The sequence below is a fragment of the Nyctibius grandis genome, chromosome W (genome assembly GCF_013368605.1).
Source record: "Nyctibius grandis isolate bNycGra1 chromosome W, bNycGra1.pri, whole genome shotgun sequence".
Classification (NCBI taxonomy): Eukaryota; Metazoa; Chordata; class Aves; order Nyctibiiformes; family Nyctibiidae; genus Nyctibius; species Nyctibius grandis.
Genome location: NC_090694.1, coordinates 19,471,855 through 19,543,943, shown reverse-complemented (window position 1 = coordinate 19,543,943; position 72,089 = coordinate 19,471,855). Strand labels below are relative to the sequence as shown.

Below are 72,089 nucleotides of genomic sequence, written 5' to 3'. Positions count from 1 at the left end.
ACTTTCTGAAACTAACTACATGTTTTGCAGACAGTGTCTGCTTCCAGGACTGATAACGCTCGAAGTTTGTAGTTATCACTGAGGCACCGGTAGGGATGTTGTGCAGAAAGGCTCTTGCTGTACTTATTCTTGAGAGAAACCAAGGTCACTGCTGAATTCCTCACTGCTTACGAGTGAAGAGCCGAAGGGGGGTCGCAGCTGCAGGGGGGAGCAGACAGGGCAGGTGACCCAAAATTGACCAACGAGGGTATTCCATCCCATACACGTCATTCTCAGTATAAAGCGGGGGGATCACGAGGGTCTCGCTCTCTTTCTGCTATGGCTGGTGTCCAAGGAGGACTCCGTCTGTTTTCCTGCTGCCCCCGATCCCGATCCGTGCATTTCTGAATCCAGCTCTCGACCGTCGCTAGGCCCATCCTGGGCCTTCCCGGAGCCTGCCCTGCAGTGCCGGTGGTGACGTGGCTAACTTCAGGGGAGCTCGATCTTGGTTTTGTATATATATTTGTATATATTTGATTATTTCTATTATTGTTATTATACTCTTTTTCATTATTATAGTTTATTAAAACTGTTTTAACTTTCCAACCCAGAAGTCTCTCTCCCTTTTCCCTTTGGGGGGAGGGGGGGGGATAACAGAGAGCATCTGCCGCAGGTTTAATAGCTGGCCCAGCTTTAAACCGTGACAGAAAATGCCCTCGTGGCTTTTCTCACTTGCAGCTTGATCAAAGACTACCCCCTTTTAGTGGCAGAGAAACTCATCTCAAAAACTATGACCTCAACCCTGCCAGGCTGTCCAGTCTTTTCAACAAACGTCCAGTCATTAAATAATTTAATTTGATAGCTTTCATGTTAAAAATTAGACTAAGATTGAACTTCACATTTAAAGGACTTGCACACAATGCTTCAGAATACCAGGCTGTGTGAAGTCCCTCTCTGTCTGGCTTAGTGAATGCTCAACTGGATGTTGCATGCACAACAGCTACAAACAAACACAGGAACAGTTAAGAGCTCCTTCTCCCAGCACAGAGAAATGGCCCTGTGGACCAGGCAGGACTCCCAGGATTTCAGTCTCTTGTCTGAATCAAGCAAAGCAGAACCAGACCTGTCATGCCCCTACCACACACAACCCCAGTGCTCAGCTACTGCATGGACAGAGGTGTGTTGGCTGCTTTTTTGAAGAAGAGATTCTCTCCTGAATCAGAAAAAAATATTAACAGTATTATTAAAAGACTCTGATGCTGCAAACAGCTCAGCTTCATTTCTCAACAGAAGTTCAATTTGAGAAAAGACTCCAAGACAAATCATGGAAGCTCCATTGGTGCAACAGGACCTATACAAAATAACAGCCAAGAGTTAGGATCATTCCTTTTTCATTTAGTCCACTGCAATTTAGTCCACTGCATTCCTTTTTCATTTAGTCCACTGTACTCGGCACTGGTGAGGCCGCACCTTGAATACTGTGTCCATTTCTGGGCCCTGCACTTCAAGAAAGATGTTGAGGTGTTGGAGCGAGTCCAGAGGAGGGCGACCAAGCTGGTGAAGGGTCTGGAGGGTCTGACCTACGAGGAACGGCTGAGGGAGCTGGGGTTGTTTAGCCTGGAGAAGAGGAGGCTCAGGGGTGACCTTATTGCAGTCTACAACTACCTGAAGGGAGGTTGTAGTGAAGTGGGAGTCGGCCTCTTCTCCCGGGCAACTAGCGATAGGACAAGAGGACACAGCCTCAAGCTTCGCCAGGGGAGGTTCAGGTTGGACATTAGGAAGAATTTCTTTTCAGAAAGGGTTATTAGACATTGGAATGGGCTGCCCAGGGAGGTAGTGGAGTCACCATCTCTGGATGTGTTTAAGAAAAGACTGGACATGGCACTTAGTGCCATGGTCTAGTTGACATGGTGGTGTCAGGGCAACGGTTGGACTCGATGATCCCTGAGGTCTCTTCCAACCTGATTGATTCTGTGATTCTGTGGTTCTGTAATTCACTGAGTAATTACTGCAGCATTCCTTTCATTAAGGATGTTCAAGATTCAATATCAATGTTCCTAACTGAAACTCCACAAGCTCACAGTGTGCACTCCTTAGAGCAGGCATCTTATGGCAAAGTCAGCCAACCAAAAACTTCATATTTCAACATTTCCAAGATTGGGTGGGCTTTTTTTGTGTGTAAATTTTCTTTTTTATTTAAGAAATCTTTAAATCACATGATCACTATCAAATGTCTTAGCTGGAGGCAATGGAGAATAAAATGCCAGCCGATTCTCTCTCTGATTATCCCTGCTATCAAAATGAGTCTTTTTGTGTGCTTATTCTTTCATTAATTCAAATGACTATATATTTGGATTTTTTGAATGAGACACGCAGCAGGACTGTTGATCTAAACAGAGGTCTAGTGTTATGACAATTTATACTGTACATCATCTGCTGTTTTCTGGTTTGAGCAGGGGCTTATTATTACTAAAGATGATTATATTTAAACAGAGGGATCACTTATCTCAAAAAGCACAAATCCAACTTTCTACTTAAGTAATAAGTGTGCAATATCACCTTGGAGAGTGAGTTAGAAATTCATCTACTGTGTTGTGCTAAGGAGGTGCAGTTGTCACAAAATTCTATGTCTGACCTGTCACTGCAGTAATTATTTTCCCCCAAATATGACAAAGCTATCCTCAGGAACAGGAATAGTTTGTTGTGTGTTTTTTTTGTTTGTTTTGTTGTTGTTTTTTAAATCTGTGATCGTCATTCTGTAAGCAAGATAGAGTGACTTAAAGTGGACAATTGTATATGAGATTTATCTAATGCATATAAATACTATTTTCAGTGTTCATTACCAAGACAGAAACTGTTTGAAGTACTATATATTTTTTTAAAAAAAGAACTACAATACATTAGAAGCAACATAAAATACCATACTGTATTTTGATACTAGTATGCATCCATTTAGAAAAATATGCATACAGACAGGAAGACACATTCATAACGTCATTTATGAAGTCATTTATGATTTAGCATTATGACAAGAAATGACATGCACTAATGAGTACCAGGCTTGTTTCCAAGAGCAACATCTTTCCATTTAATTGGTGTAATCTCAAGCACAACCAATCAGATGAAAACTGGAAACGTCTAATAGCTCCACAAGTCTCGCTCACCTCTTCCCACCTCCTTATTGAAAACAAAGGTGGCAGAGATGGATGATTACACACTATTAGTAACTGTTGAGGAGGAGAATGATTAAGGTTTAGGTCGCTTAAAGAATCACTGACAAAGATATTAGCAAAAATGATTTTAATATGGATTTGTAAAAGCGTGACTTAAAGTTCAAATGGCAAGGTTCACTCTATTACTTACTACAAAAGGGAAACTGAGTTAGAATGGGGTTGGAATGATTTACACAGAGATCGGAAATGGACAGGGGTAAAGGGGAAAAGGGTAAGGGAGAAAGGGTAAGGAAGACCCTCCCATTGAGTCACAAGATTCAGAACGGACCCCCTTGCTTTCTAAACTCCTTCTCAGAGAGAAGCCTAGGTGCAGCTGGATCCAATCCTAGTCCCAGACTTGGTCAACAGTTTATGTCTAAGGGCATTGGATACAGGGATTTCAGTGGTATTCATTCAACATGGTGTAATGTGCTTTGCACAACTTTAAGATAGCAGCAATTTAAGATTTAACACTATTATCACAGAATCACAGAATCACAGAATCACAGAATCACAGAATCACAGAATGTTAGGGATTGGAAGGGACCTCGAAAGATCATCTAGTCCAATCCCCCTGCCGGGGCAGGATTGCCTAGACCATATCACACAGGAACGCGTCCAGGCGGGTTTTGAATGTCTCCAGAGAAGGAGACTCCACAACCTCTCTGGGCAGCCTGTTCCAGTGTTCAGTCACCCTCACTGTAAAGAAGTTTTTCCTCAAATTTAAGTGGAACCTCCTGTGTTCCAGCTTGCACCCATTGCCCCTTGTCCTGTCAAGGGATGTCACTGAGAAGAGCCTGGCTCCATCCTCATGACACTTGCCCTTTACATATTTATAAACATTAATGAGGTCACCCCTCAGTCTCCTCCAAGCTAAAGAGACCCAGATCCCTCAGCCTCTCCTCATAAGGGAGATGTTCCACTCCCTTAATCATCTTCGTGGCTCTGCGCTGGACTCTCTCTAGCAGTTCCCTGTCCTTCTTGAACTGAGGGGCCCAGAACTGGACACAATATTCCAGATGCGGCCTCACCAGGGCAGAGTAGAGGGGGAGGAGAACCTCTCTCGACCTGCTGACCACACCCCTTCTAATACACCCCAGGATGCCATTGGCCTTCTTGGCCACAAGGGCACACTGCTGGCTCATGGTCATCCTGTTGTCCACTAGGACCCCCAGGTCCCTTTCCCCTACGCTGGTCTCCAACAGGTCTGCCCCCAACTTGTACTCATACATGGGGTTGTTCATGCCCAGGTGCAGGACTCTACACTTGCCCTTGTTATATTTCATTAAATTTCTCCCCGCCCAACTCTCCAGCCTGTCCAGGACTCTCTGAATGGCTGCGCAGCCTTCCGGCGCGTCAGCCACTCCTCCCAGTTTTGTGTCATCAGCGAACTTGCTGACAGTGCACTCTATTCCCTCATCCAAGTCATTAATGAATATATTGAATAGAACTGGTCCCAGAACCGACCCTTGCGGGACTCCGCTAGACACAGACCTCCAACTGGACTCTGTCCCATTGACCACCACTCTCTGGCTTCTTTCCTTCAGCCAGTTCACAATCCACCTCACTACCCGATCATCCAGACCACACTTCCCCAGTTTAGCTGCGAGGATGCTGTGGGAGACCGTGTCAAACGCTTTACTGAAATCGAGATAGACCACATCCACAGCTTTACCATCATCTATCCACCGGGTAACATCCTCATAAAAGGCTATCAAGTTGGTTGAGCAAGACTTCCCCTTGGTGAAGCCATGCTGAGTGCCCCTAATGATCCCCCTATCCTTGATGTGCCTAGAGACAGCACCAAGGACAAGTTGCTCCATCACCTTTCCGGGGATGGAGGTGAGGCTGACCGGTCTATAGTTACCCGGGTCCTCCTTCTTGCCCTTTTTGAAGACTGGAGTGACATTCGCTTTCCTCCAGTCCTCAAGCACCTCTCCCGTTGCCCACGACTTAGCAAAGATGATGGAGAGTGGCCTAGCAATGACTTCCGCCAGCTCCCTCAGCACCCACGGGTGCATCCCATCAGGGCCCATGGATTTATGGACGTCCAGATTGCTTAATTGGTCCCTGACCCAGCCCTCATCTACCAAGACAGATTCCTCCTCTATCCTGACTTCTTCTGGGGCCTCAGGGGTCCAGGGCTCCTCAGGACAGCCTCCAGCAGTATAGACAGAGGCAAAGAAGGCATTCAGTAACTCCGCCTTCTTTTTATCCTCTGTCTCCAGGGCCCCCACCTCATTCATCAGTGGGCCTACATTGCCTCTAGTGTTGGCTTTACCTGCAATGTATTTGAAGAAGCCCTTTCTGTTGTCCTTGACCTCTCTTGCAAGGTTTAATTCCAAGGAGGCCGTAGCTTTCCTAGTTGCCTCCCTACATCCTCTGACAACAGACTTATATTCCTCCCAAGTGGCCAGCCCCTCCTTCCACGATCTGTACACCCTCTTCTTCCACTTGAGTTTGCCCAGCAGTTCCCTGTTTAACCATGCAGGTCTCCTGGTACCCTTCCTTGACTTCCTACCTGTTGGGATGCTCTGATCTTGAGCTCGGAAGAAGCAGTCCTTGAATGCTAACCAACTATCTTGGGCCCCCTTACCTTCTAGTACCCTGTCCCATGGGATTTCCCCTAGAAATTGCTTGAAAAGGCCAAAGTTGGCCCTCCTGAAGTTCAGGGTTGTGATTCTGCTAGCTATTCTGTTCCTGCCACATGAGATCCTGAACTCTACCATCTCATGGTCACTACAACCAAGGCTGCCCTCAACCTTCACCTCTTCAACCAGACCCTCCTTGTTAGTGAGGATAAGATCCAGCAGCGCTCCTCTCCTAGTTGGCTCATCCACCATTTGCATCAGAAACTTATCATCAACGCACTGGAGGAACCTCCTGGACTGGGGATGGCTGGCTGAGTAGGCCTCCCAGCAAATATCAGGGTAGTTGAAATCCCCCATGACAACCAGGCCCTGTAATTGCGAGACTGCTCTCAGCTGCCTGTAGAAGGCCTCATCACCCTCCTCATCCTGATCCGGTGGCCTGTAATAGACACCCACAACAGTATCACCCCTGCCAGCCTGCCCCTTAATTCGCACCCACAAACTCTCAACTCTCTCCTGATCCGCCTCTGGACAGAACTCAATACATTCTAGCTGCTCACTCACATAAAGAGCAACTCCACCACCTCTCCTTAGCGGCCTGTCTTTCCTGAACAAGACATAGCCATCCATGACCACATTCCAGTCATGCGAGGCGTCCCACCAAGTCTCTGTAATTGCTACTAGATCATAGCCCCCCGACCGAACACGGATTTCTAACTCCTCCTGCTTATTCCCCATGCTGCGTGCATTGGTGTACAGGCATTTCAGGGAGCGAGCTGAGCACACCGATTTCACCCCAGGGGGATGGGAGGCCTCCTGGTCTACCTCAACACTAGAGCGTTGCCCCAGTGGTGCAAGCCCAGCTACTACCCCATCCCCCTTCGAATCTAGTTTAAAGCTCTCCGAATGAGCCCTGCTAATTCCTGTCCCAGAACCCTTTTGCCCCTACGACATAAACCTTTCCCATGTATCACTGTCACGCCTGTTGTCTTATAAAACCAGCCATTATCAAAGAACCCAAAGCCCTGCCTGTAGCACCAGTCTCGTAGCCAGGCATTAATAGAGAGAATCCCACTATTCCATCCCACGTCATCACCTGAAAATGGAAGGAGGGAGGAGAAAACAACTTGTGCCCCAGACTCTTTCCCCAACCGTCCTAGGGCCTTGTAGTCTTTCTTCATCCCCTTCAGACTACGGGATGCAGCTTCTTCCCCACCTGTCTGGAAAATCAGCAGGGGGTAGTAGTCTGTGGCCTTCACCAGGTTGGGGAGTTGCCTGGTGATATCCCTGATTCGGGCTCCAGGCAGGCTGCAGACCTCCCTGGGATGGGGGTCAGCTCTGCATATTGGGCCCTCAGATCCCTTTAGGAAGGAGTCTCCAACCACTAAAACTCTTCTCTTCTTCCTTGTGGAGGAGGTAGCTATACGCCTGTCAGGTTTTTCTGACTGTGGTGGGACCTCTGATATAGGTTGCCTCTCCACCACATCCCCATTGGACCAGCTGTATTCCACTAGGGCTTCATATCTATTGCTCAGAGGCAGCTGTGGAGGCGAGGTAGGCAAGGAGGGCACTCGCCTTTTGCCATGGCCATAGACTTGCCTCCACTCACTCCTTTCATTTAGGTTATAGTTTTCCACCTGAGGGGGCAGAGTACAGGGGCCCCTTGATCCTGGGAGCTCTCTGGCAGGTGCTCCCATTTTTGTTGCAGGGAGGGCAGAGCCTGGCTCCACCAGTCTATCTCCATTTCAGCCTCCCTAATGCTCCTAAGCCTTTCTACTTCTGCTTGAAGCCTTTCAACCTGGCTTTGCAGCTGTGCCGCTCGGCCGAGCAGATCATCTACTTGCTCACAGCGCACACAGCCCCCTGACACCACAGAGACGCTGTAGCATTCCCTGCAGCCCGCAACCTGCACCATCGCCTCCTTCCGTGGGAGCTCTGTCTGGGTTCCCACATCCATTATGGTCTTCTTCCACCGGGTAGATACCATTGTTCTTCCACTGAACTGGGAAATACCTCTTGGTGCCACCCCTGGTTCACAGCTCCTTGGCACCTTCCTCGCCTTGTGCACTGGGAGGGAGTCAGTGCCCTCCCCAACGAGCTGCAAACGACTGCAGCCTCTCCTGCCCTGGAGGAGCCTCTCCTGCCCTGGGACACACCCAGTCACTGCTGACTCACACAGGCACTGCTGAGTCTCCCTCTCCCCTCTGGCCAGGGACTAGTCCCTGCCCTCCAAGAGACTTTTTATCACCCGATAACAGGGGGTGGAGCGTTTAAATCGCTTAAATCGCCCGCGGTGCCTCCGGCTATGCCCCCTCCTCTCCTGATTCGTTGCCGGGAACCTCCGGGTCCGGGTCCGGGTCCAGGGTCAGGAGGAAGCAGCTCGGGGCTGATGCTCGCGGGGGGCTCAGGGGGGGCCCAGAGTACGAAAAACCACCCGGTTAAGCCCGATGTTGCCCCCGCCCCCACACTAACCTCAAGTCGCTGCCGCCGCTTTCGCTGCTGCCGCCGCTGTCCAACCATACTAATCTTGGTATATCACAAGATTAGATTATATGATTTTCTAGCAATACTTAATCAATAATCAACAATCTATTATAATTGATATAGTGACTTAAAGATTCAACAAAGTTGAATCAAATTCAATATACACAAATATACACACACACACAGAGATATAGATATAGAGGTTAACCTATAATTAAGATGTTTCTTTTTCTGCAGTTCATAAATTTTAGGGACCCAATAATCTTTGAAAATCTCACAAAATTGAAATATAGTGAATTACTCTCTTGATTTTAATGTTGTAAAATCCAGTTACAGTGAATTACTCTTTCCCTTCATCGGCATCTGTTGGTGGATGGTCTGAATCACCTCATGAGTCTATCACCTTGGACATCGCAAAATCTACCTTGAACGTCGCAAAAATCTACCCTGAGAGGCATCCCAACTCAAGTGGAGATGCAGGGTCACAGCCTGCTGCGAGCCCAGAGAGCTCAAAGGACTTCACTTAGGATTGGTACTTATAGGATCGCAAGATGATTGACTTTGGTCAGTATCATGATGGCCATTATTCTTGTCAGGCAGTCTTGGCCCCTTTCAGAGCAGGCAATGGTCCAGGCAGAAGGAGTTCCAGGTACATTCCCCAGGCAACAGGAGTTTTAGGTGCAGTTAGGGGGTGCCTAATCATACTAACTCACTATACTTGTGCCTAGGACAGGGAGGTACCAGATAGTCTCAACTCCCTGCACCGGCAGGCAGGATTGTGGCCAGCAGGTCGAGGGAGGTTATCCTCCCCCTCTACACTGCCCTAGTGAGGCCACACCTGGAGTACTGTGTCCAGTTCTGGGCCCCCCAGTTCAAGAAAGACAAGGAATTACTGGAGAGAGTCCAGCAGAGGGCTACAAAGATGATTAGAGGACTGGAGCCTCTCTCTTATGAGGAAAGGCTGAGAGAGCTGGGTCTGTTTAGCTTGGAGAAGACAAGACTGAGGGGGGATCTTATCAACACTTACAAATACCTTAGGGGCAGGTTTCAAGAGGATGGGGTCTGACTCTTCTTGGTGGTGCCCAGCAACAGGACAAGGGGAAACGGGCACAAACTGAAACACGGGAAGTTCCATCTGAATATGAGGAAAACCTTCTTTACTTTGAGGGTGACAGAGCACTGGAACAGGCTGCCCAGGGAGGTAGTGGAGTCTCCTTCTCTGGAGATATTCAAAACCCACCTGGACACGACCCTGTGTAACGTGCTCTAGGTGAACCTGCTTTGGCAGGGAGTTGGACTAGATGATCTCCAGAGGTCACCCTAATCATTCTGTGATCAGAGAGTGCCTGATTGTCTGAGACCACTCACTGCACCTGTGATTAATGTTGGCTGGTCCTGACATTACAATGCAGCCCAATGTGGGGGGGGGGGGGGGGGGGGGGGGGGGGGGGGGTCCTGCACCACCACAGTAACAAGCACTCCCCAAAGCACTGAGAGTGCAGTGCCACAACAGCCTGAATCACCAAGCGCAGGCCAGTCTGAGGAACAGTACAGAAACAAAGTGAAGTTCAGAAGTAAGATACACATTAAAGGAATGGCTTCAGGTGTTAAATAACACTTGAGAGAGTCTGTATGGAACACATACAGCAAAGCATAATTGATACAAGCAGCAGCACGAACCACAAGAGTACTATGTTAAGAGATTTAGATATTCCTAATTACTTTAGCAACTCCATCAACTAATTCCATTAGTGTGCTAATGGAATATCCTAAAAGTATCTGAAAAGTGACCTTGATATACTATTATAAGAACAGCCTTTTAAATTGATAATTCAATATAGATCAGACTGCAAGCCTTGTAAAAATTATACTAAAAATAGTAAGTTATATTGCAATATTTCACAATGTGAGAACTCAGCTTGTTTTACTTCCACTTTTTTAAAAAAATTATCTGACAAAGACTTGCATTATTGATGTAATCAAGTACCAATAGATTTTTTTTTTACTACAGTAATAACTCGCAAGGCATGTGGGACAATACATCTCAATTGCAAAGATCCAGGCTAAACATCTGCTGTTATAAATTCACTTGGTGGAGGAGAGGGGGAGAATCAAGTCAATTTGGACTACATAAGTTTAAAGCCAAGAGGTCTCAGAGAGCTTATTTTCCATTTACACTACCAGATCAGCAGCAAAAACAGTGCAGGTCAAAACCTCCTGTAAAAATTTTGCTTTCTTCTACTATCTTTTTACACATGATCCTTCAAAAACTGGAAACCCCTCTCCCACAAGCCAAACTTACATGGCCCACAAAAAGGGTTACAAGTAAATTATTTGACTAGCATTCATCTTTACCTTATTTATTGTTTCAATTCACCTATAACATACAATTCTATAAGTGAACAGCTATGTTATATATTACCTAGGCATGTTATTCTTGATCTCTTTCTGGAAGGTTTCTAATCCAGTGTTGCATTGCAGCATAATATATAAGCATTCACAGTGATTTTCTCTATTTCTGTCTTGTGACCATATTTTCTCCTAGATAGTGGTCAAGAAGATATAATTTTAAATAAACTCTCCTGCTCTCACCTACTGCTATATTACAGAGTGTGAGTTTTCTACTATATTTGGAACCATTACTTTTTTGGCATATTGGAATGTCTCAATTTAAAACAGCTCTATGCTTGTTAAGGTAGAGCTTAAAAATTAAATGTTTAACCTTTCATGTGGGTTTCTCCATATATTTCTATTTCATTTTTTTTTTATACTGAATCTGCATAGAGATGTCCCATTCTAGTAAGTGGTTGAAAGTGAAGTTATTAAGCACTATTCATTATCTGGCAGTCCACACAAGCAGACAATAAACTTAAAACAGACAGCCTTACTTTCAGGGAGTCTTGGTCCCTTGTTTAGCAGCAGAGTGCTTCCATCAAAAATAACCGGTTTACTTTATCCTGTAGAATGAGCATAAGCTGCTTATGTTACAAAACTTGGAAGTTTCTTAATTATTTCCCCACTCCCCTCCCTTCCCTACCACTCTACCATTTCAGTAGCTTTGTAGGGTGGGATCTGCCTTTGTCCCTGCACAGGGCCCCCCAGTCATCTGTGCAGATTAGCAATGCAGCTGTGTCTGCATAGAAAAGGGGAAAGACAGAAATCAAATATACATTTGTGTTCTCCAAATGTTCTGAGACAGGCTCAACTGGATTATAACAATAAATTAAGAAAAATAGTTTAGCAACATGTAATAGAAACCAGCTTATTAAGAAGCATAAAAGAAGAAAGGTTAGAAACACTACCAACATCTTTTGGGGATGAGAGTGCAATGAGTTTGCTGAACTACCAATATCAGTAGAAACTCTGGATGGAATGAGCCTCAGTACATTCATAAAAAGGTACAGAAAGCTGCATGTAACATTTAACTGCTTTGAAGCAGCTACCAGACCAGTGAAGCAGAGAGATGTCTGTGGAAACAGTGAGGGTTAAAGAAAAGAAATTAGAAGTCACTAAGGTGACTAAGCCACATTACAAGAATTTGTGTTTTTGATGTTTCTTCTGCTTGTTTCTGAATACTCAGTCTTACCATATTAAAGTCTCAATAAGTTTGTTTCTTAACAGTAATAATGATAATGTTTTTCTAATTGCCTTCTCTCCCCTCTTAAGTCTCCCATCATTAGAGTGGTAAATACACATAATGATTATTAACAAATCATCACTGAAAGAAGAAAAAGAAAAAAAAATCACAACACACATCAGCATGCTATTTCAACACTAGGGAAACAATCTCCTAATCTAACTTTGAATACAGACAGCTTTCTGTTTATTTGTGAATTTGGCTTTGTTTTATATAAAACATACACCAAGAGTTTACTAACATCAAATATCAGGCATGTGTGCAGCACACATTTAATCATTAATTCTAACACTACAATATCTAACAAGTCATTAAGAGTTCATATACAACACAAAGAGAAACAGGATAACCGATTTATCTTTTGAAGTTAATCAGCAAGAAGGGGAACTCATTTATGTGGCTGCACCACTAGAATTATCCAGAGTTTTTTTCTAACAGAAGATAAATGTGTTAACAAAGTGGTCATGACATTTCTGATATCACATACTGCTGCAGAGAGACCAACAAAGCATGAACTTCAACTTGTCAGATCAAGAAAAGCTAATTTTCAAGTGTTGCAGCTCTCAAAATTTACACATCTTAAAAATATAGTTTAAATACTTGCTGTTAACATGAACTCCCAGACCTCCTACCTTTGTTCATATAGTATAATCCATCATGCAGGCAATCCAGTTAACTTCCATCTAGTTACACTGCCTGCAGGATTATTCTACATATACTGTAGACTCTGGACCAAACCATTCTTCAGTGCCCAAAAATATACATCATCTTTTCCAAGCAACTTATCCTCAACTGAAGTATCTAGCAACCTTTTCATGAAGTTTTAACTTTATAGCAATATAACACACAACAGAATAACATTGTGAGAAGGGGAAAAAAAGAAAAAATACTGAGTTTCTTGCATTTGAGGAAATTCAAGGTTTAAACAGATAATTAAAGGTGCAAGACTTGCTGACACCTGCTGTTAGAGCTTTGAAAGAAGAATATTTTAATGCTGTCACTGCTATGTTTGAAAAGCCTGCCACTAGCAGCATAGCTAGAAACACTTCAGCTTCAGAATTATTTACCAAAAAAAAAAAAAGGGAGAGTGTGCAGAGCTGTATCTTTTTCCCCCCAATGACTTAATGATCAAACAAATCCCTTGTAGGCAGATGCAATATGACAAGTATAGCAGCTTAGAATATTTAATAGCAATCTAATGTAGTGTATCATCAAAACAGACACAGAAAAGTAAGAATAGCAAATCACACAATTTTCTATGGCATTCCAATTAAGCTAGACAAATATTAAAGAAGTTCTTTTGCTAACATTTGTCTAGAAAAATCCAGGTTATTGTATTCTAACCATGCTTTCTTGACTCTCCTCTCCTCCAATATAAAAGGAAAGTAATTATGGCTTAATAATCTTGTCAGCATAAATTGCTTCATAGTGGCAATATGGGACTGAGTCTCTTCAGCAGCCACGTCTATACATGTTTACAGTCTTCCATTTTAAAGCCCTTAGAGTGTTTAAAAATCAGTTTATCCTTCACTGATCCAATACCAACCGTAATTATTGGTCACAGCCTGGACTTTCTGGGCCATAACCATTATTGTCAGGGGGTATCTCATGCTAACAATACTATATCCATATTTCAACAACCTCTGTATGGGAGAGGCTACACTACAGTGGTCCTGTCTACCAGGATACACACTACAAAATCTTAACATGAGAGTGGGATGCTATGCAGAGATTAATCATGTTTCCAAGCTCCAGGATTTTCACATGCATTCAGGAGCCCTCCAAAACCTGAACTTGAATTTCTAATCAGCATTCACAACAGGTTTGTTGTAAAGACATTGCAGGAGAGATTAAAGAAATTCCTTTTTCTTTCATTTTTCTAAATCTAGCTACTGCATTCACCCTGGAAACATGGTACCATCTTCAATTTTCTTGTCAATCAGTATCTCACCAAGAGGCAGACAATCTAACCACAACATCTCAGATAAGTGATTATTTAGACAAATCCACAACACTGCAACTAAGCTCAGTTCTCTCTTAGGTAATGATAGGGTAGGAACCTGTCCCAAGGCTTTATAACTTTAAACATTCATTAGTTTTAAGAATTCTCATCTGTGGTGAGGCAAGAGACAACTTTGCACATTTCATCAAAAGCAGACAGATTAGAGTGTTTTATTCCAGGAATATCACTGTCCCATTAGCCAGTAATGTGTATGAACGCATACAAAGCTGTTCCATCTGTTTAGGTGCACCACTAGGTGCTTTATGAAAAGAAGTTAGCACTAGGTATAGAACAGATGGCAGTAGTTTGCACAAATAGCAGTTTAGCCCTGCTGTGAATCTTGTACACTTATCATTTGTTAGATAAAAAGCTATGTTGAAACACACATTCCACATAGAGCCATACACTACCCTTCAGTGTGCATATAAGGAGACAAATACGACCATCCTAAACCTCACGTGACATAGATACTGGGCTAGTCTTAACATAAGGATACTGAATAAAGACAGCTAAGAAAGAAAACAACTAATGTATTCGGGCAGACAGGGAACAGACATACAAGGAAGAAAAGCAAAAGCTCAAAGTCAATCAGTAGGCATCAATATACCTTCTCTAATGGTGAGACTAAATTTGGCAAGGTACTCGGGCTGAGACTCAGACATTAGTGTAGAATTTTGTAAGCAGATGTGGGTTTTTTTCTTTTGCAGGTATTCTCTTTGCAATGCAAAAGACAAGTTAGCAGAAAAATCTTCAGTTAAGCTGTTGGCTTGACAGATGCCAATGTCTCAAATAACCAAAGTGTCTCCTCAACTAGAAACAGATGAAATTGTGCATCAAACTACTTTCCCTTTCTTGTGACAGTCTTGAGGCTACTGCATGGATGTCCAGCCAACAATCCTTGCAAGACAATTCTGGTAAATCCTGTAATTTGGTCACACAAAATGGACAGATTTTTCCTTCTTCCCCCTGTAACTCTTGCAGTCACAAAAAAAAGTAACAATAGTAAATAATCATCTTCAAGTAACAGAAACCTAAAATAGCAACAGTACCAGAGTGCTGGTACTCAGCAGTAGCAAAGGATACTTCAGTAGGTTCTAGAAGCCCACCAATGTCATTATTTGGGGTCAGCATACCACTCATGCAGTGGAGTTTTAATGCACATGTTGTTTTACCATGTCATTCTTACTCTAGAGAAGACTATGGACCTCTGCCCTTATAGTAACAAGATGGTTACTCCACCTGGTAAGCTAAAAAATTTGGATGTTGCATTTAGATATTAGTATCAACTGACCCTTCCTGAGGAGCCTTCCTCAACTGCATTAACTAGAGAAAAATGGTTATCAGCTGTCATCAAGTTTTGATCAGTAGTCTCCTATGCCCTATTTTCAATGAAAAGCATGATTGTAATCACCTTGTCAGAGGAAAAAAATAGCAGCACAGATTTCAATATCTGTATTCAAGTACTAAAACTTGACTGACTTGCATTCAAAATCCATCATCCTCTTGTAGCATGGTTAATATAGATAATTAATGCATTCCTCTATGGTCTACAAACCACAAAACCACTGCTATACAGAAAGGAGAAAGTGTTTCGATCCAGACTGTTAGACTAGAGGAGAATGAACAAGGTCTCCCTAGAAGTGTAATGCCACTATAAAAAGACTTGTATGCATGGCAGCTCTTTGGCACATGATATTACTAATACAGAGATGTCATGCTAATCCACATCCTGGAAAGCAATCACACAATGCACAAGAGAGCTCCAAAAATTAACAAAAGTAAAACATCAAAACCCAAGCAAAACACACAACCCTCTTCAGACTCCCATGCACAGCAGGATGGTGTATTGCATCTTGATCTTGCAGTGCATGTATCTGCTGCAGCCCATGTTCAAGGGCTGGGGTGATTCTTACTATAATAAATGACACTTAGCATCATAGAGTTATTAGCTATTCTCGCCCAGAATTAAATTTCCTTGGGGTACACATTTAACTTCCCCATCCTCCTGCATCATCTACCAGGTGCACCCAGGTCCTTGAGCAAAAGCAATTCCACATGTGGGTTTGCCTTTGCCTGAGGCAGGAGTAATCCAAACTGTTTTCCCCAACATATATCTTGCATGAACCACAGGGACTTTATCCCCTTCTACAGTGCGCAACAGTTCGGATTGAGCAGGACCGGCCCAGTTGATAGACCCCCTGGTATTAACTAACCAGGTGGCCTTTGCTAAGTGTTCATCCCAATTTTTGAAAGTCCCATCACCCATTGCTTTCAGGGCAGTCTTCAACAGTCCATTACATAGTTCAACTTTCCCGGCGGCTGGTGCATGGTAGGGGATGCAATATATCCACTCAATACCATGCTCTTTAGCCCAGGTGCCTATGAGGCTATTTCAGAAATGAGTCCCGTTGTCAGACTCCAGTCTTTCCGGAGTGCCACGTCACCACAAAATCTGCTTTTCAAGGCCCAGAATAGTGTTACGGGCAGTGGCATGAGGCACAGGGTATGTTTCCAACCAGCCAGTACTTGCTTCCACCATTGCGAGCGCATAGCGCTTGCCTTGTCAGGTTCGTGGAAGCGAGATGTAATCAATTTGCCAGGCCTCTCCATACTTAGATTTCAGCCATCGTCCTCCACACCACAGGGGTTTTAGTCTTTTGGCTTGTTTAATTGCAAGGCATGTTTCACATTCATGGATGACCTGTGTGATGGTGTCCATGGTCAAATCTACCCCTTGGTCACAGGCCCATCTGTATGTAGCATCTCTGCCTTGATGGCCCAATGTATTATGGGCCTACTGAGCTAAAAATAGTTCACCTTTATGCTGCCACTCCAGATCTACTTGAGCCACTTTGATCTTAGCAGCTAGATCCACCTACTGGCTGTTTTGTTGTTCCTCAGGGGCTCTGCTCTTTGGTACGTGAGCATCTACATGACATACGTTCACAACCAGCTTCTCTAATCGGGTAGCAATATCCTGCCATAATTCAGCTGCCCAGATGGGTTTGCCTCTGCACTGCCAGTTGTTTTTCTTCCAGTGCTTCAGCCATCCCCACAGGGCATTTGCTACCATCCACGAGTCAGTATACAGGTAGAGTACTGGCCATTTTTTCTCACTCAGCAAAATCTAGAGCCAGCTGGATGGCTTTTATTTCTGCATACTGACTCAACTCACCGTCTCTCTCAGCTGCTTCTGCCACTTGTCGCGTGGGACTCCACACAGCAACTTTCCACCTTCGCTGCTTGCCTACAATGCGGCAAGATCTATCAGTGAAGAAGGCATGATGCTTCTCATTCTCTGATAGTCTATTATATGGTGGGGCCTCTTCAGCACACATGACCTCCTCCTCTGACACCATTCCAAAATCTTTGCCTTCAGGCCAGTCCGTGATTACTTCCAGAATTCCTGGGCAATTAAGGTTCCCTATTTGGGCCCGCTGAGTAATCAATGCAACCCACTTACTCCATGTAGCATCAGTTGCATAATGTGTAGAGGGAGTTTGTCCTTTAAACATCCAGTTCAACACTGGCAATCTGGGTGCCAGGAGGAGCTGTGCCTCAGTGCCAATTACTTCTGAGGCAGCTCAAACTCCTTCATAGGCTGCCAGTATCTCTTTTTCTGTTGGAGTATAAAGGTCCTCTGATCCTCTGTATCCCCAGCTCCAAAACCCCAGGGGTCGACCTCGAGTCTCCCCTGGTGCCTTTTCCCAGAGGCTCCAGGTAGGACCATTCTCCCTAGCTGCTGTATAGAGGACGTTCTTTACATCTGGTCCCGTCCAGACTGGTCCAAGGTCCACTGCATGGACTATCTCTTGTTTAATTTGCTCAAAAGCCTGTTGTTGCTCAGGGCCCCATTTAAAGTCATTCTTCTTCTGAGTTACTTCGTAGAGAGGGCTCACAATCTGACTGTAATGGGGAATGGGCATCCTCCAGAAGCCTACTCCGCCTAGGAAAGCTTGTGTCTTTTTTGTTAGTTGGCAGAGACATGGCTGTTATTTTGTTAATCTTCACATCCATTGGGATCTGATGATGGCCATCCTGCCACTTGATCCCTAAAAACTGGAACTCTTTTGCAGGTCCCTTGACCTTTCTGTGTTTGATGGCAAAACCAGCTTCTAGAAGGATTCGAATTACTTTTTGCCCTTTCTCAAAAAATTCTCCTGCTGTATCACCCCATACAACTATGTCATCAGTGTACTGCTGTGGGATCATATTTGGAGGACACTTGGTAAGTCAGCCATAGAGACATGAAACTTAAGCACGTAGCCTTGCAAGAAAAGTGACCTTGAGGAGAGATAAGAAGGAACAACAGCAGTTGAGCAACTAAGAATTGAGGAAGCAAGACAAGAGAAGCCGGATGAGTAGGTGGAACACGAGGAACTAGAAGAACCAATCATTAAAGAGCTGATTCGCATGCTTGCCGCGTGCAAAAGGACTTTAGCGAATAGGAATATGCCTGATCGCATGTAGGGAAAGAAAAACTGTATAAAAGGGACAGCATCGCACAATAAAGCGGCTTCAGCTTGATTCACATTGGATTGTGTGGAGTCCAGTTTTTTCTCCTCAGATGGTGACCCAGACATGATACAAGGATGCAGACTTAGAGACACATCGATGACAAGATCGGGGAAAAGCTCAGAAGGAGGTACACCGGCTGGAGAGCGACTCAGCGGGACTGAGATCGGGACCAGGGGAAAACCTGGAAACTAAGAAACGGGGCGGAGTACGAGCCCGGAACGCACGCTGCAGCGGGACACCCAGTGGGGTGAGCAGCCGGGGGAACGGAGATGGGCCAAAACTTATCTAAGGAAGAGGATGCAATAGTAAGGCTTCTCCTACATATCCTCTCAAAGAGAGGGGTAAAATACGATGAGCATTCGCTACGGAGACTATTAATACGGTGTCGAGAACATGGTTTCCCCCCTGAACCACAGAGCACTTTTAAGGTGGACACATGGGAAGCAATTGGGAAGGTTTTATGGGAGGCAGTGAGTAGTGGGGAAAAGGACACTAAGGGACTAGCTATCGCATGGACAGTTGTCCTTACTGCTCTGCAAAATATGAAAGCCGAACGTTCAGCAGTGGCAGGGGTGTTTGCGGCTCTGGGCACTTCAACACCGGAGGCATACCCAGCGGGTATCCGAGTTTTTGGACAGTTGCCTATCCCGACTTTTTCTGCTCTGTTGGCGCCTCCGGAGGAGAAGGAGAAGGAAATGAAGGCGGACAGAGAGGCAAAGGTGGTGGCTGAGCCGGCTATGGCTCCTTTCACAGTGACTTCGCCCTCCGCACCACCAGAGCCCCCCCCCACCCCACATCGCCCTCCGCGCCGCCAGAACCCCCCCCACCGCCCAGGGAACAGCAGCAGAACATTGATCCTTCTACCGTCCCGTTACCCGAATCTGAGACTGAGCCACCCTTAATAGACCTTTCTGAAGAGATGGAAGCGGGACATAATTGCTGCAGAGCCCGAGAGTCAGGAAAGTCAGGTGGCAGCGTGGAGGAGTTATTCACGCTGCAGCCAGTCCAGGTTACTGTGTCTGGCCCGGACGCGGCCAGGTTCTGGAGAAAATTAAGAGAGCACGCACTTGCAGATGGAGATTTCGGGGCCGCGGCTGCTATGGGTGGCGGGGTATTGGCTTGCCTGGTATATCGAGGGGACGGAAGCGGCCCACCCAAATGGGAGCCATTCAATTGGGGAGTGATTTGCCTTAGACAAACAAATACAAAACGGGGCTGTTAAAGAAGCATTTTTACTACAGTTAGAGAAGGACAACACAAACGAGGATTGCAGGAAATTTATTGCAGGGATGGCAAATCGTAACCCCACCTTAACCTAGCTAATGGATGCTTGCAGGAAAGTAGGAACCACCACGTTTCAGATGGAGCAGTTAAGGTAGTTCATCATTGTTATACATGTCAGCAAGAAGATCACTTTAAGAAAAACTACCCTAAGAAGCCGAAGCTGAGTGGGGGAGGTAACTCTGTTTTGATGTGTCATCGCTGTGGGAAGCTGGGGCATTTTGTGAAGCAATGCAGGTCTAAGTATAATGCTCAAGGTCAGCTGATAACAACCAGCTGCAGAGTGCAGGGAAACTGGAGAAAGAACGCGGGGGGGGGGAACCGTGTGCTGACACAAATGAATCTTCCCAACCAGTTCCAGGCCTAAACAGTCAACTCGCAGCCCGAACCGCAAGGAGCACCGGACTGGATGTTACCACAGCAACCGCAATCACAATAGAGAATAGCAGAGTGCATAAGGTACCAATGAATGCCGTGGGACCCATTGGAAACGGGTTAAGTGAACTATTACTCGGACGTTCTGGTGTAACCTTGCAAGGTCTATTTGTTTTACCAGGAGTTATTGATGCAGACTATATGGGTCAAATTTATGTGATGGTATGGACCCCTACCCCCCCCGTGTCAATTTCCGAAGGTAGCCGGATCGCGCAGTTGATTCCTTTCCGAGCGCAAGTCACTTGTAAACGGGATAAGATCAGAGGGGAGGGGGGTTTCGGTTCGACGGGAACGCCGCAGATCTTTTGGGCTCAGAGCATACAGAATACCCGCCCAACTTTAACTTGCATAATCACCTTCGCCAAAGGAACCCCCTTGACAATACAGGTGATGGGGATGATTGATACGTCCTGTCAGCCTGACCTCGGTGCCAGGCAAGGTGATGGAACAGATCATCCTGAGTGCCATTACACGGCACATGCAGGACAATCAGGGCATCGGGGCCAGCCAACATGGATTCATGAAAGGCAGGTCCTGCTTGACCAACCAGGTCTCCTTCTATGACCAAGTGACCTGCTTAGTAGATGAGGGCAGGGCTGTGGATGTAGTCTATCTAGACTTCAGTAAGACATTCGACACTGTCTCCCACAGCATCCTCCTAGACAAACTGGCTGCCCGGGGCTTGGATGGGTGGACTCTTCAATGGGTTAAAAACTGGCTGGATGGCCGAGCCCAGAGAGTGGTGGTGAATGGGGCAAAGTCCAACTGGCGGCCGGTCACTAGCGGTGTTCCCCAGGGCTCAGTTCTGGGGCTGGTACTGTTCAATATCTTTATAGATGATCTAGACATAGGGATTGAGTGCACCCTCAGCAAATTTGCAGATGACACCAAGCTGGGTGGGAGTGTCGATCTGCTGGAGGGTAGGAAGGCCCTACAGAGGGATCTGGACAGGTTAGATAGATGGGCCGAGACCAACGGCATGAGGTTCAACAAGAACAAGTGCCGGGTCTTACACTTCGGCCACAACAACCCCATGCAGTGCTACAGGCTGGGGGAAGAGTGGTTAGAAAGCGCCCCGGCGGAAAGAGACCTGGGGGTGCTGATCGACAGCCAGCTAAACATGAGCCAGCAGTGTGCCCAGGTGGCCAAGAAGGCCAATGGCATCCTGGCCTCTATTAGGAATAGTGTAGTCAGCCGGTCTAGGGAAGTGATTGTCCCTCTGTACTCGGCACTGGTGAGGCCGCACCTTGAATACTGTGTCCATTTCTGGGCCCCGCACTTCAAGAGAGATGTTGAGGTGTTGGAGCGAGTCCAGAGGAGGGCGACCAAGCTGGTGAAGGGTCTGGAGGGTCTGACCTACGAGGAACGGCTGAGGGAGCTGGGGTTGTTTAGCCTGGAGAAGAGGAGGCTCAGAGGTGACCTTATTGCAGTCTACAACTACCTGAAGGGAGGTTGTAGTGAAGTGGGAGTCGGCCTCTTCTCCCGGGCAACTAGCGATGGGACAAGAGGACACAGCCTCAAGCTTTGCCAGGGGAGGTTCAGGTTGGACATTAGGAAGAATTTCTTTTCAGAAAGGGTTATTAGACATTGGAATGGGCTGCCCAGGGAGGTAGTGGAGTCACCATCTCTGGATGTGTTTAAGACAAGACTGGACATGGCACTTAGTGCTATAGTCTAGTTGACAGGGTGTGTCAGGGCAACGGTTGGACTCGATGATCCCTGAGGTCTCTTCCAACCTGGTTGATTCTGTGATTCTGCGATTCTGTGGATGCGGCCGGCCATCGAGTATGCGGTGCGGAGCCTGAGGGAGAGCGGCGCTGGCCTGCCGCCCGGCTACGCCTTCCAGCTCACCTACAAGGACTCGGTGTGCGGCAACCACGCCCTCTTCAGCCTGGTGGACATGGTGGCCCTGCAGCGCCGCCGCCCCGACCTGCTGCTGGGGCCCGTCTGCGAGTACGCGGCAGCGCCGGTGGTGCGGCTGACAACGGCGCACTGGGACGCCCCTATGCTGTCGGCGGGGGCGCTGGCCGCCGGCTTCGTCACCAATGGTGGCGAGTACTCGCACCTCATCCGCGTCGTCCCCGCCTACGCCAAGATGGGCGAGATACTGCTGGCCCTCTTCCGCCACCACCAGTGGAGCCGGGCCATGCTGCTCTACAGCGACAGCAACCCCGATCGCAGCTGCTACTTAGCCATGGAGGGCGTCCATGTAGACTTCCAGGAGAAGGCCTTCCACATAGCCGTGCACAGCTTCGATGAGAGCAGCCACCACCTCGACAACGTCGTCCCTCCAGGCCGGCGGGAGGGGTGAGTGGCAGTGGGGTGCAGGGAGGGAGGCTCACCTTCAGGGACTGCACTAGGAGTGATACCAGACAATTTAGTAAAAGTAGGCCTCAGAGTAGGCCCTAAAAGGCCTACTCTGTGTAACCTTTAGACACAATCAATTTTCTTTTCAGCGATTTTTACTTTCAGCTGAATAACTGCACTTTCTGAAGCTAACTGCATGTTTTGCAGACAGTGTCTGCTTCTAGGACTGATAACACTTAAAGTTATGGTTATCACTGACTCTTGCTTGTGCTTATTCTTAGAGAATCCAAGGTCTCTGTTAAATTCCTCGCTAATTACGAAGAAGGGCCAAAGATAAACAAGACCGCAAACATCTTTGTAGTGTCTTAAATGACTTGATTCACAACTCTGGCACCAGGAGAAGAGATAAATCTTGTAAGAACCAGAACAGTATCTTTTCCTTGAAGCTACCTGCATGTGTCAACAGGAAGGCATCAACCACACTTGCGCAGAAGTGAGGTCATACAGCGGACAACATAACTATGGGGGAATTATGACCACCAGAGACCACCCAAGACCCCTTCCCCAATTTAGTACGCATGCGCAAAGACATTACATAATGTATTAGCATATGCATAAGGTTTCTTGGAATAGGTGGGCTTTTCTCGGGAATTGTATGAATATTCGTTTTTCTATAATGTATATAATGAGTGTGCTTTTGTGCCTCGGTGTGCATGCTAGGAGGAGGGATCCCCCATGCACCCAGTGCTGCAATAAACCAATGTTGGCTTTCTAAACTATCATTTGGTTTAGAGAGTTTTCTTGGTTGCTATTTTCCGGTAACAGGAGGGTTTTGCGGCATAGTGAGAAATCAGCTTTCTGCTGGTAGTCTGGGTTACCCGAAACCACCCTCATCCATGGAGCAGCGAATCTGTTGCTTAGTCTCAGAGATTTCTGAAGTGAGTCTGTGTAAGTTCAAAGGCTGAGCAAAGATGTTTTCTTCTCACCCTGCTGTGTCTTGCCCCATTGAGTACTTCATAAATAAAAAATGCATTTAGGGGAAGCAGTTGTTTTGGGGGATGTGTGGATGCTAAACCCGTGAGTGCGTGCATTAATATTGCCACCAACTGTTAGCAAAACACCGTGGAGATAAATGGCTTGTAAAACATCTTGGAAAGACACCCCTGGGCTGGATGAACTGGCTTTGCATCATGAAGTAATAAAACCCTCAAAGTGCTTTGGGACATGAAAATTTGTAGTTTAGATGTATTTTAAAGTGAGATCTTGCTGAGCGATGCGTGGATATGCGGACTCATCAAAAAGGCATTTTCTGTTAGAGGCTTTTACCAGCCATAGGCTTCCTCAGTAAGTTATTGCAAAAAGAGAAAAGGTATATTCCAGCTGTGGACTGCAAAATCAAGTTTAAAAAGTCCTTAGCGGTTTTTCAAAAGAGGCGTAGATGTACAAAGTGATTTGTACAATTTTTACATCCCCAGTTGCAGAATGCATCAAAATTGGACTGATAAAGATCATACCATGCGTGACTGGCAAAACTGGTGTTACAGTGCTGTAGGCTGTGGTCGGAGCAGCCTTGCACTGCTGATGTTACACTGCTGTGAAATCTTTAATGTGCATAGGACCGTGTATGAGATAACTGAGGTCTAATAGCATATTGCTCTTTAATTCTCTCTTCACTGAAGCAGGTGCTTTTAAATATAGCTTTCCTAGTAAGTACCATTCAGGGAAATATACTGAATGGAGAGAAAGAAATGTGTAAATGATAGAGGAAACTGCTACATATGGAAAGATGCCTTTTTTTTTTTTTTAATCAGTCTAACTTTTGTGTGTGTGTTTGGCTTTCCTGATGCTAAGAGCACAACAGCATGCTTGCAGCAGGAAAAGACGAGTGTTCACCCTTAGACAAAGGGAGCTGTGGCTATGCTGTGGGAACATGACTGATGGCTAAAGGCAACCCTGCTCTTCAGACCACGCTGACAGTCAGGGAAGAGAGGCTTGCTTTCAGTCCAGGCTTAAATGCTTTGCTGAGCTGGGACCTTTGGTCTTGAATCGTTCTGTAACTTACAAATGACTGAACAAAAGCAATTGTCTGTCTTACTTCTTTCCCCCAATGTGCCCTGTGGAGTCCCCTCCTCCCATCTCACCTCTTCATTTGTTCTCTGGCTCATGCCGCTACTGCGAAATGCAGCAAGTGAGGCCCTTCTGCCTCCACTTGTGCATTTCTGACTTTAAAGACTGACTGCAGGGCTCACCTTGCACGTTCCTCTGGACTTGAGGGGTGGTCCTGCTGCTCACGACATCTTTCAGACTGTCACAATATTTTAAAAGTCATATATCATGTGAAGGATGCACCATGTGCCTTAGCTGACCAGATGAGGTCTTAATTTTTTCTGGGGACTCCTTGGAGGTCCCCCCACAGGGAAGCAGGGCTAGTGGGTAACATGGCACTGCCCAAAGCACTTTCTAGAAACATTTTTGGTTGGTTGGTTTGTTTTCTCACCAGTTTTTAAGGGCTCCTGTATTGCACCTACCGTGACACCATCCTGTGCTCTGATCCTGCACCCTCTCTGTTTCTGGAGATCGCTGCTGGTGGTGGACCCACCTGAGTGGTGGGGCTTCCTTGAGCTGCTCTGAGTAGGAGTGGGCTTTCAAGCAGATACAGGATACATGCTCAAAACTCTCCCAGGGCTGAGAAAGAAGCTGGCCCCGTGGGTTAGGTTGCCGCTGGGGGTTTGCACAGCTCTTGGGGGTCCAAGAGGCAGGGGCGCACTCAGCTACACACCCATGTTTGCCAGTGGGTGCCTGTCCAGACCTTGGAGCCACTTCAAAAGACTCACATCTTGGAGTCACAACAAAATTCTGATGAAAAAATACAATGATAAAAGTTAACCACTTTAATGAATTTCATTAGTAGTTCAAGCTCACTTGTAGGCTCGGTTAGCCATGCTGCAGACTTGATGCTGTAGGCTCAGGTTAGCCATGCTGCAGACTTGATGCTGTAGGCTCAGGTTAGCCGCGATGGTCACAAACCCAGGACTGTGCTTAAACACATTCTGCATAAGCACATAGTCCAAGGGATGTGCGTAGCAAAGGGAACGCTTACTCCTTTAACTGGAATTAAACTCTAAGTATTTGCAGGATGAGTCAATAATCCTAGTCAATAAATTTGGAATATTAGTATTAGAATTACTGTGGTCTGTGTGTATTATACTGGAGGCAGAACATTTTGTATGTGTGTGCACGTACACATTTGTGTGTACACAATAGTAAGGTACAGATGCAGATTAAATACACATAATTTACATTTTTTGGAAGACTGAGACTTGCCTATAGCTTATTTTCCTCAAAATCTTCAAATATGTAATCTTTGCTCTCCAGCTGGGTTAAAAACCACATCCAAATAGTTAATATTACTTCACTTACATTCCTTCAGAGGCTCACAAAAAATGACTTAACGTATTTTAAAGTAGGGTTTCTCCTGCCCCCACTCTTTTTTTATTCCTTTTGCTCAAATCTTTTACTTGTGTTGTGGGAATCTCTTTGATTCCATCTACAGATTATGATTTTATGATTGATGTGGATTATAAAGGTGAAGTCAAGGGAGAATTGGGAGGGCAGCAAGGAAACATTTCAAAAGGAAATCTCTCACCTATACTGAAATTAGGAACAGTGAGACAAATTTGTTCCTGATGTGCATCTGGAAAAGATTTGATCCAAAATTTATTGTAAGAAATTTTTTTCTTCTTTTCCTTCATGCTAACATACCTCACAATAGTCATGAAATATGTCTTGCTCTGTTGCTCTGGAAATTGTTATATTACTCTGCTATAATCAGTAGGACAGAGCTATGCATGGTATAACTCTCCTGAAGTGTGGGGATGTGCCAAATGTGACTCACCCCGGCAGCGCATCTGGTACTTGATGCCTGTGATGGTATCCAACCAGAAAAGTGATGGGAGAAGATTCATTGTATGCAAAAAGATTTGGCCTATTTGGCCTTTTCATTTCTTACAATAGCAAACACTTCTACCCAGAAAAGCTGAATGTGGTTTTGATTCAGTTTTATTGTTGGGGTGAAAATATTTGCATACATTATTGTAGCTTTTGAGCCCTGCCATGTGTGACAGTGTTCTTGGAAACATGCGTGCAGTTGGTTTCGAATCATCGTCCCAACAAGATCTCTTAGGACTTTGGTGTAGGATATAGCCACAAAGCATGCACTGGTACAATACTTTGCTGCTCTCTGATGTCAGTAGCTTCATACCCATAGCCTTGTGAACCTATATAAAAGTTTATGGTATAATGTGCTCAGCATGAGAGGTGTCTCCCCATTGATGAAGACCTCATCTGAGTTCCTGCTTTCCCTTTGCAGAGGGAAGGGGTAGCAAGGGGAGTAGTTTCCCCTGCCCAATAGGTTGGGGAATCGACCTCTCAACAACAGTTGTTGCAGTGTGGATCACAATGCCTGCATGGAGCACACCTGCGGGCTTGTAGGTCCCGTAGCAGCAGAGCCCCTGCTTAGCTTTTGGTCCATGATAAATGAGGCTCTGTGACATTTAATCTTGTAACCACCTTTAATCTTCACACTCAGAAAGTGGTGCTTGCTCTTCCCATTTCTGAACATTAAGCGTCACATCAAAGGTCATTGCCTAGGTTTATTGTATAGCCTCTGGAGAGAAAGTCATGTCCTGGAGAGATTCATACCACTGTCCCTAGACAGCTGTCTTGGGATGGAGTGAATCAGCTGCAGAGATGCTGCTCTCCGTTGACTGTAGAGAGGCAACAAGTTCTAGACCAAATACCTAAATTTTGGATAGCTAAGGTGTAGGTGAGATGAATCTACACCAAACTGTTCAATGGAATGGAAATTAAAATGGTAATGTCATTGTATCACCTTAATTCTTTATCTTCAGATTGTCCTACGTCCACTTAGAAGTAACAACAGTGGCTTATGGTTGCAATCGACTCTAGAAATATATGCAGGTGAAGAAATTTGAAGCCATAACTTAGCACATGTTGCAGGAGTAAAAAAGTTAGATCACACGCAGACTCTTTTTAATTATTTTCAGAGGAGACAAGAGTAGGAAGCCTCTCTGTGTTTGGTACCTGCCTTCTGTCAGCTGTTTGGGAAATCAGCTTTGTTTGCCATATGTGTTCATAGAATCATAGAATGGTTTGGGTTGGAAGGGACCTTAAAGATCATCTAGTTCCAACCCCCCTGCCATGGGCAGGGACACCTCCCACTAGAGCAGGTTGCTTAAGGCCCCATCCAACCTGTCCTTGAACACTGCCAGGGAGGGGGCATCTACGACTTCTCTGGGCAACCTGTTCCAGTGTCTCACCACCCTCACAGTAAAGAATTTCTTCCTAATATCTAATCTAAATCTACCCTCTTTCAGTTTAAAACCGTGACCCCTCATCCTATCACTACATGCCCTTGTAAAAAGTCCCTCTCCAGCTTTCCTGTAGGCCCCCTTCAGGTACTGGAAGGCTGCTAGAAGGTCTTCCCAGAGCCTTTTCTTCTCCAGGCTGAACAGCCCCAACTCTCTCAGCCTCTCTTCATAGGAGAGGTGCTCCAGCCCTCTGATCATCTTCATGGCCCTCCTCTGTACTTGCTCCAACAGCTCCATGTCCTTCTTATGTTGGGGGCCTCAGGGCTGGACGCAGTACTCCAGGTGGGGTCTCACAAGAGCAGAGTAGAGGGGCAGAATCACCTCCATCGACCTGCTGGCCACACTGCTTTTGATGCAGCCCAGGATACAGTTGGCTTTCTGGGCTGCAAGTGCACATTGCCAGCTCATGTTGATCTTCTCATCAACTATTACCCCCAAGTCCTTCTCCTCAGGGCTGCTCTCAATCCATTCTCTGCCCAGCCTGTAATTGTGCTTGGGATTGCCCCGACCCACATGCAGGACCTTGCACTTGGCCTTGTTGAACTTCATGCAGTTCACACGGGCCCACCTCTCAAGCCTGTCAAGGTCCCTCTGGATGGCATCCCTTCCCTCCAGCGTGTCGACCGCACCACACAGCTTGGTGTCATCGGCAAACTTGCTGAGGGCGCACTCAATCCCACTGTCCATGTCACCGACAAAGATGTTAAACAGCGCTGGTCCCAATACCGACCCCTGAGGAAAGCCACTCGTCACTGTTCTGCACTTGGACATCGAGCTGTTGACCGCAACTCTTTGAGTGCAACCATCCAGCCAATTCCTTATCCACCGAGTGGTCCATCCGTCAAGTCCATGTCTCTCCAGTGTTGTCAGGTCTGTTGCAACACTGGGAGGACAGCTCAGGTCACTGTCTCTGGCAGCATTCATGCTTAACAGGCTGTTCCCTGAAGTTCTTGAACTGCTTTTCTGTGTTTTCCATTTTCTTCCACCAGTTGTAATCATGTGTGCCAGCAGTGACACAATCAAGAACATCATGTTGGCTGCTCATCGGCAAGGAATGACCAATGGGGATTATGCTTTCTTCAATATTGAACTCTTCAACAGCTCATCATATGGTAATGTTTTTCCTGCCCAAGTATGGTGTAAAGTCTTCTGTAAGCCTGGTAATATTTTTAGATTGGTTAGCCTCAAAATACACCGCTGTCTCTCCCTGTCGTTGCAGTTACCTTCCACTTGGGCTATGGTATTGCAGGAAAGGACCCCATGGCTATAGTTGCCACTGGGTGGATCATAAGATGCCAGATATGCTATAGGCGTTCTTTATTTAGTTACTTGTAGGGGAAGCAACACCAGATGGAGATGTTGGTTACAGCAGCTAGGTGTGGGTATACCACACTGCAGTGTGTGCGCTCAGCTCTAGGTTGCTTGCACCACATCCAGCCTTGTCAAATCTCAGGGCAGGGGTATTCCTAGCTCCCCAGTGGGCTGTGATCCATGCAGCCGGCTGGGAGGAGTCACTAGCGAGGGCTGGGGCCATGGGCAGCTGCAGGGTCTGGGTCTCCAGAAGTCATCTCTGGAGAGATGGGGAATCCACACATCTCATTTGTTTCAGCTTTTGATCACAAACTACATCTGCAAAAAATATTCAGCAGTTTTTTGTTGAAGGGAAAGCACTGGGTGGGACATGGACAGTCCAAATGTACTAGAGTAGGGTGGATAAAAGTGGCTGATTTCACCCCTAAGTAAAAAGGATTATATTTGTCAAATTAAAATGTGACTTTAAAAATGTAAATGAAATACATTTCCGTTTTGAAATGTACCTACATTCAGTTACATTCGATATTATGGCAGTGCATGACAGGGACTACACCTGCTCTCAGCTGTTACAGCGCTCTCAGTTAAATTCAAGGTAATACTGTAGCAACGTGTTTGCTGAGTTTTAAACAATCTTGGATGGCTGAAGCTGAGGGTATTTCCTGCCTGAGAACTAGGTTTTGTTGAAGTGTCAATGTGGCTTTTGAAAGGAGCAGCCTCTTTTGCAGGTGCAGAGAAAATAATTTCCCCCCTGTAGGCTGAGAAGAAACTGGACTCCACACAATCCAATGTGAATCAAAGTGAAGACGCTTTATTAAGCATAGGCTTTCCCTTTTATACATTTGTACTTTCCCTGGCTGCAAGCATGTGCATTGCTATTGGTTAATATTACTGTCCACGCTTCAAGCACACTCTTCTTTGATGTGTTGATTGGTTACTGCTCTGCCACTGGTCCTTTTTTGATTGGCTCCATCAGTTCCTGTTTCTTCTCCTCCGTGTTCGGCTCCCCTCGGCTACTCTCTCAATTCTTGTTTGCTCAACTGCTGTTTTTCCTCATTTCTTCTCTCCAAGGTCAGCTTATTGACACTAACTACATGACTCTTGTCACGCAGCTAGGCCCTCACTCCATACTCTCATACATCTGCCTCATTACATGACCATTCTCCTCCAGAAACCCCTCTACAGTAGGCTGCCTTAACTAATCCACTACAATAACAAATTCATTTCAAATTGAAAACCAAGTGGCAGTTGAGAAAGAAGGAAAACTTGTTTTTTTTTCTTTCAAGCCTCAAAAAGCTGACAAACAGGAACAACTGAATTCACAAAAGGATGGTGCATTTTGTTTAATAAATCAGTTAATTGTAAGTTAAATTCTTTTGCATAAACTTTTCGTTATTCATCTACCACCTCTGAGTTTATTTTACAATAAACAGTGCTGTTTGTTGAAAAGCTCTATAATGAACATATGTAGCTGTTTAAATGCAGAGATACGGATAAGTACAGGAGTACAGATAATACTACATGTATCTTCTAGGTTAGCTAAAGAAGTGCCAAGTTTGGCAGGTAATAAAGTAATCAAATAACTAAAAGATAAAGTTGCAGAACAAGATCAAAAACAGTGGTCCAAATCAAGGTTTTCTTCTTGTTGAGTTAAATTTGGAGTGACTTTATCCCTTGTGGCATAAGCAAAACCATTTGGCATTGCAGTCCTAATCAGGACCAGGGTAAAAAGCTGAAGGTCTACCCGTATCAACAGTCTCAAACCCCTGAAGTTTCAGCCCTTCTGTAGACTGTGGGAACTTTGCAGGCTTGACTTTACTAGAAACCACTGATCAAATAACCCCTCTGGCTGCCGATGGTGCCTTCTTACCGCTGCACTACTGCTGCATTTAATCTCACAGAGTAGAAATGCATCAGAAGTGATTCCTCTAGCTGTAGGTACAAGTCTGCGTGTGAGCTGGGCTCTCTTTGGAGTCACAGGAGACAAGTAGGCACCCCTGAACAGTGGTTCACCTCATCCTTAGGTGTCCGAAATGGCTCAGATGAATCATTCCCTACAATTGATGTTTTCCTTGCCTTGGCTGATGTGAGCACAGGGTGACTACCTGGGAAGTGCTGAAGCTGGCTGGGACAGATGGTACCCAAAGTCTTCCTTGAGCAGGGGATGCTGCGTTTTGTAATGGTTTTGCGTTTCAGGATGGTATTGGCTAGGAGGTTGCAGGAGGCGGTGTTGCAATCCCCAGGCTCAGCACCCTACCCCAGGAGGGACCCCAGCATCGCAACTGACATTGGGTGAGTGTCCCCAGTGATGCAGCCCACAGTAAACAGCACTTTGTTCAGCCATGTACAGGGCATAGCTGCACTGTCCTGGCATGGGACCTCCATGCAGCACGGTAATGGGGGCCATACCCGTTTGCCCTGTGGTCGCATGGGGTGGGTCTCAGCATCACAGATAGTCCAGTCTTGTAGTTTTTCCAAGGGATTAATGACAACTGTCTCCTGATGTAGTGTTGTTAGAATGTGGCATTTCCTGACATTTCTAAGTAATAATTCTTTTAAACCAATTTTTCTGTTTCTTTGTGGATGTGTGTCATGGTTTAAAGCTGGGCCAGCTACTAAACCTGTGGCAAACGCTCTCTGTTAACCCTCTCCCCACCCGAAGGGAAAGGGAAAGGGAAAGGGAAAAGGGAGAGAGACTTACGGGTTGGAAAGTTAAAACAGTTTTAATAAACTGTAATAATGAAAAAGAATATAATAATAATAATAGAAATAATCAAATATATACAAATATATACAAATATATATACAAAACCAAGATCGAGCTCCCCTGAAGTCAGCCACATCACCACCGGCACTGCAGGGCAGGCTCCGGGAAGGCCCAGGCTGGGCCTAGCGACGGTCGAGAGCTGGATTCAGGAATGCACGGATCGGGATCGGGGGCAGCAGGAAAACAGACAGAGTCCTCCTTGGACACTGGCCATAGCAGAAAGAGAGCGAGACCCTCGTGATCCCCCTGCTTTATACTGAGAATGACGTGTATGGGATGGAATACCTTCGCTGGTCAATTTTGGGTCACCTGCCCTGTCCGCTCCTCCCTGCAGGTGCGACCCCCCCCCTTTGGCTCTTCACTTGTAAGCAGTGAGGAATTTAGCAGTGACCTAGGTTTCTCTAAGTACAGCAAGAGCCTTTCTGCATAACATCCCTACCGGTGCCTCAATGATAACTACAAACTTTGAGCGTTATCAGTCCTGGAAGCAGACACTGTCTGCAAAAACATGCAGTTAGTTTCAGAAAGTGCAGTTACTTAGAAGAGACTTAGCTGAAAGGAAAAATCACTGAAAGGAAAATTGGTCTGGTTTAGGCCAAACCAGGACATTCCACCCCTTATTCCATACCATTCACGTCATACTCAGATCACCACTAACTTTTCATTTTTAAATATATACAGATACCACTAGTTTATGATTCATCTCTATACAAAAAAGTTCATCAAGTTCATTTAGTTCAGGATTGTGTGTTTCCATCTGGCTAGGAGTCTCCCAGGGTAGGAGAGATGGTATGAGCTTTGTCACAGTTCGTGCCCATGGGTTGCAGGTTAAAGATGTCAGTCTCGAGGAGGTTACTGGACGCCACTTGCAGCTAGCTCCAATCTCATCACCACTGCCTCAACCTGAAAGATACTTATGAACACTGTTAGTATTATGCAGCAATTAACATCATGCAGTTCAGACTTAAGTATTCTCACCCAGGATTAGATCACCTTCAGGGACACATTGGACTCCACCATCCTGCAGCATCACCCACCAAGTACATCCAGGTCCTTGAGCAAAAGCAATCCCATGAATGGGTTTGTCTTTGCCCGAAGCAGGAAGAACCCAAACAGTTTTTCCCAACAGATTCCTTTCATGCACCACAGGGACTTTATCCCCTTCTACTGTATGTAAAAGGTCCAACTGAGCAGGGCCAGCTCGGTTGATAGATCCCCTGGTGTTAACTAACCAGGTGGCTTGTGTCAAATGCTTATCCCAGTTTTTAAAGGTTCCACCCCCCATTGCTTTCAGGGTAGTTTTTAACAGCCCATTATACCGTTCAGTTTTCCCAGAGGCTGGTGTATGATAGGGGATATGATATACCCATTCGATGCCATGCTCTTTGGCCCAGTTATCTATGAGACTGTTTTTGAAATGAGTCCCATTGTCCGACTCAATTCTCTCTGGTGTGCCGTGTCGTCACAAGATTTGCTTTTTGAGGCCCAGAATAGTGTTCCGGGCAGTGGCATGGGGCACAGAGTATGTTTCCAGCCATCCGGTGGTCACCTCCACCATGGTAAGCACATAACGTTTACCCTGGCGGGTTTGAGGGAGTGTGATATAGTCAATTTGCCAGTCCATATTTATATTTCAACCACCGTCCCCCATACCACAAAGGTTTTAACCGTTTGGCTTGCTTAATTGCAGCGCATGTTTCACAATCATGGATAACCTGTGCAATAGAGTCCATGGTTAAGTCCACCCCTCGGTCACGAGCCCATCTATATGTTGCATCTCTGCCTTGATGGCCTGAAGTGTCATGAGCCCACCGAGCTAAAAATAGTTCACCTTTATGTTCCCAGTCCAAATCTATTTGGAACACTTTAGCAGCCTGATCTGCTTGTTGGTTGTTTCGATGTTCCTCAGTTACCTGACTTTTAGGTACGTGAGCATCTACATGACGTACCTTCACGACTAGTTTCTCTAGCCGAGCAGCAATATCTTGCCACAATTCAGCAGCCCAAATAGGTTTCCCTCTGCGCTGCCAGTTGCTTCGCTTCCACTGCTTTAACCACCCCCACAAGGCATTTGCCACCATCCATGAGTCAGTATAAAGATACAGCCTTGGCCACTTTTCTCGTTCAGCAATGTCTAAAGCCAGCTGGATGGCTTTTACCTCTGCGAATTGACTTGATTCACCTTGTCCTTCTGTGGCTTCTGTGACTCGTCGTATAGGACTCCATACTGCAGCTTTCCACTTCCGATGCTTTCCTACAAGACAGCAGGATCCATCGGTGAACAGGGCATACTGCTTCTCATCCTCTGGTAGTTCATTATATGGTGGGGTTTCTTCAGCACGTGTCACCTCCTTTTCTGGTGGCATTCCGAAGTCTTTGCCTTCTGGCCAGTCCATGATCACTTCTAAGATTCCTGGGCGATTAGGGTTTCCTATTCGAGCCCTCTGTGTAATTAATGCAATCCATTTACTCCATGTAGCATCAGTTGCATGATGAGTAGTAGGAACCTTACCCTTGAACATCCAGCCTAGTACTGGTAATCGGGGTGCCAGGAGAAGCTGTGCTTCAGGACCAATTACCTCTGAAGCAGCTCTAACTCCTTCATATGCTGCCAGTATCTCTTTTTCAGTTGGAGTGTAATTGGCCTCGGAGCCCTTGTTTTCCTTAGTCAGTTTTTCCACAGCCAAGATGCGGGTCTGCAGTGGGGAAGAAATACTATCTTCATACTGTCGCATACAGTTAGCCGTTTCGCCCACACTAGGTCATGCCAGGCAAGGTGATGGAACAGATCATCCTGAGTGCCATTACACGGCACATGCAGGACAATCGGGGCCAGCCAACGTGGATTCATGAAAGGCAGGTCCTGCTTGATCAACCTGGTCTCCTTCTATGACCAAGTGACCCGCTTAGTAGATGAGGGCAGGGCTGTGGATGTAGTCTATCTAGACTTCAGTAAGGCATTCGTGTGGAATTATTAATAAAATTAAGATTTGCATCTGAAAACTAAGGTTTATATGAAAAAGCGTAGCATTGTTCACCATGTATAAAATCAAGGAGCTCTGAGGATGGGACACGGCTGCAGTAGGCATGCACGGAATCCACTAACACAGCAACTCCCTGCAACAAATCATAGAGGATGGAATGGAGTGGAGACTCCGTGGCCTTGCTCCGTGATGAAATGGGAAGAAGACATTCCTCTAGAGCTGATAAGCAGTCCGTTTGGCCCCCTGAGCCAACAGTTCTCCAAGACCTTGCCAAGGTATTATCCTTTCGTGAACTTTGCTCATTTTAACCTCATTTTAATACCAAAACACACCTCCATCCCGAAGGCTACCACTCTTCTCTGAGTCTGCGCCCTCGATTTCTTGTAGACTATACCTTTAAACGTGAAGCGAGAGAAATTTACACCAATCATAATAAAAGTATGTATGACTATAGTCACTCAAACTCCACCTTGAAGGTAGAAAGGATATAAAATAGCCAGACAAACGGGGAATTCTTTGGAGGGGAGAAAAGCATCACCATGAGCAAGTCAAGGGAAACTCCATCTCAGACTGCCTCTGACTGCCAGGATCAGCCGATGGGCTGAGTCTCGCTCCCCCCCCCTTGGGACGCCTTGGGTGAGATTTATGCTAAGCGCTTTTCTTGGGAATCTTAGAAATCTCTTTAAAGAGTTACTCCCTAACATTTGTAGCCAGGCTGTATTATTGTACAATATATTTGCACGTGCTTTCTTGCAGACAGCCACTATCACCGGCAATCCAAAAACCTGTATATCTGTTGCTAATAAAACTGCACTGTTTAAGTAGCCAGTTGTCAAAGTTTCTCACTGAACGCGACCGAACCCTACGCGGCCGTGCTAGTTCATGAGCACAATTGGACTGGCAGTGCAGACTGCTATCAGTGTATCCAGACCCGTGGTAGTTTAATATACATATTAAACGTGACTGGACTGATAACAGAAAATTGGACATCACTCAGAATTTAAACCTAGCCGCACCTAACCTCCCACTTCGGTGAGGAGAGTTAGAAAGCAAGGGGGTTTATCTTCTGCCAAATTCCCTTTTTACGCAACAGAAAATTGGCGTCACGGACAGGATTGCTATGGATAAGCTGCTGCAAAAGTATGGTTGTGTCCCTTCCCAAGCTGGGAAGGAGTGGGCCCAGAAATTTTGGAAGGATGAAGAGAAAGTAGTAGAACGTATTGAACAGTGTCAAGCTTCACAGAAGCTCTGAATGGGTAAAGGTAAAGGTGTGATTTGTGCGGTGTTAGGAGCCTGTTTATCTTGTGCACAAAAAGAAGCTAAAGAAACCCCTGCTCCTACTCTGGTCTCTACTGTGGAACATGCAGTTTTAAAATCAGAAAATGAAGTGCTGAAAGCATCATTAGCTTTCCAGAAGGAGACAGGAGAAAAATTAGAAACTCAGGTTAGTAAATTGGAAAATCAAGTTGATGAGCTCTTGGGGGAAAATAGAAATTTAGAATATGAAAATGCTGGACTCAGGGGTGAGGTTCAGCACCTTAGGATGTTACTGAAAAAGATGAATGGACTTTTGGATAAAATACAGCCTTCTGCCCCGGTCCAGCAGATTCGTGGGTTAATGTGCTGCTCGAATTTGGGAATGCAGGCTGAAGATTTTTGGAATAGCAGTGATGATGAGGAAGTTAGTGAAGTCGGAGGGACTTTTAAATCCCAAGTAATTCCCTTGCGACCTCTGATTAAAACCGAAGCTGCTGTTGATGATAATGATGAGGTCCATATCACTACACGTACCGTGCCGTGGACACCAACTGAGTTGGAAAGAATAAGAGAGAAGTACTCGAGACGGCCAGGCGAGTCGGCTGTTGAATATGTGTGGCGAGTTTCTGCTGAGGGCAGAGATAGAATTATGTTAAGTGAGGATGAAGCGGGAGACACCTGGGGACCCGGAGTGTTTTTAACCACTACGCCGGGAGATCACCATTACTCCCTAACTGCTCGAGCAGCTTATTGGGCAGGCGGTATGGATCCGCGGGAAAGAGGAGAGCCGTTAGAGATTAGAGCTAAGGGTTACTCCGATCTGTCTGCAGCAGTACGGAAAGCAGCTTGTCTGCAAGCTATGTATGATCGGGAGGAGCTTCAAAAATCCCCGATGTCAGCCCCTATCGACCCAGACCGACTAGCCCCTCTTATTCGTGGTCTCCCCGATTGCCTTAAGCCATTTACGGTCGAAACTCGAGACCGCATACAAAAGATTCTTGATAACCCTAATCGTGGTCGGGGTCGGCGAAACAATATACCCACCTGGAATGAATACGTACAGGACATAGATAAACACGGGCGCCAAATGGGCTGGGCTACCCTATCTGGTGAAAAACCCTCCGATCCTACCCGAAGGATTCGCCAGGTCCACATAAAAAATCCCAAATCTGATCGGATGCATACTCAAAACCCTAAATTTGATGGGAGATTTAAACCTGATAAGGAGCGAAATGAGTTGTGGCGTAAAGCCCTGGATTTGGGGGTACCTCGACGGCTCCTGCACGGTATCCCTACGGAAGATCTCCGTGCACTGGTTCAGTCCTTAACTAGGAAAAATAATTCGGTTGGGGTAAAGTGTCAGACCGAAAAACCTCCCGGCCATGACAGTGGTGTGCCTTCTGCACCAGAATCTAACTTGATTGATTTGTCAGAATCCCAGCAAAAAAACTCCTATCCCCGGGGAGGGCAATGAGCCACCCTGCCCGGCGGATATTAGCAATTCAATGGCTCCCTGGTAAAGTCAACGAACCTATTATTACCCTTCCCATTGGACCCCGAAAAATATCAGTCGAATTTCTCATCGATACTGGGGCCCAAATGTCAGTAATTACTAATGAAACAGCACAACTTTTGGGCATCAAACCCACCCGGCACAAAGTCAAATTCACGGGGATCGATGGTGTGATAAGAACATGCCCCACTGCGAAAATTACCCTCTGGTTACCAGGAGAACAGAGAATGACCAGGACAAAAGTGTTAGTAGGTGCCACACACAATAATCTCTTAGGATTTGATTTGCTACACGGGCGAGTGTGGAAGCTCCCCGATGGAACTGTGTGGAGTTTTGCAGGACATGAAAAGGGGTCAGGCACAGTGGATAATGTGGAGGTTTCTAACAGACTCAGTTCCACTGTGTCTAACCCGGTGGAGCTGGGCCTGTTGGAAACTTCCATACCGTTACCTCCCTCTAAAATCACTAATGTCCAACAATACCCGTTGCCAACAGCGGCACTTACCGGTATTGACGGGGTGGTGGCAGAATTGGAAAAAAGAGGTATCATTGAAAGGACTCATTCACCTTATAATTCACCGGTGTGGCCAGTAAAGAAACCCACCGGACAATGGCGTTTCACAGTAGATTACCGACATCTAAATGCCAATACTGCACCCCTAACTGCCACAGTTCCAAACATTGCTGAAATCGTGACAATAATACAAGGAGCTGCCCATTCTTGGATGGCTGCCTTAGATGCTAAAGACATGTTTTTCATGATCCCCCTCCACGAGCAGGACAAAACACAGTTTGCATTTACTTGGAAAGGCATCCAATATACTTTTAACCGACTTCCACAGGGGTATAAACATTCCCCTACCATTGCTCACAATGCTTTGGCTAAGGTTTTAGCAGAGATTCCTATTTCTCCAGGATGTACAGTATATCAATACATAGATGATATCCTGATAGGCGGGGAGGATCAAAAGAGTGTAAAAGACACCATGGAAAAGATCCGGACGACATTACTTGAATTGGGGCTGGAAATTCCAGACTCAAAGTGCCAGGGACCTGCACAGGAAGTTAAATTCCTGGGAGTCTGGTGGATTAAAGGAGCTGCTTCTATCCCTCAGGATACCCTGAAAAAAATAGAAGGAGGACAAAATCCATCTAATGTGAAGGAGCTACAGCAAGTTCTAGGAGCTCTAGGTTATTGGCATAAACATATTCCTGGCTTCTCCATTATTGCTCGTCCCCTTTATAATTTGCTCAAAAAGGGAAAATCATGGGAATGGACTGATCAGCATAATAACGCACTGGGATTGCTGATAAAGGAGTTAAGGTTATTCCAACAACTTGGTCCTATACATCCGACTGACCCCATCCATGTAGAATGGGGGTTCAGTGAACACGGTTCTCACTGTAACTTATGGCAGAAGGGACCAACAGGACCAGAGAGACCTCTGGAATTTAGCTCTCACTCCTTTAATGATACTGAAAAAAGATACTCAGATCTTGAGAAAGGTTTGTTGTCCCTAGTACGAGCATTGAAAAGAGCAGACCAAATAAGGAGAGAACAGAGTGTAATCATCCGGGGTCCTTTTCATCTCCTAGATGTAATCCATAAAGGAACAGCACCACCGGCTGGCATTGCCCAGAAACCCACAGTTAGGAAGTGGTATGCTTATCTTGAAGGTATTAATGAAATAATGCCAATTTCTGAAGGCAGTACTAAAATATCCAAGCTACAAAAAGACATAGATAGTACCCTATTGTTCCAACCCTCACCAAACAAACCATCCCCTATCCATGAAGCACCTCCTTTACAGGAGGGCAGTGATCTCACGAGAGTATGGTTCACAGATGCCTCATCTCATTGAGAGAACAATGAGTGGAAATACAAAGCTGTGGCACTGGAGGTAGCTACGGGAGAAAGGGTGTCTGAAACAGGTGAAGGTAGGGGAACTCAGAGCGGTTCTTTTGGCTGCGCAGCATGGGGCTAGTCACATTTACACAGATTCATATGCTGTCTTTAAGGGAGCCACCGAATGGATAGGTCACTGGGCAGCCAATGATTGGCAAGTGAACAGGGTCCCAGTTTGGGAAACTGATAGCTGGAAGCAATTGTTGGAAATAGGAGAAAAGAGAGTGTTATACATCGGTTGGGTAAAAGGTCATGATCGCTCCAATACGATTACTGCTCAGTTCAATCAACAAGTAGATAGCCTCACACGGCTGCAACAGATTGACATTGTGGACGACAGCCAAGAATGGGAACGCTTGCTCGAATGGTTACATGTTAAGCGTGGCCATACTGGGCGGGCAGACCTATATTGAGAAGGGTTAGCCCGAGGATGGCCTATATCCGTTAAACTATGCGAACAAGTAGTAACTGCCTGCAGTGTCGTTTACGGATTAATAGAGATCATCCCAGTAAGGCGCCTCCCTTACACATTCGGGACAAGAAAACATTGTGGCACTCCTGGCAGATTGATTATATCGGACCTCTGAGACCCTCAGGCAAAAGAAAACATGTCCTGGTAGGAGTGGAAATAATCTCCGGCCTCACTATGGCCACTCCTGTAGAATCAGCCACAGGGGAGAACACGGTAAGGACCCTTAAGGGATGGTTCAGCACACTCCCCCTTCCAGAGGAAATCCAAAGTGATAACGGTTCACACTTTACAGCTACAGTGGTACAAGATTGGGCCAAGGAGGAAGGGATCCGGTGGATATTCCACACTCCCTATTATCCTCAGGAGAATGGCATTGTTGAGCGCACCAATGGATTAGTTAAGCGCTTTGCGAAGACACACGAGCCCGGATGGCACCTGCGACTACCTAATGCCATCTATCAATTAAACAACAGATGGAGTGGAGATGGTAGCCCCAAAATGAAGGCTTTCTGTGTAACAGCTACCACCATTGCTCCAAAAATACATACCAAACCGGGAGAATACCCTACAGGTTTTTATGCAGGACAACCTGTGCTGGTAAAAATGCCCCAAATTGGAGCAGTGCCAATGGTACTAGTCACTCCTAAAAATCCCTATGCATGGGAAGCAAAAGATTGTTTCCCCCCGGCGGAAAGAGACCTGGGGGTGCTGATCGACAGCTGGCTAAACATGAGCCAGCAGTGTGCCCAGGTGGCCAAGAAGGCCAATGGCATCCTGGCCTCTATTAGGAATAGTGTAGCCAGCCGGTCTAGGGAAGTGATCGTCCCTCTGTACTCGGCACTGGTGAGACTGCACCTTGAATACTGTGTCCATTTCTGGGCCCCTCACTTCAAGAAAGATGTTGAGGTGTTGGAGCGAGTCCAGAGGAGGGCGACCAAGCTGGTGAAGGGTCTGGAGGGTCTGACCTATGAGGAACGGCTGAGGGAGCTGGGGTTGTTTAGCCTGGAGAAGAGGAGGCTCAGAGGTGACCTTATTGCAGTCTACAACTACCTGAAGGGAGGTTGTAGTGAAGTGGGAGTCGGCCTCTTCTCCCGGGCAACTAGCGATAGGACAAGAGGACACAGCCTCAAGCTTCGCCAGGGGAGGTTCAGGTTGGACATTAGGAAGAATTTCTTTTCAGAAAGGGTTATTAGACATTGGAATGGGCTGCCCAGGGAGGTGGTGGAGTCACCATCTCTGGATGTGTTTAAGGAAAGACTGGATGTGGCACTTAGTGCCATGGTCTAATTGACAGGGTGGTGCCAGGGCAACGGTTGGACTCGATGATCCCTGAGGTCTCTTCCAACCTGGTTGATTCTGTGGTTCTGTATGCCATAGTATCTTCTCCCCAGACTAATATTGACAACGTATCGGTATGTGTCGGTGGAGCACTCCTCACAACCTTCCAGAACATGGATCGGTTGCATTCCACTTCATCAGGATTTACAGGATCTACAATGTCCCGTGGGTGTCTATAAATGATCTCTTGTACAGGAACAGAAAAAGAAACTTCTCGGTCCTATTAGTGAAAGGACCGGGTGAGGTTTTGGTTAACCATTGACTGGTGGAATAAGCTGGGGTCTTGGGAGTGAGCAAAACCATTCTTTTAAGGCTTGGGTTATGCTTTCCCCAGCGACAGGCCAGCCCCGAGCCCGAGCCTTACAGTAAAGATCCTTGGCTCCCATATGTCCTCGTCTGATATGCAGCCACTCCAATAATCCCTCCCAATTTTCTATTACTGGTTCATTTTGTAAGGGAGCTGGACGAGACAATTCACCTGCTCCACCATTCCATTGACCAGCCAGACCATCACCGCCCTGATGAGAGGCCACCCAGGCTATGGCAAAATTCCCTCGTTTGGCAATTCTTAAAATGTCCTGCCACTTTTCCTTTTGCCATACCGGTATCTGGTTGACTTCCCACCCATTTTTCTCCCAGAAAGGAAGCCACTCGGTGCACTCCTTGGAGACAGTGAGAGAGTCAGTGTAGATGTAGACAGGAGAAGAAGATTGAGCCTCATGTTGGAAAACACTCCAAACAGCAATTAATTCACCCACTTGTGCACTACCTTCACCTTCTGTTATGATTTTCTCATCAGTCTGGGCTTGTAAAGCAGCGGCTCGATACTTCCACACTTTTCCCTCACGTTTGGCTGAGGCATCAGTGAGCCCGGTATTTGGTAATTGCTTGGAAAATGGAAGCACTACTTGTATGACAGGAGGTGGGAGGTTATTCTCATGATCTGGAGAGAATTCCTCCTGTATAGCTAGTTTTTTAGGTGTGCCTTCTGATACGTTAAAGATGCTACAATAATGTTCAATTTGTGCATACCATTTCTGCACAGATGCTCGTTGTGCCACCCCGTCAGGGGGAGGGGTCCCTGCTATTTCTTTAAAGGGGCCTCTGAGAATGATTTGTTGCTGATGAATGGTGTGCTCAGCCACTAGTAGTGCTAAGCTTACCACAAATAATTCTATTATCCACAACACTCTCCTTCGAGATGTACTATCTCTCTTTAAATTCACCAGGTTTGGGCGAGAGGGCCTCGCTAGAGGACACTTTGCCTCCATACGCCTCACATTTTTAGGTCCTGATTTCACTGGACCATATTTCCGCCCATAGTTAATCAATTCTTGAGCTACTTTCCCCCACGTCCACACTTTTTGTCCTGGGATATAGCAATCCGGGGTTACAGCTCTGGTTAAAGCAGCTGTCACCCATGCTCTCTGAGGGGTATTTCTGATAGTGCCTTGCAATTGAATTCCTAAGGGTTTCAATGAATCAGGCAAACCTCTAACCAGGGGAGTCATCCTCTCAGGATCTACCGGTATCATCATTGGGGATTCCTGCCTAAGCTTCAATTCCCGATCATGCATCATTTGCAAACAAGCCGCCTTGTGCACATTCTCCACAAGCTGTTCCACCGAGCCTGTAAGCGCAAGAGGATCTCTCCTCTCCAAGGGATTCAAACCTCCAGCCCAATAAGCTGCTCGCTGAGTGAGAGACCAAGGGGCTCTATGATCACCAGTAGTCAAAAACACTCCAGGTCCCCAATATCCCTCAGCTTCTCTTTCACTCAACAGAATCTGATCACCACCAGTTAACGACACTTTCCACACATACTCATTCTCAGACTCCTTTGAACTGCGTGAAAATTCCCTTTTCAACTTAGCCAATTCAGTTGCTGTGTACGGCACCTCCTTAGTAACCATCTTAGGGTTACTGTCCTCACTATCCTCATAAGCATATTCTACCTTGACCAGCGGTCGAAGGGGTTGCGTAGGACCCTGCAGTAAATCATATTGCATCCTCGCTTCCTCTGGTTCCCCCTTGCGGTACAAACCATCCCCTTTGTGATCATCACCAGGGGACGGGGCTGCATCAGCTGCCTGTGCACGACTCCGTCGCCCCCTGCAGTCACAAGCACGTAAGTTCTCCACAAAAGCCTCCTGCAAACACCTTACATTCTCCCGCTCATTCTCTACTTCATCCTGCAGAGTTTTAACCCTTTCCTCCAATTCGCAGTTTCTTTCCTCTAAAGTTGCCAACCGATCTTGCAACAACCGCACCAAAAGCTCTTTTGCCTGCGGCGTCTGTGCCGAGTCCTCCAACTCCTGCTCTTGCGTTACATCAAATGCACTCAGAATTGCACCCATTCTCTCTAAGTTGTTGATACCTTCCGAAAACTCAAGGATCCTGCCGACTACGCCAATTTATAAATGTCGGGTTCTGGATTTAAGGTCCGCCTCCAAAGCAAATCTAGAAATAAAATGCAGACAGTCCCCGTCCGCCCCCCCTGCTCCCCGAGAGAGAGAGGGAGAGAGAGAGACCCGCCTAATTAGTAAAAAAGGAGCAAATCTAGAAATAAAATGCAGACAATCTCTCTTCCAAGAGAGAGACCCACCTAATTAGTAATTCCAGTGCAGCCCACGTGCGGCGTGCCTGGTTCAATGCAGACAGCCCGCGCGCAGGGCCCGCAAAAAATATAAATAATTCCAGTGCAGCCCACGTGCGGCGTTCCTGGTTCAATGCGAACACCCGGTATGCTTAACCTGCCTGTAGGTAAAGCACCCCCAAAAAATCCTGACCCGAAATATTAAAGATTCGTGATCCTTGAGTTCAGACAAAGCACAACCGAGGCACGGTATCAACAAACTTAGCTCTGACTTTATTAGGTCCAACAATGAGGCAACTCAATATTCAAGGAAGAGAGAGAGAGAGAGAGGTAAAAGAAAGAAAGAAACAGAGAAAACAGTTGAAAAAGAAAAAATATTCACCACCCTGAGATCCAGCGGCGTCCCGCGGGAAATTCTTCCTTCCTACTTGGAAGATGGCGGTGGGGTCCCGCGTGGTCGAGCGATCCAGCCTCTTTTATAGAGTTTTTCGGCAGAGTCATGTGACTGGGAGCCGTCAGTCAACAGTTCGCACCAATCACAGGTCCGAAGGCGAGACACGTCCGGTTCCTGCGCCGTAGGATTGGCCCCTTGCCAGGCTGTCACCGGAGACACACATCCGGAGGCGGGTGGAGGGCGGGCGCCTAGCTTATTGCGTCATCTTGCATTGCCAGGCTCAGGCATTCCAGGCAGCCGCCATAAGATGTCGCCCGAACACGTGGTTTACGATTTCTGAGACAATGCTCAAAAGGAAGGGGACAGATCCCCACAACACTTAACTCTGAAACAAGCTTTATAAAGAGAAGAGGTAACACAAGGCTCACAAATAACATTACCATCTTAGCTATCTGTTTTAATTTCCAACCCCTCGTAAATCTCAGAGGAAGAAATCTGATACTCTCTCAGCTGAACTCTACGGGTCTCCTCCCACTGGAGCTGGGATTCGACTTATCAGAGCAACCTGTCGGAGCTTCTCTCGAGCCCCACGTTGGGCGCCAATAAATCTGTCACGATTTAAAGCTGGGCCGGCTATTAAACCTGTGGCAGATGCTCTCTGTTAACCCTCCCCCCACCCGAAGGGAAAGGGAAAGGGAAAAGGGAGAGAGACTTCCAGGTTGGAAAGTTAAAACAGTTTTAATAAACTGTAACAATGAAAAAGAGTATAATAATAATAATAATAGAAATAATCAAATATATACAAATATATATACAAAACCAAGATCGAGCTCCCCTGAAGTCAGCCACGTCACCACTGGCACTGCAGGGCAGGCTCCGGGAAGGCCCAGGCTGGGCCTAGCGACGGTCGAGAGCTGGATTCAGGAATGCACGGATCGGGATCGGGGGCAGCAGGAAAACAGACAGAGTCCATTTTTCAGAAGAGCAGACATATTAAACACCAAGGCTGCAATAATTGCACATAAGTACTGTGGCAAGATGAACTCCAACAAAATAACCCATGAAGGAATTTAAATATGTAAATTAGTCTAGGAACACCATTATGCAAGTGTACCTTCCCTGTTCACACTGTCAGTGTTTTTTAAAATAAATATGTATAGTGTCCAGGACAGAAACTTGTTCACATTCTACCAGCACTACTAGTGGGTTTTTTTAACATATTCTCACTCTTTTTAGCTATCTCCATTTGTAAATGCAAAGCTATAGCAAAGCCCTCTGTGCTGTAGTCTCTGCCATACTTCTTGAATACTGTACCTCTGAAATGCAAGTACCCAGCTGGGGCAGAGGTTTCCCAGCTTCGAGACTCTGGCAGAACTTCTATCCTTTTGCAAGGAAGCTAGCAAGATGTGCTAGCTTACAATTGCCAGATGTGCATTTCTTTCTTTTTGAAAGCAGTAACAAGGACAGGGTGCAGGCATTGAAGAGTGCTACCTCTGAGGGCAAAATCAGACAGCAGGATATTAGTTGCTCTCCCGTATTTCCATCAGGTCTGATGAATAGAGTCCTGGCATAAGTAATTTTGACCAGTTAAACTTTGTATTGGGAAAAAAATCCCTAAACCAAGGCAGATGTATCTAGAGCTTCTTCCTAAGAGAATGAAAGAGCTGCAAAAAATAGCTGCCAAAAAAAAAAAAAAAACACCAAAAAGAAAAAAAATAAGAATTATCAAGGTTCATGATATTTTTAAAGACTGCAGTCCTTGCTAGTGCTGAGCTCTGGTAGGTAGGGCTTTCCTGGGGTGGAAAAGAAAGATGAAAGGAGTATCCATTCAATGTGGGTATTTCACAGGGCTTAGCTGGTCCTGTGCATCCCTTCCCATGCTGGGAGTGATGGGAGCTGCCACAAAAGCCAAAAGCAGCATGAGGAAAGACTTGTCCTCTGGAGAAGTGCAGGTCCTTTGTTCCTTCCCCTGTGCTCTCTGAGGAAGCAGAGCAATTCTCCAATTATGTTTATTGACAAAGAAAGAAAAAAGTCCCAGCAGTAGTGCTGGGGATACTAGGGGGGGACAAAACACAGCTCTGTATTCACCTGCTTTGGGAGGACCAGGGGGTCTGTCCATGAATTTGCTCTCACAGACACCCAGTACAGCTGGTAGAGCCATGCAAGGAGCACCACAGGTTTGGCGCCGGGACTCCCTCTCCATTAATATCTTTGCTCCCAAACTGCTTGTTTCTTTTGGTCCAAATGGCACCATGGTCTTTGACCCAAGCAGCGCAGCCACATCTTCTCTCATCTCAGGGTACCGCATGCCTCCAGGTCGCCATTGGGACCTTTGTCTTTGTCTTGGCTGCTGTTTAGCCATGATGGAATTTGTTGCTGTTGTTCGAAAAAGAAAATGACTGTCTAGCTTTTAATTATTTGTAAGCATTTAAAGGCACACTGCTTAGGGCTACCACAGTTCCCCCTAGGCCTCTTATTTATCATTTACATAGAACAGCACAAAACCTGGTCCAGGGCAATGTGAACCTTTTCCCTGATCTCTTGAAGCTTTGGATAAGGGTCTCAGGACCTGCTAGGGTCATGCCTCATTAGGCAGAAGGATGACTCTGTTAATTATAAACTGAGGAGAATAAACTGGACTCCACACAATCCAACGTGAATCAAAGTGAAGACGCTTTATTAAGCATAGGCTGTCCCTTTTACACATTTGTACTTTCCCTGGCTGCAAGCATGTGCATTGCTATTGGTTAATATTTCTGTCCACACTTCAAGCACACTCTTCTTTGATGTGTTGATTGGTTACTGCTCTGCCACTGGTCCTTTTTTGATTGGCTCCATCAGTTCCTGTTTCTTCTCCTCCGTGTTTGGCTCCCCTCGGCTACTCTCTCAATTCTTGTTTGCTCAACTGCTGTTTTTCCTCATTTCTTCTCTCCAAGGTCAGCTTATTGACACTAACTACATGACTCTTGTCACGCAGCTAGGCCCTCACTCCATACTCTCATACTTCTGGCACATTACATGACCATTCTCCTCCAGAAATCCCTCTACAATTCCCCCTTTCTTTTCTAGAGCCAGAAAGGCCATGTTTATCATCTGCTGCAGGGCCCTTTGCAAGCAGGAGAATAAACACGGTAATACGAGCATGATGATACAAACTACAAACAATCCCATAAGTCCCATCTTTATCAATCCTGTCAGCCATCCCCCAAATCCTAGGTGACCCAGCCAGTCATCTAAGAACCCATGACCCATGACCATGCGCTAATAATAAAAAGTCTATAGCAGCTCTATTTTGTAAGGTAGCATGTCGGATACTATCTACATCATTGGCTAATGCTTCTAAAACTCTAGAAGTTTGGTTAGCTCTTTTTGCAACCCAGCAAGCTAAATTTTGCCTGGCCTTATGTAGGTTAGTATGGTTAGTATGACTTTTCGCGTAGGCATTAGTAGACTTAATTTGCTTATCGTACACGGACCTCCCACCTTCTTACTGGGCAGCCTTGGCCAAGCCCTATCCCCACAAATTAGGAATAAACCCTTTGGTAATTTTTGCTTTCAGATCCGTTTAAGGGGACCCCCCACTAGACATGTATGAAAGGGTTGTTCAGGCTGAGCTAAGGAGGCACAAAACTGCATCTGGTTCAGGCTCCGCATCAGAGTCACCCAAACGTTGTGACTCCCCTTCCATGGTGTTGGCGGAAGGACTATCGGCTGGTGTCCTCTTGTCAGCTCCAGGATCCAAAGCAGGCTTAACACAGCTGGTGGGAAACCACCATGGCCCTGCATCTGTGGAGACACAAGCATACCCACGTCCCCAGGTAACTAAATCCCACGGGCCTGTCCACTTTCCCGTTTGCAGGTCTCGTGCTAAAGCCTTTGCCCTGACAAGAGGATCGCCTCCCTGCAAAGACAAAAAATGAGAGATAGTTACAGGACACTCTTTCCCGGTTGGCACAGTTAAATGATTCAATGTGTACACAGCCTTCCATAGGCGAGAATGTGGGGTCTCAGAGCTCATTCCCCCTTTTTGTTTTTCGAGAAGTTGCTTCAGAGTGTGGTGCACTCGTTCCACAATGGCATGGCCTGTAGTATGTGTGTTATGTTCATTTTCCACAGGTCCAAGGCTTGGCAGCCGCGCGGGTTAACCCCACGTGGAAACACCCGTCCGGGTCCTAGGCGTCGACACTCCAGACAAGTGGCAGTGATAGATTTCGCATCTGCAAAAGAGATCTTGAATTGACGGACTAACGCCCAAGCCCCTTGGTGAAAAAACTGGTGAGACAGAAACGCTTGATGAACTAGGTCTGGCACTGGAGGAGTCCAAGCGGGGGCTGCGAGGGCGTCGGCACGCGCATTCCCTTCACATATGAATCCTGGCAGACCGGTGTGGCTGCGAAGATGCAAGATGATATAATACCTATGCATACGTCGGTTCACTATAGTCCATAGCATTTTTAGCAATGAAAATAATTGTTCTGAGTTTACCTCTTTGAGTAGCGCAGGATCAACACACTGCGCAATATCTGCTACATAAGCAGAGTCCGTAACAATGTTTACAGCACAATGTGAAAATGTTTTAAAAGCAACAATGGCAGCACTAAGTTCAACCAATTGAGGTGATCCCTGTACTAAATGCACCAATTCCTGCCATTGCCTTCCGTCATTCCAGGTAACTACTGCTTTTCCCGATTTTCCAGAGCCGCCAGTAAAGACCGTGGGGCCTTGTACTGGGCTATCTGCTGCCAGCGGCTTTTGAATCACTTGTAACTCTGAATGAGCTTATAATAATTTGTGACTGGGAAGATGATAAGATACCTGCCCTTCAAATCCTTCCAGGGCCAATTGAAATGGTAAACTGTTTGCCATACACCAGCTTACATAATCACGTTCAATGGGAATTATCAGTCGACTGGTGCCTCGGCCCGTGAGTTGAATGCATCGTGTGCGTCCTTTTGTGATTATTTTCAATATCAGCTCAATCTGAGTGCTCACTGTTTTTCGTGGTTGAACGGATAAAAACAGCCACTCTAGAACGTGTAGCGGATCCTGCCAGCACTCATTCCACTGGCCCAGTAATCCCATGAGATGATAGTTAGCAATGGCTACATATAAACTTAATGGTATCTCTAAATCCACACGATGTACCTTTTTCTGTTGCATACCATTGACATATTGTGGGACTGTTTTTCATGCCTTGCGGTAATACCGTCCACTGATATCATTGACAAGGCGCCATGTTGTTCCTACTAGGTATTGAAAAAGGAAATTTGCATTTGTCAGTTTCATGTAAAGGGATGGTGAAAAAAACAATCTTTCAGATCAATAACCAAAATGTATAGTCTGCATCAATAACTCCTGGTAAAACAAATAGACCTTGCAAGGTTACACTAGGACGTCCGAGTAATAGTGCACTTAACCCGTTTCCAATGGGTCCCATGGCATTCATTGGTACCTTATGCACTCTGCTATTCTCTATTGTGATTGCGGTTGCTGTGGTAACATCCAGTCCTGCGCTCCCTGCGGTTCGGGCTGCGAGTTGACTGTTTAGGCCTGGAACTGGTTGGGAAGATTCATTTGTGTCAGCACGCGGTTCCCCCCTACGTTCTTTCTCGTTTCCCTGAACTGGATTGTTATCAGCTGACCTTGCGCATTATACTTAGACCTGCATTACTTCACAAGATGCCCCAGCTTCCCACAGCAATGACACATCAAAACAGTTACCTCCCCTACTCAGCTTCGACTTCTTAAGGCAGTTTTTCTTAAAGTGACCTTCTTTCCCGCATGTATAACAACGATGAACTACCTTAACTGCTGCTGCAAATGTTTTTAGTAAATGCTCCATCTGAAATGTGGTGGTTCCTACTTTCCCACAAGCATCCATTAGCTCGGTTAAGGTGGGGTTACGATTTGCCATCCCTGCAATAACTTTCCTGCAATCCTCGTTTGCGTTGTCCTTTGCTAACTGTAACAACAAAGCCTCTCCAGCAGCCCCGCCTTGCATCTACCCATCTAAGGCAAATCACTCCCCAATTGAATGGCTCCCATTCTGGTGGGCCGCCTCCGTCCCCTCGACACACTGGGCAAGCCAATAGCCCACCACCCATAGCAGCCGCGGCCCCGAAATCACCGTCCTCAAGTGCGTGTTCTCTTAATTTTCTCCAGAACCTGGCCGCGTCCGGGCCAGACACAATAACCTGGACTGGCTGCAGCGTGAATAACTCCTCCACGCTACCGCCTGACTTTCCCAACCCTCGGGCTGGCTGCAGCAATTATGTCCCGCTTCCATCTCTTCAGAAAGGTCTATTAAGGGTGGCTCAGTCTCAGATTCGGGTAACGGGACGGTAGAAGGAACAATGTTCTGCTGCTGTTCCCTGGGCGGGGAGGACGGTGGTGGGGGGGAGCTCTGGCGGCGCGGAGGGCGATGTGGGGGGGGGCTCTGGCAGCGCGGAGGGCGAAGTCACTGTGAAAGGAGCCGTAGCCGCCTCAGCCACCGCCTTTGCCTCTCTGTCCGCCTTCATTTGCTCCAGAGAGTCTATAACTAATCTCCACGTCGTCAACGACGCAGTGGTGATCTTGTCCCCCCTTGAGGCAGCCTCAAAGAAAGAAATTCCAGCGCTTTGCCACGTACTAACTTCGAAAGCAGTCTGTGTCGTAGCTGGCAAATTATTCTTTTTACACCATATCAATAGTCTCCGGAGCAAATGCTCATCGTATTTTACCCCCCTCTTCGAGAGGATATGTAGGAGAAGCCTTACTATCGCCCTTTCTTCTTTAGAGATATTTTGGCCCATCTCCTTTTCCCTGGCTGCTCACCTCACTGGGTGTCCCGTTGCAACGTACGTTTCTTTTCCTGTGGGTTGTCCTCCATCCCGCCCCAGTCTTCAGTCCCGCTGAGCCATCCTCCAGCCGGTGTATCTCCTTCTGGGCTGTTCCCCAAACTTGTCGTCGATTTACTACTAAATCAGTATCACATCGGAGTCACCATCTGAGGAGAAGAAACTGGACTCCACACAATCCAATGTGAATCAAAGTGAAGACGCTTTATTAAGCATAGGCTGTCCCTTTTATACATTTGTACTTTCTCTGGCTGTAAGCATGTGCATTGCTATTGGTTAATATTTCTGTCCACACTTCAAGCACACTCTTCTTTGATGTGTTGATTGGTTACTGCTCTGCCACTGGTCCTTTTTTGATTGGCTCCACCAGTTCCTGTTTCTTCTCTGCCGTGTCCGGCTCCCCTCGGCTACTCCCTCAATTCTTGTTTGCTCAACTGCTGTTTTTCCTCATTTCTTCTCTCCAAGGTCAGCTTATTGACACTAACTACATGACTCTTGTCACGCAGCTAGGCCCTCACTCCATACTCTCATACATCTGCCTCATTACATGACCATTCTCCTCCAGAAACCCCTCTACAGTCAACCAGTCAGCTATCCTGCTTTTTAAAAATCTGATTACTGGAGGTCTGAGTTAAATTGTTCCCCTGATGTGACACAAAACACATGTAAATATATCACAGGCGCAGGATCTCATTTTATTTGTAAGTGCTTCTTTTCCACTAAAAGCAGTGCTGATCAGGCAGCCACTGCACACATGGTTTTCTCCTTGACTGCAGTGGGAGAGCTGTGGGGGAAGTATCTGCACTATCTGCCTCCCATTTGGGGTGATGATCATACTATTGACTTTATTGGTGCCTTTCTGTCTGCCCAAGAGTGTTGCCAGCGGGGTGACGTGTAACAAAAATTTTGTGGTCGGATCCTCCCTCACTTGTTCTAACTTAAATATATCTGCGTTTGAGATCTGGCACGTGTTTTTTGCTCCGAGATGTCTTCCCATGCTTAGACTTCAGCCCACCCTTTAAAAATAAGCAAGCACAGCATGGGAGTAAAGTTGTCTTTCTGTTTGCACATTTACTTCCCACTAGCTGTTCCTCCCTGCCTGGTTTCCTGCATGTCTTGGAGCAGGTTCAGTTTGTTGCAGAAATTTTCACATAACTGTTGTAGAAGTTCTCATGACTTAAGCAAATAAGAATCAATGGAGATGAAATAGAATTAAGAATAGAATAATTAATATAAGTCTATCTGAATAAACACAGGTGGCTTTTCACAATCCATGAATATTGTTCTCAAAGCTCCTTTGTATAATCCTGACCTATGACTGAACAAATCATCAGTCAAAGCTTAATGAGTAGCTAAGCAGAAGTAGGCCTAGAAGTATTAATTTCTGATGATTCTAGTAAAAAGGATGTATGGTTAACCTTTTTTTACCTTAAAAGAATATAGAACACTTAGAAATAAGAATGAATAGAAATAAGGTTCTAAATAGACTTTAGCTGTTTTAGGTTAATATTTAGGAGACGCTGGCAGTGGGAACCAGACTCTGGTCAACCCGGATCAAGACGGGACGCTGATCACAGCAAGAACATTAAGGATGGGGTGTTGACCGAAGCCGAAGTGGAACCAGAAGATAAAGATCAGCTGACCAATGGAAAAGAATGGACTTTTGTGGACTCCTGACAAATGAAGAAAGAGGAATTGAAATAGTTAGTGGATTATTAACAGAAGCTCGTGAGAAGTTTGTGATGTAACTACTTATTAGTTTCTATATAAACTGATAGTGAATTTGAGTCAGGTACCATTCACTGTGGTGGTGGTCCAACTCTGAGTTGCTTCAATAAAGAATCAGCAAACCTAGAGACCCGGACTCTGCCAATTTTCTTTAACACAGTTCTCCATCGTACTCTGCCATCTCCCCAAAGTGCAGGAGAGGGGACTTTTGGGTGGAAAAAGGAAGGCAGTCCAGTAATGGTACTTAATTTGGAGTTGGAAATATGCTTGTTTTCCCCTTAGGAAATGGCTCTTGGAGAAGAGGAGACAAACATGACCTTGAAGCCAAAAAGGCATACTCGTACCTCCAAACTGTCACTCTGCTGAGGACCATGAAGCCCTAGTTTGAGAAGTTTTTCCTGGAGGTGAAAAGTTCTGTTCAGAAGCAAGGTCTGCACGAGGATGACTATGTAAGTACTTGATGGCAGGCTTCAGGTCTTAGCATCTCCAAAAACACGCTCCTAATTAAAGCAAGAGTAGCAGTGAGCCCTTCTTAGGACAGAATCACCTGGGTTTATTTGTAAAAGCTCACTGTTGCCTATATAATCTCTTTCCTTTTTTTTTTTTTTTTTTGTGGAAAATGCAAATAGCAGTGAGAAGAGATTTGTCTAGGTCTGTGCACCACCACCCATGACCAGTTGTCCTGTGCTTGTCCCCTTGTTCATCAGCAGGAAGGTTGGGAAAAGGCAGATTTCCAGGTCTCTCTCCCTCTCCCACCAATCACTTGTCTTTTTTTTACAGGCAAAGAATGATATTCTCCTTTTCTGTTTTCTCCCAATACTTTTTTTTGGTAGAATCAGATCTCAGAAAGTTACACTTTCTGTATTGCATCTGATGAAGTTTTTCTTGATGCGAATGAGAAAAGTGGTCTTATTTCCCAACGAAGCATATTTAGGTTGTTGCTGCTGTTTATTTTAAACTGTCTAAAATACCAGTATAGTCCTTGTGAGTTGTTCTAAAGCTAGGGGAGTGCCACTGTCCTTCAGAGATGGATGCGGGAAAGTATGTATTTTTTTTTAATCTCTCCAAATGTAGGAGGAAGATGTCCCTGAAAATTGCTTTTCAGCTACCGCAAAGCTAGTTCATTAGGCATTTTCATAGAAAAGTGTTCTGTGAAAGCAAGAATGTATAGCACAGACCTATAGGGATTTCTGCATGCTGATACAAGTACTTCCTGGACAGTCAGCCTTCCCCATGATGGGGAGTAAACTTTCCAAATATGCTTAGAAAGAAAAGAGGCTTGAAGAGAGTTTGGTCAGTCTTCAGCTGTAGGAAACGAGAGCTGTAATACAAACAATCCCATAGGAAAAATGACTGTCGGGGGAAAATGTGAATCTCTTGCAATTAAGAGCATGAGACAAAACTTCTCTCACTATCATACATGCCTACAAATAGAGGAATAATGAACCCATGAAGACAGAAGAAATTTTGGCTTTATAGACTAAGGCAGTATATTATGTTGTTTTTCAAGCAAATTCAAATGTTGCTGTGAAGTGTGCTCTATGAAATTAAGGTACTGCAGCAAGGGTAAATTTGCTTGAAAGCTGTCATCTTGGGTGAAAGGTAAAGAACTGGTGCATCCAGAGCACCTGCTTTAACTTCATCTTGCTCCAAGCACTCCCTCACCCAAAAATGTCAACATTTGCTAGGGCTGGGCAGTAGCATGGGGCCCCTCCTACTGCTGCTGCTGCCTCTCCTACACCTCTTCCTGCTCTTCCTTTCCCACCTGGCTTTCTGCACCCTTCCCAATCTGTTCTCATCGGGTCAGAGGGAGGACTCGTGATCTATCTACACCTATCACAGTTTCCTGCCATCTGAAATGGCAATTCTTGACTCACAGAAAGCTCGTGGTGGAGTCTGTAGGGATCTGGGGCTCCCCATGTAGGAGCTACAGATCTTGGCTATGGAGGAGGGAGGTTTGATTTCAAATGCAGAATGTACTGGTATTACATGGATGCTTAACATATATAGATCTTAGCAGAGCCTCTCCTACCTGCTTTCTCACAGTCTCCTAACCCAATGGGGAAATAAAACTTCTTTAAGAGGGGTAGCCTTGGGTTGAGCATAGTAAAAACATTAGCTGTGTTACTTCATTAACAGTGTGTGAATTTTTACTATCTGGTTTGCTTTCCATCATTTATGATGAATTTTGCATTTCCGCACTTTGGACAGTGGGAAAGAGATGGTTCATATTCCCTTAACTGATTGTCCTGCTGCTGTGTTCAGAGGATAAGCATTTCAGGGCAGCCTTCAGGCTTAAGAAAAAAAAATTTTTTTAAACTAATGGGGAAAAATAAAGTCAAACCAAGGGCCAGTTCCTTCCTCTCTGAAAGATATATGGGTAGTGGACACGGTGCTTCTTTTGGCAGCATGGGAAAAAAAGTGGCAATGTTGGCCTTGGCACGTGCTGAGCAGGTCTGTGTCCTCCAAAGGAAGCTCGGAAGGGAGAGGTTGTTCAGCTGAGTGGGTGGGAAGCAACAGAAATGGATTTTCTCTGCTGTATTCTGCTCCTAAAAACAAAACCTCTGGGGAAAGATAGTCGGTGGTACAATCTATCTCAAGTCCTATCCACGGGTGTTGAAATATAATCCTCATCCTTTTCTGCAAGCCGTGTCACAGAAGGACAAACCGAGGGAGGTTTGGATTTGAAGTGTTCGGTGTTTCTGCTTCTCTGCGTGAATTTCTCCAGTGTCATGGGAAAATGGGGCCCTGAGTCCGTGGTCTAAATTATCTTGCAGTGACCCTAACTCAAACAAAAGTCATTAGTGCTGCCATTTTGTCCTGGCCTCTTGCCAGCACTAATCCTAAAGGCATTATTATCTACCAAAAAAGAGTATCATAAAACTGGAAAATAAGCAGATGAGAGAAGGAAAGATAAGGGAGATAGAAAGGGCAAAGTTCTAAATCAGCAGCTGTCCAGTTGCCAAACTGAAGAACACATATGGCCCTTGGAGGAATAACAGGTCAAAGTGTGTTGGACATCTTCATCTCCAGCTGTGAAATCACACAGAAAATAGAAAAATGTGTTCTGGGTATGTCTTTCCCAGGTCAGAAATTGCTGTTGTTGCTGCAAGGGTGCTATGCTGTGTCAAGGGGGAAGGTAGAAGAACCTGTGCCTTGTGAGTGAGCAGGAAAGTGTGGAAAAGGCAATTTCTCTGACTCCTCCAGGAATCTCTCTTGTGAAGGAAGAAGCTTCCTTAAATACCTTTTATCTAAACAGCACTGAAAATAAGAGTGGCAGAGAGGTTCTGAGAAAGCATCTTAGAAGCATTTGGCTAGGTAGTAATTGCACAGCTGTCCTGGTTTGGCCTAAAACAGACCAATTTTCCTTTCAGTGATTTTTACTTTCAGCTAAGTCTCTTCTAAGTAACTGCACTTTCTGAAACTAACTGCGTGTTTTGCAGACAGTGTCTGCTTCCAGGACTGATAATGCTCAAAGTTTGTAGTTATCACTGAGGCACCGGTAGGGATGTTATGCAGAAAGGCTCTTGCTTGTACTCATTCCTAGAGAAACCAAGGTCACTGCTAAATTCCTCACTGATTACTAGTGAAGAGCCATAGAAGGGTTGCACCTCCAGGGAGGAGCGGACAGGACAGGTGACCCAAAAGTGACCAACGAGGTATTCCATCCCATACATGTCATTCTCAGTATAAAGCTGGGGGATCACGAGGGTCTCGTGCTCTTCTATGGCCGGCGTCCAAAGAGGATGTTTTTCTCCTGCCCTCAGTCCCAATCCATGCCTTCCTGAATCCAGTTCCTGTCCGTCGCTGAGCCCAGTCTGGGCCTTCCCGGAGCCTGCCCTGCAGTACTGGTGGTGACGTGACCGTCACTGGGGGAACTCAATCTTGGTTTTGTATATATTTGTATATATTTGATTATTTCTATTATTGTTATTATACTCTTTTTCGTTATTATAGTTTATTAAAACTGTTTTAACTTTCCAACCCTAAGTCTCTCTCCCTTTTCTCTTTCCCTTCCCCATCTGCAGGGCGGGGAGGGTTAATAGAGAGCGTCTGCCATTGATTTAAAGCCCAGCTTTAAACAATGACAGACAGTTTAACAGGTAAAGCAAAAGCCCTGCGCGCAAGCAAAGCAAAACAAGGAATTCATTCAGTACTTCCTATTGGCAGGCAGGTGTTCAGACATCTCCAGGAAAACAGGGCTCCATCACACGTGGCAGTTACCTGGGAGGACAAACGCCATCACTCCCAACATCCCTCCCTTCCTCCTTCTTCCCTCAGCTTTATATGCTGAGCATGACATCATATGGTATGGAATATCCCTTTGGTCAGTTGGAGTCAGATGTCCCAGCTTCTTGTGCACCCCTAGCCTACTCACTGGTGGGGTGGTATGAGAAGCAGAAAAGGCCTTGACTCTGTGTAAGCACTGCTCAGCAATAACGAAAACAACCCTGTATTATCAACACACTTTCCAGCACAAATCCAAAACATAGCCCCATGCTAGCTACTATGAAGAAAATTAACTCTATCCCAGCCAAAACCAGCACAACATTGTACAAGGATAAACATTTAGCAAAAAAATGTCCTTCCGGTTTGTCCTAGCTCTGCATTTATTTAAACCAGTTAGCTTATTTTAGCAAGTGGAACTGATTTTTTCAGATGAGTGACTGTCATCCTGAAAACTGAAATATGTTCCTGCTTGCAAAACAAACTTGCTCACTGACATTTAAAACTTAATATCTAATGAAAGGATTAGGGTTTTTTTTGTTACTAGGTGTTTATCTGCAATTAAAATGTCCCAATGGTTGCATAATGCTAGCTTAAAATGTAAGCATTCATTACAACTGTATAACAGGTTATCATCAGGCTACTAATGGGATACTTAGAAAAATCTATTTACAAGTTTGTTTTAATTTCTTTGTTTTCAGCTGAAAAAGATAACTTGTTTAATATCTCTCATGTTTTGCTACTGTGACTAGAAGTATGATTTCTGAGCATAGTTTTGTAACTCATCACATGAATCACCACGTAGTTTGTTAGAAGGCAGGAAATCCTAAAAATGTTGAATGCTTAATTTTTAAATGACAACTATACCTTTTACAGTTAAGATCCCTTCAGTATTCAAAAACCAAACCACAGGGGGTAAAATGGCTGGTATCAACCTACAGAAGGAATCACTGAGCACGTTGGATAGAGTCAGGAATAAATCCCACACAGGTTTGCAGGGGGGAAATCTGGTTCCAGAGGTGTGCCCCGTTCCTGGAATGGGACAGTTTTTAGCTCATCCCCCTCCTGCTTTGGCCATGACATTTGAGGTCTGGGGGGGGTGGTCTGAGGCCCAGTGATATCAGGCTGTGGGTTTGGTCCAAAGTTCATGAAAATCAGCGATGTTGCGAGCCCCTTGATGTGACTGTGGGTAAGGGTCTAAATCTTCTGAGGTGGTGATTCTTGTGTCTGTGTTTAATGGAAGGAGCAGGTTTTGGCTGTACCTTGAAAGTTTGCTCCCTGGCCTGTTGGCAGCAGGCACTAGGGGTTTAAAACTGTTTTCTAGACAGTCATAGGAGAGGTTTGCAAGCAATAAATAAAGAATGGGCAGCTCTCACAAGCAATGGGTTGGAAGGGTTCCTCCATGCCCTTGCATCTTGGTTGTCCCTGTGATCTGTCATGTTTTAGACAGCGTTTCACAGCGCAGCTCCCCTGCAGCCTGGGACTGAATAGGTTTCTGCTTCAATTCACCGTTGAGACAAAAGAGCAACTTGTGGCTGCCCCAGCTGTATGACAGTGAGCGGATCTACCAGTTTTTCAAGAATGGGGTATTAAGAAAACAAGGAAGAGAGCATGAAGAATGGGGAAGAGATACAAGAGCAGAGGAGCTGGCTTTATAGTTAGTTTTCTTTCCCTAGCAAGAAAATAACTTTCACTGACAAAGTCCTTTAACTCCCTGAAACTGGCAGCTTTTTTTATGTAAATCCCAGATTTCAGCTGTTAATTGTTTTTTATTTTCTTTTTGTTAATTTCTTTTATTTCAGCAGACTTTTTTGAGGAACAAAGGTCCAGCTTCTGGTCCACAGCTGGCTTTAAAGTGGATGGGAGTTTGTCACTGTATTTGTTGCAGGCAGTATTTCAGTCCTATTGGAGTAATCATCCTCTTATCTAGGTGGAGCAAAGGTAGCAATGGTTCGGTGTGCCTGGGGTGCACATCAGCTCATGTACCAGCTGGGTCTGATGCATGGCTGAACAGTGCAGGCGAGCAAAGGCATGATATCATCCTGAAGGAAAAGGGCTTAGCCACAGCAGAGCATCTTTGTGTCCAAATCAAACAGAAATTGCAGAAAAGCAGGGATCTTCCTATACATCTCATCTTTCAAACAGTGCTTGCGGGCTCTTTCGTGATGGAGGTGGGCAGCTGATGGGCTGTGATCGCTGCTCGCTCCCCAGGTGTAATCATCACCCTGTTTTTTTCTACCTATGCCTTCTCTCTCAACTTGCACTTAAATTGCAAAGTCCTCACGCTGGGGCCACATTGCCTGGTGTGCAGAGTGCTTAAGCGGAGGCACACATCTCCATCTCCTCTACACTCAGCATTACCACTGTACCAATAAATATCAGCAAGGAGATGGAGATGAGCAGGCAGCCTTGTTGGAGAAAGCCTCCTTAAAGTTAAAGGGAAGTGATGTCTCCTTCGACTGCAGTGCTAATGATTTGACAAGGCTGAATTTTTAACCTATAATTTTAAATTATAGTATAAGCCTCAGCTTGCAGAATTTTGTAATAAAAATCACATGCTCCCCTATGAGAAAATCACAGAAGAAGAAAATCCTATAAACCCTATAAGAAAATCCTCATATGGGTTTCCACATACGCACTGTCTCCCTGTGAAAGATTAAACTGATGCTTCATGCTGAGACATGCAACAGTATTTCAATAAATCTCTCTTAAATATGCACAATGTTTTATTGTTATATGACATCTCCTTACACTGGGGAATGCTCATTCACTTTTTCTAAGGAGAGATGCAGGATCCAGCCCCAAATAAAAAATGAGACTTGGGACAGTTATCTGTCATTTAGAAAACCAAGTCCTGAGCTCTGGCCTAATGTGTTCTTGAGCAGATGCCAGCTTATGTATTCATGTATTTATACAGAGTTGTTATCAGTGAATAGAGTGAGAGGCTGTCCTTGGCTACAGCTGCATCGCCCAGAATTTGGTGTAACGCCATATGTTCTTTTTCAGTTGTGAACTAAATATTGAGGAAATGGCCTTCTCTGGAGAAGGCATGCGTTTCTATTATTTTTCTCTTTCCCTTCCTGTTTCTTTGAACCACTAAGGTCCAACTCTGTTAGGGAAGTGGTCTGGTTGCCCAGGTGAACAGGCTGTATTTTTAGTATGTAGGCATTTAAACATACAGCTTTGATTAACTGTTTTACAGTTTTATCTTCCTTTCCTGTTGCTGGACTGGTTTCATAGTGATGTGATCTCTGTGGGAACAGGTCGGGTCATGTATCCGTGTCTGTAGGCACCCCGAGACATGTTGTTTATGGCAGCTGGCTATGGATGAATACTGTGGCTTTGCCTTTGTTATACTTGGGAGTCCTTGAAATCCCAGTCCAGATGCATGGGAGTAGCTGTTATCCATAGGTGAGATTTAGGAACTCTGTGAGTTTCTCTTGCATAGTGGCATTAAGAAATCATGTGAGGATCTGAGGAGCTGGACGGTGAGTTAATGAGAGCTGTGCAATGATGTCATGATGGTAACATACAGGATGATATGCAGTAGTGTTAGTGGCAGTAGGACTAATAAATTTCTGCAAAGCTGAAACTGGACACAGCATTACTGGTTTGAAATGCACTTTGTGTACTTGCAGGTAATGCTCAGATGTAAGAATATTCTTCCCTTGGCTTCAGATTCTCAGTCTACATCTCACTTCCATCAACTCGTTGAGTTTATGCAAACTAAAAATTTAACAGAAAATCAGTTTGTAACAAACATATTTTATCTTTAAAAAAAAAAAGAAAATTCTTAAAACCAACTTGGCATGAGATTGGTTTGAAGTACATCATGGCATATATATATTTGAAATAGTTTCCGTATTTTAACTTTGTTGCCATATTTTTACTGTGCCATGCTATAGTTTTATAGTATAACACAGTATTGCTAAAATTCATGAGGGTTCATTTACAGTATTCATAGTCCTGAGGTTAGATGAGCTTCATGTGATTATAGGCTCAAACTTCCATACTCAATTGCTTAAAGTTTCATCCCTGTGGACTAATCCGAAAGAGGGTGAAATATCAGTGGACTTTCAGTGGACATTAGCTCACCTGAGCATTAGCACAAACTCTGAAATCCATGTCAGGTATGTAAATTGGTAAGATTTTTGCAAAATCTTTTTGCAGGTATGCCCTGTGCAGTCCCCCAGGATCCTCTGGCTGAATATGAGCCAGCATTGTGCCCAGGTGGCCAAGAAGGCCAACAGCATCCTGGCTTGTATCAGAAATAGTGTGGCCAGCAGGACTAGGGAAGTGATTGTTCCCCTGTACTCCGCACTGGTGAAGCCACACCTCGAATACTGTGTTCACTTTTGGGCCCCTCACTACAAGAAAGACATTGAGGTGCTGGAGCAAGTCCAAAGAAGGGCAATGAAGCTGGTGAAGGGTCTGGAGAACAAGTCTTATGAGGAGCGGCTGAGGGAACTGGGGTTGTTTAGTCTGGAGAAAAGGAGGCTGAGGGGAGACCTTAGCACTCTCTACAACTACCTGAAAGGAGGTTGTAGCGAGGCAGGTGTTGGTCTCTTCTCCCAAGTAACAAATGTTAGGACGAGAGGAAACGGCCTCAAGTTGTGCCAGGGGAGGTTTAGATTGGATATCAGGAAAAATTTCTTCACCGAAAGGGTTATTGAGCACTGAAACAGGATGCTCAGGGAAGTGGTTGAGTCACCATCCCTGGAGGTATTTGAAAGATGTGTAGATGTGGTGCTTAGGGACATGGTTTAGTGGTGGTCTTGCAGTGCTAGGTTAATGGTTGGACTCGATGATCTTAAAGGTCCTTTCCAACCAAAACAATTCTATGATTCTGTGATTCTAAATGATATTCCCAGTTGATGTCTGGGAAGTTAAAATCACCCATAAGGACAAGGGCAGCAGATCTAGAGAAATCCCTTAATTCCTTGTAGAATAATTCAACGGTGGCATCGTCCTGGCTGGGTGGTCGATAGTAGACTCCCACAACAACATCTGCTTTATTTGCTTTCCCCTTCATCCTTACCCAGAGGCTCTCAAGTGTATTGTCATCAGCTGTAAGCGCCATACAATCCAACCCCTGCCTTACATACAGTGCCACCCCCCTACCTCGCCTGTCCTGCCTGTCCCTCCTGAAGAGCCTATAACCACCCATCATGGCACCCCAGTCACAGGACTCATCCCACCAGGTTTCGCTTATGCCAATGATGCCATAGCTCTGACACCGGGCCAAAGCTTCTAGCTCCTCTTGTTTATTCCTCATGCTGTGCGCATTAGTATAAAGACATTTAAAATGTGCTCCAGTGTAATCAGCACATCGTGGAGCAGACTGAAGGACCTTGCTAGCATACCGTCGCACAGACATTGGTGTGCTGCCCCCAGGCTTATCTCTAGCAAGCCTGATTTTATCCTTTTCCCCCTTCAAGTCTAGTTTAAAGCTCTTTTGATGAACCCTGCTAACTCGTGGGCAAAAATCCTTTTCCCCCTTTGATAAAGGTGCACCCCATCTGTCGCCAGCAGGTCTGGTGTCGTGTAGACTGACCCGTGATCAGCAAACTCAAAATTCTGCCGGTGACACCAGTCATGGAGCCAGGTATTTGATCTGTTGGATCTTCTTGTTTTTTCCCTCATCATTCCCTGCAACTGGAAGGATAGAGGAGACCACTACTTGTGCTCCTGATCCCTTATCTTGTCATCCCAAGGCCCTGAACTCTCTTTTGATTGCCCTTGGATTTCTTATTGCAACTTCATCACTGCCTACATGAAAGAGCAATAATGGATAACAATCCGAGGACAGTACCAGGGTAGGAAGTTTTCTCATCACATCTTTAACCCAGGCCCCAGGGAGGCATGTGTGGAGATATGTGTGATGAATTGTGTACATGTATACATATATCAATATTTATGAAACAGTTCATCCAAATGTTTTGGGTATCATGTTGTCAGAGAGTATCAGCCAGTCTGACAGGTAAAAAATTCTTTTGAAGTTACTTATGGCAATTGATCTTCAACGGTAGCAACTTTTGGATATCATTCTGGCTATCCTGTAATCTAGCTGGACACATTTTTGTAGCTTTCTTAAGAAAATATTTCTTGAGGAACATTCATCATATTTCTGAAAAATTATGGTGGCCATTGAGCCAAATCTTGGTCTTGAACATCAGCCAATATTTTCTTGACTTGAAAGAGCACTGCCAATAAAAAGTAATTGTATAACTGACAGAACGTTTTTTGTTGCCTCCTAGGAATAACCTTAATTTACAGTCTGTAATGCCAAAAGGGTCTCCCTGTGTACATATGGTACTCGTGGTAAATTTCCCTTTCTATAAGTAATACTCTGTCCAGCTATTTGTTCTGGCTGTGCAGTGGTTTATTATCAGTGCCCATTGCTTCTTGACACTGCCATTCAATTTACACAATAAACCCCTGCTTTCAAATTTTAGATACATATATATAGTTTGGAAACTAGCTGATGGAGAAAACTGTAACCATGGATTTATATTTGTCCAGGACATAAGGGGACATAGGAAGCTCATGTCCGTGGAAGCCCTCTTCTCCCACCTATATTTCTACAGTACCAAAGCAGACAATTTCCCCAGCCTGCTCTATTCCTAGCACTCACTATGTGAACAAGCGCTGAAGACTGAATACTACTGTGCTGTCTATGAGCCAGCAAGCTTCACAACTGGTTATTTCTCCTTCCGTCTCCTTTTTGGGGTCTAGCAGGCTAACAGCATGCTTAAACCATACAAAACATACAGCAGAAGTGGTGCTTGTGCCTCTTCCTCCTATGTCTTGCCTAGTGTTAGACTAACAGTGGCATAACTGGGGGAAAAACAGTGTCCTGGATTTGGATCAAGGATAGTACTGCAGTTTTTCTGTCTCCTAAGAAAATAATCTAAACATGAATGCTATTTATGAACCAGTGTCTTGCTGACCTCATTTACTGTTGTATAAAAAATGAAAATGCCTCAGTAAAGGCTTTTTAAAATAATTTTCTCATAATGTAAATGTGTGCCTAGGCTACCAGACTACAGCAAGGATTTCTCGCTTCTTATTTCTCTTGCTGCAGCAGAACAATATTTTTTGTTGTTATTTAGCCTTCAAAGGAAAAGAGTGAGAAGACAGACTATACACTATAGTTCAGGGGCCATTCTGATGGGAACGTGGATTTATGGATTTAAATACCCTCTTCAAACCAAACAGAAGAAAGATTTGAGCTGGGGCTTGTTACAGCCCTCATAACTACTGCTGATTAAAAGGACAGTAGTAGGAAAAGTCCCTCTGAGTGCAACTTATGTGTCCTGGCCAAATTAGATGCCTGAATCAAGGAGTGGACTAATGGCTCTGACATCTGAAGAAGGAGAAAGCTGGCATGATAAAGAATTCCAGATAGTGAGAAAGTCCTGACAGCACTGTCTGTCACTGAACTTGCACATGTGTATAATATGCCTCTGCTGAAAAGGATTGCTAGTAATGATTATGTTGAACTATTGCTTGGATAGCCTTAAAGTGTGGAGTGTGCTGAGAATCCTCTGCAGTACTTGTCTCCGTGTGCAGGATGGAGGGTCTAAAGGAAGAATTCACAGCCCCTGACTGAATCTTTTCATGCAAGATTTCTTCAGAACAAGGGAAGGGATCCCACTTGCTCCCATTTGATTATTGCAGTGTTTCATGGGATATCAACTGGAATAACAGCTTAAGAAATACCTTCCTTCCTTAATAGAAAATACTTAAGAAGTACATTTCAGGCTCAGGCATCAAAGGAACAAATCCAAAGAAAAGGTGTTGATGAACTCCCTCAACTTTCAGGGAGAACAAAAAGCACAGCAACAGCCTGATGAATACAGGAAATTAAAATGGAGGAATTAGGCTACTGGGTAATGAGTAGAAAAAGGCATATTATAGATAGAGGAGATCAGGGCTTTAGTCTCTGTTCTCAGAAGAGATTTACCAGAGCAGAGGACTGGCCAGTATCCAACCTCCTACCCTCCTGGGATAGAGAGAAATGAGGCTTTCTACTGGGTCCTGGTCAGTTTTAGGGAAGAAATAATGGAGCCTGTCAGAAAGGCACCAAAAGGTTTAAAGAATGTGGACCAATCTCTGCCTTTTTCATAGAATCATAGAATGGTTTGGGTTGGAAGGGACCTTAAAGATCATCTAGTTCCAACCCCCCTGCCACAGGCAGGGACACCTTTCCACTAGACCAGGTTGCTCAAAGCCTCATCCAATATGGCCTTAAACACTTCCAGGGAGGGAGCATCCACAACTTCTCTGGGCAACATGGTCCAGTGTCTCACCACCCTCACAGAAAAGAATGTCTTCCTAATATCTAATCTAAATCTACCCTCTTTCAGTTTAAAACCATGACCCCTTGTCCTGTCACTACATGCCCTTGTAAAAAGTCCCTCTCCAGCTTTCCTGTAGGTCCCCTCCAGAGCCTTCTCTTCTCCAGCCTGAAGAGCCCCAACTCTCTCAGCCTGTCTTCATAGGAGAGGTGCTCCAGCCCTCTGATCATCTTCGCGGGCCTCCTCTGGACTCGCTCCAACAGCTCCATGTCCTTCTTATGTTGGGGGCCCCAGAGCTGGACGCAGTACTCCAGGTGGAGTCTCCCTCGACCTGCTGGCCACGCTTCTTTTGATGCAGCCCAGGATACGGTTGGCCTTCTGGGCTGCAAGCGCACACTGCCGGCTCATGTTGAGATTCTCGTCAACCATCACCCCCAAGTCCTTCTCCTCAGGGCTGCTCTTAATCCATTCTCCGCCCAGCCTGTATTTGTGCTTGGGATTGCCCCGACCCACATGCAGGAACTTGCACTTGGCCTTGTTGAACTTCATGCAGTTTGCATGGGCCCACCTCTCAAGCCTGTCAAGATCCCTCTTGATGGCATCCCTTCCCTCCAGCGTATCGACCACACCACAAAGCTTGGTGTCGTCAGCAAACTTGCTGAGGGTGCACTCAATCCCCGGGTCTTCCTTTTTTCCCTTCTTGAAGATGGGGGTTATGTTTCCCCTTTTCCAGTCAGTGGGGACTTCACCAGACTACCACGACTTCTCAAAAATGATGGATAGCGGCTTAGCAACTTCATCTGCCAGTTCCCTCAGGACCCGTGGATGCACCTCATCAGGTCCCATGGACTTGTGCCCCTTCAGGTTCCTTAGATGGTCTCGAAACAGATCTTCTCCTACAGTGGGCAGTTCTTCATTCTCCCAATCCCTGCCTCTGCCTTCTGTGACTTGGGTGGTGATGCTAGAGCACTTGCCGGTGAAGAGTGAGGCAAAAAAGTCATTGAGTACCTCAGCCTTCTCCATATCCTGGGTAACCAGGTCTCCCTTTTCCTTCTGGAGAGGTCCCACATTTTCCCTAGTCTTCCTTTTATCACTGACATACCTATAGAAGCATTTCTTGTTGCCCTTGACATCCCTGGCCAGATTTAATTCTATCAGGGCTTTAGCTTTCCTAACCTGGTCCCTGGCTGCTTGGACAATTTCTCTGTATTCCTCCCAGGCTACCTGCCCTTGCTTCCACCCTCTGTAGGCTTCCTCCTTTTGTCTGAGTTCATCTAGGAGCTTTTTGTTCATCCATGCAGGCCTCCTGGCATTTTTGCCTGCCTTCCTCTTCATTGGGATGCATCATTCCTGAGCCTGGAGGTGGTGGTCCTTGAATACTAACTAGCTTTCTTGGGCCCCTCTCCCCTCCAGGGCTTTATCCCAAGGGACTCTCCCAAGCAGGTCCCTGAAGAGGCCAAAGTCTGCTCTCCTGAAATCCAGGGTAGTGAGCTTGCTGCGTGCCCGCCTTGCTGCCCTATGGATCTTGAACTCCCCGATTTCATGGTCACTTCAGCCAAGGCTGCCCTTGAGCTTCACATTCCCCACCAGCCCCTCCTTGTTGGTGAGGACAAGGTCCAGCATGGCACCTCTCCTCATCGGCTCCTCTATCGCTTGGAGAAGGAAGTTATCATCATCAACGCATTCCAGGAACCTCCTGGATTGCTTGTGCCCTTCTGTGTTGTCCCTCCAACAGATATAGGGGTGGTTGAAGTCCCCCATGAGGACCAGGGCCTGTGAACGTGAGGCTACACCTATCTGTCTGTAGAGGGCCTCATCTGCTCAGTCTTCCTGGTCAGGTGGCCTGTAGCAGATGCCCACTATAATGTCTCCTGTCCCTGCCTTCCCTTTAATCCTGACCCATAAACTCTGGGTCGGCCCCTTCTCCATCCCCAGGCAGAGCTCCATGCACTCCAGCTGGTCATTGACATAGAGGGCAACACCCCCTCCTCATCTCCCCTGCCTGTCCTTCCTAAAAAGCCTGTATCCCTCCATTCCAACACTCCAGTAATCGGAACCGTCCCACCATGTCTCCGTGATGCCAGTAAGGTTATAGCCTTGCAGGCACGTGCACGTCTCTAGCTCCTGTTTTTGCATGCTGCCTTAAACAGAAACAAACCTCCAAACCACCTGGGGTTCACCCAGCACCAGTTATAAATACGAATAATGGAGTAAAGACATCAAACAAAGGAAAATGTAGGCTATGTATCAGGAAAAATTGCATAAGAGTATGATCTATTAGCCCTCAGATAAATAATTTTTAACCATATTAGATACTAGTAGAGAAACACATGTGCTCCTTTTACTAGAAAGTCAAGAATTTCTTTTTTGCATGTTGTAAATTGATACAAGTATCTCCCGGAATTCCAGAAGCCCCACCAGCCCCGTGGATGTAACAAACTCAAAGTCATTGCTTGACTAACACCTGTATTCAAAACGCAATCTGAAGCAGGGTTTTCAATCAAAAAAAATATCGGGTCTACAGCCATGATGATCACATATGAAAAGCTTTATATGTGAGGTTGGTTGAAAAATGTTCATCAGCACTGTGAAAGAGAAAAGACTGTTGAGCCCTGTTCATAATATTCTTTCCTTCAAAACCTTTGAATGACTGTTACATCTTCTTGAACTAAAAAAAAAATCTTTTCTGTCAGTCTTTTTTTAAAAAAACACAGTATTTTCTGCAAGGAAAATAGCCCTTTTCCTTTTTCTTTTGAACAGCTCTGTTTTCAAGCATGTAAGAAAAACAAAAAGAAATTACTTAAAGGCAAGGTAAATATAGTAAGTAATATTAACTTCACCATTTTTTAGTGAAAAACACTCAAAGTTTCAACCAAGAGTTTTGTAGCAAGTTAAAACTTAAAGGAAGGGTTTCTGTAATTAAGGGCCTCATAATGCCTTCCCCTGTGCTTTCCTGGTTTATTGAAGGAACGGGATTATGCACTCCAGTAGTTTGTCCATCGGTGGCAAGTTTTGAATCAGCTGGCTAATTTCAACTACATTTGACAGAGGGGTGGAGGGGTCTGAAAGATATTTGGGGTTCAGAGATTTCATGCAAATGGATGACTAAATACGGGGAGAGTGTGAGAGGGAGCAGGAGAGAGAAACAGCTGAAAGTCTCTACCGATGGAAGGAAACAAAGTTGGGTTCAACATTTATCATCTCTGTTGGCCTGATGCTAGCCAATATAAATCAATGCACTGAGCAGGCGATCAAGCATGCTGTCCTAGGTCCATTCCACAATAACAATTTTGAATGGTAGTATAAGTTGGAGTCTTTATTTTTCATTTGGCATTGAAATAAACAGAGGAAAATGACAAGGAAAGGGAAGGATAAATATTTTTGCAAAACACATCTAAACCACTAATGAACATTAAATAATTTCTACAGGAGTTTGCAAAGCAAAGGAAACAAGGAAGAAACCCTCCTAAGTTTGTTAAATTGAGAACTACACTTATTTTTGTTTTTCTACTATCTGGAATTTTCCTTCTTCCTAACATTATCATTATTACCTTACATTTAAGCCTATGCTAAGTGTGATTTAACACAGGAGACAGAAAACCAGAGAGGTCTGGTTTTCAGTATCAGAGGCGTCTTTGCTGTGGAAAGTTGTCAGCTCCCAAGCAGTGTCTACACTGCATAGGCCTGTGTACTTTGGCAGGTTTATGGCTCAGGATCTAACTCCCTAGAGACTTGCTGCAACTTGTAAACCTATAAGGAATTTTTTGGGCCAGTTCTATATCCTAATTCATTCACTTATGAGAACAGATCCATTATAACATTTTTTAAAAGGCATTTTCAAATACCTGCTTTTCTTTGTCACTTTTGCAGTAACAGTGATTTGAAACATTGAAAAAGATGTCAGGTTAGCTCCTTGGATCAGATAGCTTTCTCTCTGGGTTTCAAGGTAGAATTCCTAAAGCTTTGGTCAAATGCCTTTGCAGCTGGACAAAATACTTCCAGCTGCAAAGGGTGAAAAAAGCTAACCAAATAATCATCAAATGAAACATTTAATTTTGTGTTAAGCAGTAGATGTCAGATAACCTGAAACATTTTGGAGTTTTTGATTTGATCTCTTGCTAGGAAAACAACCTGTTTTAATTTTATTTTGGTCTGAATCTGTTACTCTCTCTGCAGAAGTTTTCAGCTTATTTAATTAATCACTAATAAAGCAAAAGCATGAATTGGGCTGTATATTACAGTATTATTTAATTCCATTCTTTCATTAAACATCTAAAAAAGCTCACATTTTTTCTGGGAAAAAGAATCAGCTTCTTTTTTGACTAGAGATTATTCAGGAACTTCCAGTACTATGAAAACGCAGCTCAGTAAATTACTTAACACTTTGTCCCAGGATTATAGCTTCTTTGGCTGCCTGGATTACTTGGCTTTGATCTTTTATCTTTTTTTCACATCAGTGGCTTCCAGTCTTCACCTCTTACTCTTTCATGGTTACTTTCTTGTCTCTCCATCCTTCATAACCTTTTCTTTGTACTATTAAAGTCACAGATACAAATTGTTTTTTGAAAGACACACCAAAACTTGACTCATTCCTGAATGCCAAGAGAACATTGCAAATGATTTCAGGCACCATTCCAGCAGGCCCATTCAGCACTGAGATGGGACTTGCATTCGCAGGGTAAGATGTACATCAGGACAGAAAGAGGATGGCCAAAGCTTTGCTGTACTCTAACAATCCCTGCCTAAGAAATGGCCCAGAGGGGGGTTGTTGCAACTAGAAACACCTTAAAGCCCTGCAAGATCCTCCAGGGTGCCTCCATTCCTTCCCAAGGTGAGAGAAGATGGAGGTAATTTACTGATGCAGCTGATCACCTCCTCACAGAGCTCCAGCACGCCTGCAGTGCTGTCTCACTGGGACTGTGAGGGACCAGGAGTGACTATGAAATTAGCCTCTGGAGGACAGACCGTCAAATTATTCAAACAACATTTCCGATAAAGTATTTAAACACCATTTTATAGTGTTTTCATGTAACCCATACTTCCTCCTATTCTGTTCTGGTTCATTTACTCCATCCACAACTATGTTACGTAAGAGTGTTCAGAGAGAGTGTGATTACATCTGGTTTATCAATACAGATCATTCTGTGGAAACGGGACCAGCAATTAAAATTAAGTTATGCTGCTTTTCCCCTTTGAAATAATTGATTAAAAAATAATATAAAAATATTATCTTAACTTTTTGCTAATATCACTGTGAACCTTTGGTTTAAGGTCTCTATTTAACTGTTTAAGAGGAAGTGATAACAAACAATTCAAGTAACGTTGTTCCCAAAGATGTAGGAACTCTGTCTCCAAGAAAAATACTTACCCGCTTCTTGTTTACAAGAGGTATTTTCTGATGTTCTTTTCTGATCTGAAAAGCTCCAAAACTCACATAAAAAAAAAAAAAAAAAAAGAGAAGCACTTTTTTTTGAACTCACAAATAAGACAACCTTCACCTTCTAGGTGAAGGTTGCATGGTACATAGCACACCTAACACAAAGAACAACAAAATAAAAATTGCAGGTTGTATATACCTTTACAACTCTCCTGAGAGAGATACTTCAACATTGTAACAACCACAGTATGAGCCTGGCAATGACCACAACCATAACTCTGTCCCAGGGAAGATCACTGTCAGCTTCCTACTGCTCCATTTATGAGTCAGCACAGCTCCAAAGAGTTGTATTTTATGGAGCAGATCATCTTATCATATTATCATAATATTTTGTGGAGCAGATCATCTTGAGTGCCATCAGGTGGCACGTACAGGACAACCAGGCGATCAGGCCCAGTCAGCATAGGTTTATGAAAGGTAGGTCCTGCTTGCCTAACCTGATCTCCTTCTATGACAAGGTGACCCACTTACTGGATGAGGGAAAAGCTATGGATGTCATCTACCTAGACTTTAGTAAAGCCTTTGACACCGTTTCCCACAGCATTCTCCTGGAGAAACTGACTGCTCATGGCTTGGACAGGTGTACACTTCACTGGGTAAAAAACTGGCTGGATGGCCGAGCTAAGAGTTCTGGTGAATGGAGTTAAATCCAGTTGGCAGCTGGGCACAAGTGGTGTTCCCCTGGACTCAATATTGGGGCCAGTTCTCTTTAATATCTTTGTCAATGATCCGGATGAGGGGATTGAGTGCACCCTCAGTAAGTTTGCAGACAACACCAAGTTGGGCGGGAGTGTTGATCTGCTTGAGGGTAGGAAGGCTCTGCAGAGGGATCTGGACAGGCTGTATTGACGGGCAGAGGCCAACTGTATGAGATTCAACAAGGCCAAGTGTCAGGTCCTGCACTTGGGTCCCAACAACCCCATGCAATGCTACAGGCTTGGGGAGAGTGGCTGGAAAGCTGCCTGGTGGAAAAGGACCTGGGGGTGTTGATCGATGGCTGGCTGAATATGAGCCAGCAGTGTGCCCAGGTGGCCAAGAAGGCCAACAGCATCCTGGCTTGTATCAGATATAGTGTGGCCAGCAGGACTAGGGAAGTGGTTGTTCCCTTGTACTCGACACTGGTGAGGCCGCATCTCGAATACTGTGTTCACTTTTGGGCCCCTCACTACAAGAAAGACATTGAGGTG

The 72,089-nt window shown here is 45.3% G+C and overlaps 1 pseudogene; it reads left to right on the top strand.

Moving 5' to 3' along the window:
* Positions 1–21,907: 21,907 nt before the first annotated feature.
* Positions 21,908–53,399, top strand: LOC137675722 (atrial natriuretic peptide receptor 3-like; annotated as a pseudogene).
* Positions 53,400–72,089: the final 18,690 nt, after the last annotated feature.